Source organism: Excalfactoria chinensis, chromosome 25 (assembly GCF_039878825.1).
Source record: "Excalfactoria chinensis isolate bCotChi1 chromosome 25, bCotChi1.hap2, whole genome shotgun sequence".
In the NCBI taxonomy this organism is placed as follows: domain Eukaryota; kingdom Metazoa; phylum Chordata; class Aves; order Galliformes; family Phasianidae; genus Excalfactoria; species Excalfactoria chinensis.
This window is the reverse complement of record NC_092849.1, coordinates 3,283,952-3,356,040: the sequence shown is the minus strand read 5'-3', so window position 1 is coordinate 3,356,040 and position 72,089 is coordinate 3,283,952. Positions and strand designations below refer to the sequence as shown.

General features: G+C 44.1%; 1 long non-coding RNA gene across 2 annotated transcripts; it reads left to right on the top strand.

The window, feature by feature from the left end:
• Positions 1-36,963: 36,963 nt before the first annotated feature.
• LOC140262645 (uncharacterized) lies at positions 36,964-67,390 on the top strand. 2 transcript variants are annotated; one of them, XR_011905846.1, is made up of 8 exons: positions 36,964-37,093; positions 37,466-37,567; positions 52,112-52,202; positions 60,474-60,616; positions 62,130-65,186; positions 65,578-66,244; positions 66,903-67,034; positions 67,298-67,390. It is a non-coding gene; the product is annotated as an uncharacterized lncRNA (long non-coding RNA). The 2 variants fall into 2 exon arrangements; XR_011905845.1 differs by having other exon boundaries at positions 65,578-67,034.
• Positions 67,391-72,089: the final 4,699 nt, after the last annotated feature.

Sequence of the window (72,089 nt, the reverse complement as noted above, 5' to 3'; positions counted from 1 at the left end):
AGATATTAGCTCCAGTCCCAGAAGCAGCATCATTATGGTACTTTGCCTGGGTTAATTATCTTCTTAACATGGGTAATTAGGCCGGTTGCCACACTCTGCTGACTCAGCGATGCGGTGCCTGCCTTTGCATTGTGCTCAGCACTCACCACGCCGCACAGCTCCACTGCAGGGTGAAGCCCAATTCCTTTGGGCTTGCATCAGATTGCTGAACTAGGTCACCAGGCAGGAATTTCCATCTGGAGAACTACTGCTATGGAGGAAGCTTGAGCAAGCATGTTGTCCTGTCTGGATCGTCCCTAAGATCAGGACAGCATGGCCTGACCTCCTGTGTACTGAGTTGTTCATGTTTACAGCACTAATTGCAGGTGACTGGCTGTGTGGTTGAAGCAACAGATTCTGAACATCTGGCTCCACTTCTGGTGTCTACCACGGAATGGTAGCCTTGATAAGTATATTAACATCTCTTTATCTCATCCTCTATTTTACTTTGGAGAGAAATAGCTCTTCTCTTCCTTAGTTGTCTGCATTGTCTATATATATATATATATATATATATGTATGTATTTAATGTCATGCTGGAGACTGGGATTTCCCTGCTGTCATTTGATTTTATTTTTCTGAGAACAGTCCAAAGTTAGCAAAAGTTTTGCAGTTCGGGTTTTACTTGGCTCGGTGTCAAAAACCATACACTGATTTTACATGAGGAGATTCTAGTTAGGCGGGAGGTGATAAAGCAAATTGGAGTTTGGCAAAGATTCTGGGGCTGTTAAATGCCATCCGAGCTCTTAATGATCACAAGAGCTCAGGCGGCCAGTTCTGCGCCCCATCCAAAACGAAATGGCAGCAGGGGTTGTGTGTGCAGATTGGAGGACATCTGGTACAAACTATTGGGATGTATTTCTCTCAAGAGCCAACGCAAAGCACGTTGCTCCCAAAATGCACAAACACGTGTTTCGGTCCCGATCCTTCTGCACAAGTGGGTGTCTTCAGCTCTTCGTGAAGAGTTTCCTCCCAACTTGCAGTTGGCAGCCATTGTCCAGTTAACTTTTATAGCATGTCTGGGAGAAAGCTGTTAGCTGGGCCTTCTGATCCCTTCATCTGCTTCCTTTCTCAGCTGAAAGGCACTTTGCCTGCTACATCAGACTTGGTACAGTAAGAGATGCTTGTGTTCTACAGGCGTGACCCAATTCTACCCCTGCTTTAATAAGAGCTCAGTCTTATCAGCCTTTCGCTGCATGAGCTGGGCAATGGCAAAGTCTTAATCCCAGTCAGGGAAGGAGACATCTGGCACCATTAGCCTGTAAGGGACTGTTTTCTGAATGTTCCATTTAGGATGTAACCAGTTTGTGCCACACTCGGGCTTTTCATGGCTGGTGTGACCATTTCTCTATGGAAATGGCACCAGTATTCCAGCTAGATTCCTGTACCAGTTTCCCTCTGCCTTTTTCCCTGTCCTACAGTGGAAAGAGCTCTGTTGGACTTCACAGAGCATCACTAGAGGAAAGAAGGGTCAAAGTGAAATGACTCTGGAGTCACAGGGACTGTGCAAGTGTAGCTGAACGTACCTCACAATCTTGCATCTAAAGAAAACCGTCCTTCATATTTCAGCATCTTCCTACAAACAGCTGATCCCATGGGGGATTTTACAGCAATATCCTGTTCTAAACCTGCTGGCAGAAAATCACCTCTTTGATAGCTCAATTAGTCAATGAGTTTGTTTATGTGGAACGCTCATGAAAGTGTAAATTGAAGTCGACCTAGTTTAACTTGACCAAAGTTAAACTATATCGAACTTCTGCTTAGACCACCTAATTCAGAATTAAATAGTATTAATTGGCTTCTGTCGTTGTGCTGACTTGCAAGTATTTTGGACAAGGTTGTGGATGCAATACTGTGCGTGCTCACGTAGATGCACACACGGCTGCCCTTCAGCTGGGCTCAAAGTTGTGCTCAACCAGCGTTGCTTTTTCCCTCTTATAACATCTTTCCCATTGATGGTGGAGTAACATGAGGAACTACAGTCTGCAGGCTTGACTCTGCTGCTTTTCCAAGGCTGTTCACTCACTCTGCACAAGCACGTGCAATCTCAAACCTGAGGTGAAAAGCTGAGAAAAATCAGATGCACAACACACCGCTAAAAGCTTTGCTGTTCCCTAATCCTCTAACCTAATTTGCTGCTACTTTTAATACGACTTGTGCATTGGCAACCTTGTGAGAGACAGAATAGTAAGAGGGGGAAAAAAAATTAGTTATAAGTGTAATGCTAGATTTTCTGCTTTTGAATGCTCAATAGAAAAGCAAAGGGCTAAGAAGATTTCTTTAACGTAGCAGAGACTTTCCAACAGAGAGATAAATAGGTCTCACTTCTCCCATTCTCTGCTACAAATCAGAACTAAGTCCCCGGGAGCTAATGATGTACTAGCAATACAGCACCATGAAAGGAGGGTTTTGGCACTGGTGTTTTTGTTGTTCTTTTAATTCATGCAAATGGTTTAGATTCTGGCAAGCATTTAACCCTCTCGGTTCAGCTGCATTTGAGGCACATCGTAGCGCTTTTAAATATACAGGATAAAACCTTGAACTGGTGTTGAGCACTGTCACGCCTTTGATTTGTGGCGGTACTGATTTACAGCAGAGCTGGAGCTCTTGTTTTCCACGATACATGAATGCCATGTTGAAATAAACTCCTTTTGTCCCAGTAGCTTCCAAAAGAATATAAGGAATTTTCATCCTCTTTTCTCTAGGGTTTATTTCACCGTAATTTTCCTCTGATAGTACATATTTTCTTACACTCTAAGATAAACAGTAGCGATCTTTTCAATACCTGTAGTGTCGGTATTAGGAAAAGTCTTTAAATCATCCTATAAAACATGATAGGAAATGCTGCCTACGTTATATAATTCTTCTGGATTGCTTCTAAAACCCTATAGAAAGGTTATCATTTTCTGTAACAAAGACAAACTTCTAATGCACTTTCCACAAAATCCTCTTGGGCTTCATTCCTATTAAATTCTATAGGACTGAAGATGCCCCTAAGGATTATTCTGATAGAAGCAAGAGACCATTTTGCTGGGTAATGTATCTTTAGCTGGGATGTTTTCACCCTTGCTTTTTGCAATTATCTGCTAAAACTTTATCACCCTTCTTTAATTTCTCAGCTGTCTTTCCCATTCTGAATAATGCTGGTGAGATCTCTCTTGCTGAATTTCGGATGGTAAGGCTGTCAGAAGTGTAAATATTTTATAGGTGGTGATTTGGCTTTCCAATAAATTAATGCTTCGCGGAGTCCTCTAGAACCTTTCAGACCCGGCTGATAAAACGCTGTCATTTGTACCAGCACATTGCTTTGGCATTCCCCTCTCTGCTCCTGAGGCATGCAAGGCACCTAAGGGCGACTTGCTTTGTGTTGTGTTTGTTCCTTCTGAGCAGTGGCCTGAAGGATCCCTTTCAAGTGGTGTTTTCATTGGTAGAGAAAGAGATGGCATGCATTGACACTTCCTATTGCTCCTTGCTGTTTCTCTGCTATGGGCAGAGTGCCTTTTAATCCCTTCTCTTTTGGTAGCAAAGGGCTTCTCAAGCTTCCAGTTGCCTTGAGATGGGGGGAATGGGGACGAGATCAGTTTAGACTACCCAGCAAATGATTCAATTCCCCCTTCCCCCAGTGCTCGTCTCCTTTATCCAAATGGATCCAGCTTCCTTGCAAACCTGCCATTTTGTTCCCTCCTTCAAAACAGTTTGGGTTCTTTGTTCCCCCTTTTTTCCCCCCCAGCACTAAATCATATTGGACGTTTCACACTGAACACACTGATAGTCTCTAAAATATCAAATGCTTTATCCCTAGGAGCCCCCTAGGAGTTGCTTTTTTTAATGGATTAACTATGACAGAGACTGCACTCCCACAGTTTTTAAAATATACAATAAGTATATTACATACTTTTAAAGCTATAAATAAGATTTATACACAACCCATGGGGATTTTCCATTAAAACTTCATAAATCACATTGTACATTATCCTTTTTAATCCCCAGCCTTGCAGTGTTAGTCACCAGAAAATATATTTAACCCTGTATAAAATTCATGATAAGCATGTATAAAGAATGTTAACGAGAGCTTTTATGTGCTCTGTATTTTCTTACCCTAATGCATTTTTTTTCCAGGCAATTATTTGTAATAGTAGCAGTTATCTCCTGGCCGCACTTTATTAACTGAAAACCCAGGTGCTCTGCCTGGAATAGGATGGGCTCAGAGCAGCATCACCAGCTCTTTCTGCTTTATCCTCTCCTCAGCTGGAGGGTTCCCTGTTGTTCAATGTGAGGAGAAGGCAATGTTCAGGTTCTGCATCTCATTTGCCCTCACCGTGCTGATTAAGCCTTTCCTTTCTAGCGAATGCCATAAGAGGAGGAGCACTGATCTGCTTGCATCAAAGGGCATTGCCTTCAGCTATTTAGCCTGCCTAGAGCGTGGCAAGATTCACAATAGCTGAGGCTGCCATTGTCTCTGCCTCCACCGTGGTAGGGTTCCATCAGGGCTGTTTAACTCTCTTTTATGCCCTCTTAATATTTTGGGAACAGAATGAAAATGAGGCTTTACATGGTAGGATCTTGTCATGTGTGCCATTGAAGTGAAAAGCTCAGTCAGCTTCGTTGGTTGAGGATTCCTTGAGATGCAGCTGTTAGTGTGTTTTTTAACTCACATTTGTTGGTTTTTCTTCTGTTGACTAGAAGATGAAAAAGATTTATTCCCATCCTATATACACATAATTTTAAATTCACAGCAATTGCACTAAGATAGGACTGTGCCCTGGTGTCAGTTCCATCAGACAAACTGAAAGCAATGGATCCTAATGAGGAGCTGTAAGAGATCTGTTTTTATCTCTGTGATTATGGAGACATGAAGCAACCCCATTTTTTTGTCTTTTCAGCAGCTGAGCAAACGTGTTTTGCCACTACTGACATAAGGCAGTCAGAACAGAAGGATCGAGCTTCTGCTCTGGGCTGCAGCTGCCCTGTGCAGGGAACTACATGACCTTATTTCAAAAGGTTATCACAGCTTACAGCATCACCTCTTCTGCTGTGCCTGGTTATCAACCCGTGCCCTTCCCAATCCTTTCCAGTAGCCCTGTGTCTCAAAAAAACATCTTTCTTTCTCTCTGTAGAGACCCATCGTAGCAATGTGATAGTTCACCTTCTTCCTTCCTCTGTCAGTGCTAGTTCTGTGGCAGTGCCTGTGTTGTTGCTCTTCCATCATAGTCCCAAGGTGGTTAAAGGTGGCTTTGTTCTATCTTTGCTCTGGAAGCATAGCTGAGACCTGGGCTAGCTCTGGCCTACCTAACTGGGACAGCTGCTGCTTAGAATCAGTGTAATATTGCTATGCCTGACTGTCTCCATTGCATCCTAAGGCTTGTCCAGAGCTGTGAAACGTTTTTCTTCATACACTCTATGGTGATTTTCCCTAGTGACGAAGGCAAGAGCTCTTCTACAGCTGGAACTGTTGGCCTCAGGGCCTTTCGGGGGTTGACCTTTTCATGCATCAGCAAAAGGGATGAAGCTGTAGTGAGAATCTAAGTGCAACTGATAGCAGAGCAGCTGGCTGTGTCTGAAACACTGCAGATAACTGTGCCTTGTACTTCTCACCCTAACTATTTGTTGATTGGCTTTAGCTGTTATCTGCATTCTTGGTGTAGTTAGGCTGTGCACTCTTGAAAACCAGGACCATTGCTTCCCATATGGAAGAATGGAAGGAACCACACGTGATGTGCAATCATAGTTTTCCAGTACAACCTGATCTCCTGCAACGAGATATACGACCAAATGTGCCTTTTCAGTCTGTTTAATGGTGTTCAGGAGGACGCCATACAAAATATAACGGCAATGTTCTCGAGCACCAGGATGCTTTTAAAACACTGGAACATGCAGTGCAGCTGCCTCCCCACCAGGAGCCACTGGCAATCTGACTTAATTAACAGATCCCTTCACGTTTTACAGCGGGGATGTTGTTTTGTAGAGAAGTCATCCTAGGAAGAGCGGTGCCTCAGCACCAGAGAGAGACGGAGACAAGCAGCAATCTGGGTTTTGCTTTAGAGGCTTTTAGAAACAAGCAGCTCTGATTAGCTTATTGCTGGCCCAGCCAAAATACTAATTCATCAGGCTTGGAAAGCTCCATCAAGGAGGAAGACGAGAGGAGCTTCTCGTTTTACAGATGTGCTGGAGGACAGGCAGTTGTTTCGTAACAGGGTACAGCAGCCTAAATGCTGCAGTGATGGGTGGAGAAGGTCCTGCCCTGATTTGAATGGCAGAGTGCACTTTGATGACTGTCTTCAGCTCCTGCTCCAACAGGTTCTGCCAGGCAAGAACGCCTCTATCTCATCATGTGATGAAGCTTTTCTCAGCAAATGTGAGTGAGGCAGATTGCACTGATAAGTTCATTACGAACTAAAGAGCATAGCCATGCTAATAGGGACTGTGCCGATACCTGTCCAAGACAACTTGTGGTCTAAATAGAGATGAAAGAGGAAGCGGAGTTGTGGAGTGACAGAGAGAAACAAAGTCAACTATAACATCAACTGTAGAGCCTGGTGTGCCTGTGTCTAGGTTGGGAGCCCTATGTACAAATCTATGATGCTTGCTTAGTAAATGTGACTGTAGTGTGGATGGATACCTGAAATCACAGCTTGAGAAGTTCCTCTGGGAGCTTTATTGGTGTCCTGTTGTGCTGGAGCTCAGGGATTGGGATTCCAGTGCAGTGTGGGAGACAGCAGGGAAAATGAGGAGGTGACACTCAGGAGCTGCTGATCTAAAGCACAGTGGCTGTTAACCCAGCAGCCATCTATTTTTGTTGAAGGAAAAAATGACACATCTCCCTTAGCTATAAAGCTGTATGTCAGTTCTTGCTCAAAGGTGAGAAGGTTGCATTGAAGAACCACTGGCAGCTGGGAGCAGGCCGGGAAGGTAGCCAGTTGGTATCACACTGGGTGAGCCACTTGAGAAGTATTGGCATTTGTGCAATGGCATCTGCTTATGCAGCCCGTCAAAAGGTGCCAGATGCTGTTTGTGCAATAATAGCTTCTCTGGGTTGGCATCTGTGTCCTACAATTTGCAGCTCTTCCTCTTTAATGTTGGGAAGGGACAATCCCTTGTTTTCTGAGCAGAAACTGAACCCAGGTGGGTGATTTCTATGTGAAGGTGTCTGGGCTGATCACAGGTGCACTCTCTCTGCCTGCAAATGGAGAACGGCCTGAGATCTCCAAAGATTCTTGACATCATTTCCATGTCTTCACCATTGCTACGACCTCAGGGCATTGAACCGATCTGTTTAGCATTAAAAATCTGGGGACAACTACCTTTTTCTTTCATAGCTCTCACACAAAGGAAAGCAGAATGATTTACAGGGCAGCTGCTGTGAACTCTGCCCTTGTCATCTGCATTTGTCTCCATCATCTTAATTTTTAGTGGCATATCTGAAGAGATTGCCTGGCTCTAGTTAAAGGGGGACAAACACATTGCGAGGTTATGTAATGATACTCTTGGAGCCCTGATTGCCTTTTTGAAGGCAGATTCACTCATTTGCCTCTTTTCTCTCTTACTGTCTGGATATATATGTATATATATATATATATATATATATGCCTGGTGTATATATATATATATATATATATGGTATATATACATATATATATATGTCTGGTATATATATATATACCTGAGAAATATAAGACTACAGGGCGAGAACCTTTGGTTTTGTACACTGAAGTTCCCAAGGTCATTCAATTTAGAAGCAAGCATAATATGTAAAAGTACTGGTCAAATATTTCTGACTCACCATGCAACATTAATATTTCCCCTTTGGAATCTAATGCAGGGAGCTAATATGGCTAATGAAGGACTTAAAGGGCTAATAAGCCCTAAATCAGGCTTCCCATCCTTTTAATTACTCTGCATAATGATTGGAGATTTGCCAACGTCTTTTTAATCTGGTTGATTAATAGGTATCTTAGCCAATCCACACAGCAAACCATTCACCCTTCAGTGGTGATGGACTAGCAGCTGTAAAATGATGGAGCCATTGGCTAAACAGGAAAACAGTGAGTTTGATGCGCATTTATCACACGTCAAACCTCAGCAGATATTAAGTTTGGTTTCCCCTTTTAAGGAGGTGAGAAGGCGGTCTGTTTGTTGGCTTCTCCAACAGTGCTTTAAGGCAACAAGTCTTCCCATTGCCTTGCGGTGTTGTACCAAGGGGCAAGACATTGAAGCAAGAGGCAGTAGAGCTATGGAGCAAATGGCAGTGCTTATGTTCTTACATGAGAGCTGAAACTGCTATCAGATGCAAAGCCCATTTAAATCTGTGCCTTGCCAGCAGTAGAACTCAGGAGCTACTGCTTGTGCCTGATCCTCGGCTGATGCATGCTTTGATAATGAATTCACTTGAGTTAGGCTGCGCCATGCAGATCTGACCCATCTTTTGTAAATGGTGCAGCATGATTTCGTGTCTGTGCAGACGTGTGGAATTCTGCTTTGAAATCACACGTGTTGTGAATTATGCATGCTGTTTAGGGATTGCAAGAGATTCTCACGTCGTGATCAAAGAGATGAGCATCTCACCACCTTCTCCACCTGTATTCCTCTTTGAACTAAGCGTGCCAAGGTAATTACATCTCAGAAGATATTTATTGTGCTGAATAATTCAGTACAAATGGAATGCATCCCGCGTGCGTTACGCCGTGCTCTACGCACTGCTTGGGTCTTGATGGCACATAGGTGGGACTGAAGCAATGCTTCTGGCCTTGGTTTGGCCTTTGCTATGAACATAACCCAGCCTCGCTGCTGTTGGAAGCAGCTGTGTTTCATATGCAGATCACAGCTTTCTCCCGTGGATTGGTTGCTTCCATCTTTCTTGGTGTTTTCTAGAGCTGCAGGTCTGTGACACAAACTCTATCATTCATTCTGAGACAAGCCTGGTAAGCCACGAAGCATTATTTTTGACTGCTGATCAGGCAAGCTGTTCTGGAGCAAAACTCCAGCTCAGATATGTTTTAAAACATTGTCATTATGCATATTCACGTGTGCCATTCCAAAATTCCCCTCCCTGGGATATTTTTGGCAGTAGAGAGCCAGCCACTGAGGTGTTTGTTGGTAGGAAACATAAGATGAAGGCGCGCAGGCAGAAGCACAGCTACTTAACCACGGGAATGAGAAACAAGGAAAGTTCAGCTGCCCTTTCTCTTTAGCGTTGGCCACCTCTAGACCTCTGAACTCTTATTTCATGTTTTCACCTGTGGCCGATCCTCAGACATGCCTTCCTTTTTTTATACAATCACCCCTTACACGTTTATTGAAACAACAGCTGTTGATCTTTGCCAACAATAAGAGGGTTTCACATGGAGCAAGGTTATTTTAGCTACTCGTTAGGGATTTGTCTGTTTCATCTTCTGAGGTTTGCCAGGGCACGGAGCCTCCAGTAATTGTGTGCTTGGGTAACAAGATGTAGTTCAGCTCTCTAAGCCCTTAGTTAAGTGATGGACAGAGTGTAGAGGCAGTGTTGCCCTGATCTGCAGAGCTAACTATCAAGCAAGGCGCTTTTTTCGTTTCCAGGAGTGTTTTAGATTAATGGTTCTGGTTCCTGGATCAAGCTCTAATTTTAACAGCTCTTGGGATAACAGATGAGACTTGATACAGTCTATTCAAATGGAACCGAAATTCCAAGTAAATATAATTGGGCTCTGTAATGAAAATGCCTGTCAAGTGTCAGCCAGAAATGATCTGAGAGGTTGCAGCAGAGCTGCTGACAGGCTCTTAGCTGTAGTGGCACAAGGAAGCCGGTATAATGCAGTGTGACAGAGAAATAGATTTTTCCATGTACAAGATGTGTATGTTGGTAGAACAGGCTGGACCAAAATTACCGCACGGAATTGATTAGATCATCGTGTAATGAGAAGCATAATTTTAGTGGTGGCTTTTTGACGTGATCTTGACAACATAATTAACCTCGGAGATGTTGAGGCAATGAAAATAGAACAGAAACCTGTGTAATTATTGGCAATAAAATACGAAAAGGAAGGAGAAAAAAAAAGTGTTACAGAATAATAAAGAGCTTCATCTTTAGCCTTCCTAGCAGATTCTCCTAATCGCAACCTTTGCATTGCCCCAAATCCCTTTGCTGTCCTAGATTTGATGTAGTTAGTTAGTTATTGAAGGATCGTGTTGTGTATATTGCTTTCCACGTTCAAAAGCACAGGCAGGCCGAGCAGTGGGTTTTTACCACGCCTAGTTAAATTACACAGCTGCTTGGAGAACTAGGTAATGTATATGATTAAGGAAGAGGTGAAATTAGGTAAGTGGTGCTCAACGAAGAGGAAATTCTATTACTCACAACTGATGGCGTTAATGGAAATATGTCTGCAAAGTTGCGGTTCAACTTGAATTACCACTTTGGCAGCTGAATTATGTAGCTTTTAATTACCTTAGTTTAAGTCAGATAATGGATTCCCTTATATTTTTATTATTATTTATCTGTGCTCAATATTTTATGGAGTGTCTTCATAAACCTGCCTTCTGGCTGTATAAATACCCATTAATACTCTCTAAACATAACGTACATAGGGAATTTGTTATACAGAAAGTTGCAAGTAATTCTCCCTCACGTGCTTCCACCTCCCTTCACTCCACGTGTGCATTTTCTCTTCTCAACAGCTTTTAGATGAACTTCCAACCTTGAGATCTTCTCTATCTTGGCCGTGGATAAGTCCTGTCCTTTTGGTCTGAATTGGTGGAGGTCATGAGGAAGCCAACAAATAGAGAAGCATGGGGAAGCCCCTGGCTTTGTATCTGGCCAAAGCCAGCCTATTCCTATTCCTATTACTTCAAAAACAGCTCATCTGTCCAGCAGCCCATCCAGACATTGACTGGCCTGCCCAGTAGCCTGAATCATCTAAAGGACTTGGAGCTGAAAATTGCTAAATGGATGGGGAGATGTGAAACCAGTGCTGCCACCTGACTGAAATAGTGTGTGTATCTATTGCACGCACTTGTTAACCATCTCATCACTTCTCCAGCTCAGCTACTTGCAAAACTGGTGCTTTAGATTGAGCACTTTGGAAAAGGCAGCTGGATGGCCAGAGATTTTTAGGAGGTCTGACACAATGGAACCCAACTTCTTGCTAACATTGGGCTTATTGAATAAAAATCAGTAGGTAATGAGGCACTGAGTGATGCTGTTAACAGATGATGTGCTTTGTATGGGAAAGATAAGGAACTGTTAGCTCTCAAAGACACCGAGTTGGGAAAAGAATGTGAAGCCGTTGTAAAACTTGCTGCTCCTCCTCCTGAGAAGGATTTGCTCTTTCTCTTTTTCTTCCAGTGTTCCTTGTATGAGTCTAGAAGGAAAAGCAAGTCTTCTCCTTTCAGATTTCAGTAAGGCAGTGCTCCATGTAGTCTATAGTATTTCCATCTGGAAGGGAGAGGTAAGCATGGTGAGGGCAGAGGACAACAGCAGCACTCCCACCCCAATTACTCAGCCCACTTTTGCAACTGTGCAGCTCCAGGCTCTCATGCTGGGCTCAGCCTCTGCCTTTGATAGCAACAGCAGGAGAAAAAAAGCACCTGGGGAGCTGGAAATGGAGCTTAAAGCTGAATTTTATACGAGTTAGCAGGAACGATAAGGTGAGGGGGTGGAAGGAAGACATCACAGAGCCTCTCATTATATATTGACATGGTACCTGATCTCACCATCCGAAACACAGTTAAGAGGAGAAGGATTTAATATAAAGATGTGAGATATACACGTGTATACATTGACACGTGTGTGAATACTTTTGTATGTTTAGGGTGGTGAGCTGCATGTATTGTTATTAGGGGAGTGATCTACAAATGCATTTTGTAGTCTATCTGCATACATTTTGCAGTCCATAAATCAGATATTCAGCGGTGCGCAATACAGCTGAATATTGGAGATAAATGCAACTTGGAAGCAACGATTTCTAAATCAAAACGAAGCATTTAAAATCCACTGGCAGCTTTTATAAATCAGCAACCCAAGATGGAAAACCCCAAGTTCTTGGATGTGTATATCTTTAATTTTGCCTTGTAAATCACAACAGTAGGAAGCGCGAGAGGGGGAGAGAGATTGTTTCTTAAATGTTTACTTGTAGCTTGCAAACGCAGTTTGATAGCAGCTCAGCAAATCAGTGTTCTTGTGTTCAAAAGCAGGAAATGTTTGAGACATCAGCAAGGCTTGAAACGTGCACCCATAAGACCAATAATGATGAGAATCATAGAACTGTAGAGTTTCTCAGGTTGGAAAAGATCTTCAAGATCATCAAGTCCAACCCTCAAACTTGGATTGCGGAGTTTCTTTCCCATCCCAAAGCCAAATGATGGCATGGGTTGCTTTGTCTATAGCAAATGATCATTGGTTCCACCACCATAAGTGTCAGCTGGATTTGGTGCTTATCAAACATATCCCAGCTTCTTCAAGCAGTGTTCCATATTTACCTTCAGCACTTCGACAGATGCAGGTGACTCCGCAGTGCACAAACCAAAGGCAAAAGAGCGTCGCGGTTAATGGAGCAATTCAATGCCATGATCAGTGTTAGAAAATCTGGGCCAAAATTCTCCTTGTGTAACCAACATTTAGTCTTCGACTGCAGAAACTGAAGCTTCGGTTGAATCATAGCAAGATGCTGTTATAAAATAGTTACTCCATGTTTCTGAATTGCATTCTAAGTAGATGTATACTGAGATTGGCAGCTGTCTTCAGTGCATATGCCGGGAAAAATTCAAAAGGTTTGGTGGTTCATTTCACATATTCAAGTTTGTCCTTGGCTTCCCTGAAGTGTGATAATTTTTGAGGTGTGTAAATCTGAGGCTGTAAATTTAACAGCAGACAGATTTGGTCGGAAGATGCTGCAGTTTCCACCTCTTCCCTCATTTGCAACTAATTGGCACAGAGAAATGACCAGGAATGAGAAGAGGTTTTCTGCAAATACAGAGATGACAAAAAGAGTCCGTTTCAGTTGTGCTGTGACATCAGGGCCTTGGAATGGATTTGTTTAGCTTGACCTCAATACTGAGCAGAGCTTGTCACGGGAGGAGAGCTAATAATTCCTTTTTGTCCTAAATTCTTTTAATTTAGCATGAGCCAGAGTCCAGCTGATTTTGGACAAGGGCTTTTGTCTTGAAAGATGTTGGGCTCATTATCTCTGAATAACAGAGATGGGACATCACCAGCCTCTTACCCTGCTTTAGCCTCTCATTCTGTGTGATATCTTTATTCTGGCATGCCTTTCTCCATAGAGAAGCAGCTGGTGGGCTTCCTTGGCTCAGGTGTTCCCTCCAGGAAGTAAGCAGGTTTCCAGAACATTAGCAATGCTGTGAAAACAAATGCTTGTATGCATGGAGGGCTTTACAGGAAATCACAGAGCTGTTACCGTTGGAAAAGACCTCTAAGATCCCCAAGTTCAACCCTTATCCATCCCCATCATGCCCACATCTCCACGTCCCTTGAACGCCTCCAGGGACAGTGACTCCACCACCTCCCTGGGCAGAATTGGGGTATCTACCAAGATGTGGCAGTCCTTGAAAGCACTGAATGAGCAGGGGGAGAAGCTTTTCTCCATGGGTTTCTTGTATGGTTGTCCTGACCTACTGTGCTAAAAAGGGGCTGGATGAACCCCTTGGTCTGACCCAGCCCAGCCCCTTTAATGGCTCAATGAAATGCTAAACTTCAAGTCTCTGTGGCTGCCCTTAAGGAGAGTAGTAATATTGCCACTTCAACATTATCTATCCTCATTGTAAGCCCTGTGAAGCGGGCTATCCAGATGGTGCCTTTCACACCTCCTCTTCACCACCTTGGGTATATCTTAGCACATTCTCCCTTGCCGTCCTCTTTGGCTTTGACAAGACTCAAACCCTGTTTTCTTCGTGTTTTAGGTCTTGCCAGTGCAGATGGGTGAGATGTCTAGTGAAAGTCCAAAAGATGGTAATTAGTGCTATTTAAAATTAATGACCATGGTGATTACGCAGAGCAAAGAAGGACGCAGGAGAGGAGAAAATACCTGCTTCATAAATAATCAGGTTGACTTTGAACCATCTCTCATTAAAATATTTTGTATTAAATGTTGTCCAGAGGCATATAAAGTTCAGAATGGAAAATGAGGGGATATATTTATTGCTTGTTTCTGGAAACTGGTGCTTCCATGTGCATTAGTGGCTGTTGAAAGATACTGGAAAACTGGGATATTTCTTGCTGGATACAGACTCCGGTGTTACCATTAGCAGTGAACTTTTGATTGTGAAGTGGTAGCAGTTGTGTTTCCTGGCTTGTCCCCTGTTAGCAATGAGCTCTCACTTGCTATGCTTAGTGCTGTGACAGCACTGAGTGTTGGAGGCAAGAGTGATGATAGAAAACTCCTTGTATCTCTTGCACTACTGAGAACGTAAGGGCTGAAAATGTGCAGTTCCTTCCAAGTCATGAGAGGGTATCTGTGCAAGATGAGTAAACTGAACTAAGGTTTCTCCAGCTCTTTGTTTCACCCAGCCATCCCAAAGAGAGCCTTTCAGCCACCATTGGCTTTGGGTAAACAGAAATGAGACTCAGCTGGAGAGGGAAGAGCTTGGGGACCTCCTGTTCACCAATTCATGCTCCTGGAGAGGAATAGAAGCAACAAAGGTTGATCTCTGCCTGAGCTTACGTAAGGAGCTGAGCTACAGGCTGGCTGAGAGCAACACAAAATGGTGTGTTTTGTAATACATATGCTAGAGGAGGAGGTGTTTATAGGGGTTGTGCAGCTAGCCGCTGTTTGTGAGGCCAGAGGAATGTCCTGCAGACAGCTACAAAGCAGCAGAGATGGAACTGACAGCAGACAGAGCTGGAGGTTTTAAATTCCCCGTTCCTGTATTCACGTTGCTACCAACTGACATCGACTTGAGGAAAACAAAATGAAAGCAGCTCCAGAAGGCAGGGAACCTGTGTTTACTGGGTCCCCATGGCTCTGCAGGTGTTGCTGAGCACAGGCTCAGAGCGCTGCTGTCTGAGCTCCTGCAGCTCGAGCAGGCTGCTCCCGTGCTGCAGATGCTCAGATAAATCTGCAAGGTGCTGCCTCCCTCCGTGTAGCCTTCAGCCCTGCTGAGCTCCCGCAGGTGCAGATGTGGCCGGTTGCTATTAAAATCTAGCAGGAGCACATCAACCCCAAGAGCAACACGTTGTTGTACAGGCTGGAAAGCATCTAGCAGCATTATCAGTCCCGAATATTCAGGAATCTGAAATAAGTTGTGCCAAAAACAGAGGAGCGCTAGGAGGGTGAGTTGTTTTTGTCCTGGTTTCTGAGACTTCAAGGTGCATTAAAATCATGTTTTCAGCCTTTCCTTTGCTTGGCTTCATGGCTAACATCCCTCTGAAAAGAAGAAAGGGAGGCGAGTCCTCAGGAATGCTTTCTTAGGCACCAAAGCATGGCTGTATTGAATTGGCAAGGCAGCTACTGAGTTTGAGGAGATCTCAGAAGGCAATCAAGAGCAGCCCTTTGCCCCCAGATAGTTGAGCACATCTTCTGAGCATCTGCAAGCAGGGCCGAAATCGTGCAGCAGCTCAGAAAGTGCCTCTCAGGGGTCCTTTTCTGATCTGTTTGCTTTAAAGGCCAGCTTGTCCTTTTCTAAAACTGCAAGATTGAAGTTTTGTCTCTCCAACAAAGAAACGCTGTATTAGGAAGAAAGATTTTACAAAGGCGATTAATCAAAGTGGGGGTCACTGTGAGGGTCACACAGCTTTTCAGCTGGTGGGAGGGGGAGCCCAACTTGCATTATGGCCCAGGGCAAGGTATCAACAAGCACAGCAGTTGTGTGCCCAAAGCAGCCCAAATCTGCAGCACTGTGTGCAGAAGGGGACCAACAAGAAGATGTGCATGGTATGGAGCTGTTGTTCCTCAGCATCAGAGAGTTTGATGAGGAGGACATCAGCAAGCTGGACATCATATTAAGAGTGAACAGAAACTGTGGAGAAATGAAATGATTTTTATCAGCTTAATTTCCGTAATAGATTTTTTGGTGCTATTTTCGTGTTTGGCCAGGGGTTTGTTTGAAACAGAGGTTGACTTTGAATTGTAGGTAATGCTCGTCTTGTCTGGGTTTTGTTGTTTTTCTTATACTACAAAGAAGGAATGAAGGAAGAAATGCATCTGGGCTCGTATCCAATTGGATTACTGTCAACCTCATCCAGCTGAGAAGGGAAAAGGCAGATGTATTGATGGTCACCGAAATGAGATGGAACAAAAGACAACAACCTGAGCAGAGAAGAAAAGGTGCTCTTTAAACAGTTGTGTTTTGATGGTGTGTTATTCTGGTTCTTCAGAGCTTCCTGCATACCCCTCCTATGCCAAGTAAATCCCCTCTTATTTTTTTTCTATTCCTTTCTGCCTCAAGGACTTTTATGATTACTTTCTGTAACAAAATCCAACTGTCCTCCTTTCCTCTCAGCTGCCCTTCATCTCAAGCCACACGGCACATTTTTAGGCCTTTGTAATCTGCAAAAAAAAACCCTATTGCTCCCATGTTTTTGTGATGTGGAAGATGCAAAGCTCTGCAACCAAGGATTTTGTTGTATTGTGCTGAGGTGAAGGCTTCTCAGTTAATTCTATTTGTCTCATTTTCTGTATGCACCTCATTTTTGGATGTTTTGACTGTCGTTATACACCCTGTGGCCACATCCAAGAGTGAGAACATAATTTTCCTTCCCTGCGGTGTGTTCTGTGAGTCACCAACCACCCCAAAAGTTTGACTGTTAGCTGGCTTAGCTGCTGAGGTACGAATGGAGGTAGGTCCAGCTGATTGTGATGCCCAAGGGACTTCAGCTCCAGCCTGCCTGTGTGATGCTGGACTAAATCCTTTCAATGCAGCCTCTCGCAAGAATTTTGCTGCCTAATATCTATTGTGAAGGCAGAAGCCAGTTGGCTAGATGCCTTTCTTAGAACCTTTCAGTTATCCTTCCTCATGTTGCTATAAAGACCTTTCAAAAGGGTACGTTATGTCAGAATGAGAGGCGGTGTTGGTTAATCCATCTATATTTATTGCTCCGTTTGTTCGTGGGACTACAACATCTTCTGTCATCCCAACCATCTTCCCCATAGCACACTAACTCTGACCACATGGGTACATGCTTAATTTTAAGGATGGTTTGGCATCCGTTTGACTTGAGCACACGCCAACATACTTCAGTCAATAAGGGTCTTTGCAGAAGTGGCTGTGGCTTTAACTGTTGGCTGGTTGTTTGTTTTCGCCTTGATTTTTACCTAATTTGGTGTAATGGAGAACGTGATACCTTCCTTTCTGATTAAGGTTCAGCATTTCATTTATGGAAGCATGTCAGTTGAAAGGTGCAGAAGTGTAAAGTATTATTACTGTTTCTCTAAATCATGTTGTCCATAACTCAGAGAGCAAATATACTTTATGGAACGTTTGCTATGCAGCTTTCATTTTTCATCCTTATTTATTAATACCTTTTCAGAGCACTTTAGATAAGTATTTGGAAATCTAGTTATAGGAAAGTCATATTTTGCACATTTCACTTTAACTGGGAAGAACATTGTTTTCTGATTTTAATCATAAAAATGGAATGCTCCTAATAGAGCGGAGAAACCCAATTTCCTCAAGAAGCATTTGCAGGCTGATCTGGTTCAGATACTCCTGCGATCATAAGAGAGTAATATCTCGGGCATGAGAAAATGTTCTGCACTATACCTGAAACAAATATAGCTGTACTGGACAATTATGTGTTGAGCGTCGCTGACTTTCAGCTTGATGGCTGAGATATCTGCATTGCCCGTTGTCAAATATTAACCTTCACAGCCACAGTGCTTTCTAATTCTGAGTGTAGCATAAGGATCGGATGGAGCACGGTGAAAAAAGGCAGCAGGAAAACATCATCAAGGTTGGAAAGAGCTCTGAGATCCCCAAATCCAACCCCAGCCCATCCCACCATGCCCACTGACCATCTTAAGGTTCTACTTCTGAACCTTCCCCTGATATTCTCATACTTTGGTCATAATTTAAGATGGGAGATGGCTACTGCTTCTAATTTGTTTGTGTGCTGCCTGCCATGAGGGTTCCTTATTGATCTGCCTTGATGCATTCTTTCAACAAAATTATTTCCAATTATGATGATTAGATCTGTATGTGACGAAGTATCTTTCATGAAAAATTGGATTATTTCAATCTCCGATAAAGATCTTTGAGATTAAAATAACTCAATGATTTCTCACTGCAGGGTATTGGTATGAGTGTATTTCCATCTGTACTGGCATACATCTTTTGTAGCATTTGCAGAAATTGCATTCAATCTCTCTCCCCTGCAAGTGGAAGTGCTAATGAAGCAAGCATATGCTCAAATATGGGATAGTTGCTGAAGTACTGTACTAAGAAGGCAAAATTTGGCTAAAAGTAGCACGCAGCACAGTGATTTTGTATGTGTTTAACACAGTAAATATTTATCCTCTGCTTTTAAAGGCACAAAAGCCCAAAGAAAATCATCATCGATATGTATTGGCACATGAGATTGCTGCTTGTTTTGGTGCCGTCACATGCTGTTCTCTCTTGCCCTGAGTAGCTTCACTTTATTTGTCATGTATCAATTTTCTGTGACTTTAGTTATTGAAACCCACGCTGAACCTCCTACTTGGTGGTATTTTTCCCTCAGTCCTCTCCAACTCTTGTTCTGCAGTTTGTGTTTGCATCGCTTCTGAGTTCCACCTATGTGCCTTCCCATTGCTTCTCCTCCTTCAGCCTGTAACAACATGTAAAACAACAGTTCCTTTCTTAAATGTTTGCAGGATATTGGGTACGATTAAAGAAAAGCGCCATAGCTGCCCTGGTGTGAAGCAAGGCCTCAAATCTGCCAGTGCACTCCTTCTGTCTGGAAAACTCAAGTTGCAGTCTGAATACTTGGGGAGTAACTTCTGAACTGTAAAAGGTAGGAGGTTGGTTTACAGCAGATAATATTTCTTCACTCTGAGGACAGGGAATTCCTGGCACCAAAGCAACCGAAGCAGTGGCTTCATTTGGATGTTCTGAGCCTGGAGGGTGTTCCGTAAGCTTTTCCATCTGCAATATACCAAAGCCCTGCAAATGTGTTGGTTTCTTGTGGGTTTTATTATTTTAAATCATGTATGAATGTGTTCTGGAAAAGCTGTTGTAGAAGCAAATAATTACTTGAATTAAATGGTGTTGTTTTATTTGGGAAGGGGGCAATTTGATTGTAGGGTGAAGATAATGAGCCCGTATCTCACTTAAACAGCCACTTATGGTACGTGTTACAATACCAATTATGCTCTGTGAAGGCATTAAAAGGATGACTTTTTGGCATCCAGTGGTAAGAAGTTTCATTTCAGCATGTAGCACCAGACATTAAAGGTGATTGCAGAAGGTGGAATGTGCAGCAGGTGGGGAAAGATGGGGTCAAATGACAGGGGAGATCGGTGCGTAGTCATGGAGTTCTGTATGATCTCAAGGATAACATTTGATGCACAGGATGAGCAGGATTTTGGTTTTGTCTTTGCCAGTGTTCAATGAATAATAAAATGGGACAAGTTCTAGGTGTTGTACAGAAGGAATTATTTACTGTACCGTGGTGGCACGCATTAAATGTTAACAGACGATATCTTGCAAGATTTACTGCAGGAATCTCTCTGCTTCTCCTTTTTGAGCTGTTGAGTAAAAATGAGAGTTATTGCCAGATATGATGAACAGCAACAGTATCTCGTGATAAGTTTGGCCATAACTCAGCATTTACTGCAGGTCACCACTGCAATGATAATGCAAAGGAAATTAATCTCTGGCCCTGGCTAAATGAATGCAAGCATGAAGAGACTAGCACAAAGGTTCCCAGTGCTCGCACAAGGATTAGCCATTAATAAATGCATTAAAAAAGAGATACTGTGGTCGATAAATGCTGTGAATATCATCTTTAGCTCAGATATGAGCAAAAGTTACAGAGCTTAACTCTCAACTAAGAACCCAATAAACTAATCCTGTAGTTCCCAAGCACGATTCCCATTCTTGCAACCCAGGTTTGATGGGCTGGCTGTTAGACTTGATGATCTTAGTGGTCTTTCCCAACCTTTAGTGATTCTATGATTCTAATTCAAAGTAATTCACAAGATTATAGAAAGAATGGAGTAGATACCCATGAAGTGAGGCTCTCTAGCATAGCCCAGCGGGGTGAAGCCTCTCTCATTCCATGTTCCACCACCAGGCCTGAGTCCTTTTCTCTTTATTCAGGCTCAAGGATAGCAACCTTAATTCATGTTCCTCTCCTGTATGTGGTTTCTCTTTATTCTCCTGTTCGTAATGCTCCTGAATGAGCAGGAAAATATCAATGTCACCTTTTTCTTTCTGTCTGAAATGCTTCTCGGAAGTTTGCAGGCTTCTCACCCCTTGGAACTTGTTTTGAAAGGACCAGTTCTGGGGATCGTGTATAATAAGGTTCACAAACATGCCGGTCTTCTGCAAACCAACAAACCATGGTGCTGTGATTGGCATATAATCAGTTATCAACTATGCAGCTTTTATCAGTTAAGTGCGCGTGAGATGGTTCCTTAGGTGGAAATGTACTTGTTCAGCTGAGACAGATTTTATGGACCATGAAAAATCTGCCTAAGTTAGATTCTTCAGGCGAGAGTGAGGGAGAGAAAACAGCAAGGAACCATCAGTGATGCTTTTCGTATTCTTTGCGTGTCGCACTAAATACCGCCTGTGAAATATCAAAATGGGAACCTGACCACGTAATGAACTGTTGTTTGTGGAGAACGATCATTTTTTCTGCCCTTTCATTGGAGCTCAAAAGAAGTTTAAACACAGAATTTACTGCTGAATAAGTTTAGGACTACGAGCAAGCCTTTTTATTTCTTTTGGCCTCATTGATTCATCTATTGAACGCAAATAGTGGAGCCAGGAGTTGGACTTGATGATCCTTATGGTTCCTTCTTACTTGGGATATTCAGTGATTCTATGGTGATTCCTGGAACTATCAACTTTTCACTATTCCCAGTATCCTCTCGGAAACAGAACTTATTTAAAGTCTTTGATATATTTAGCAAGAAGCAACTATGCCCTATACGATGTTCTTTTTTCCTTTACATCAAGAAGCACAAATATAACTGTAGCTGCTTATAGGCGATCAAATATAGTAATAATTAGTGATTAAGTGCTAATTTACATTTACAGATATTCATTATGTAAGTCTGTTCCTCAGACTGGAGAAGGAAGTGTGGGAGGGAGTACAGCTGATGAAAATCCACATAGCCCGATTGATTTCATTGGAGTTAAACAAATTTACACTAACAGAGAATGTGGCCCATCAGAAGAGAGAAGGGACGTGGTCAATGGGCATGGTGGTGATGGGTTGCTGGCTGGACCTGGTGATCTTGTAGTGGTCTTTTCCATTGCTGGTCAGAATCATGGACTCATTGAGCGCCGTGTAACTGCTGCTGCAAGATGCTTACAGTATCTCCAGGCATTGAAGGCAGGTTTTTAATCATACTGGAGTCAAGAAATATTTGGAAACTGGATTGTTCTGATTGTAGCATGATGACACTGAACTCTATGATCCCAGTGGCTTTCCTGTGCTGGCCTTTGTGCACAATCCCAACTGAGATTTCTCATTGAAGTAACACACTGACAGCAGAAGCAGCCCTGAGCTTCCCCATCCTTAAAACGAAGCTACAAAAGCCCTAAGATCTCGCTGCATGTCCCATGGAAAGCAACAGCACAGTGGGTGACCGAGACCATTATTGTAATGCAGTCCCTTTGCACTCAATTGGGGCGAGAAGTGTGCTGCAGAATGAGAATGGTGACAACGTGTGTGACCAAGAGCAGGGAGCAAGTGGGGTCAGCACCAAAGCAAGTCCAGTGGGGCTGATGCTGTAGCATTACAACCCACACAGCTTTCCTTGTAAAGGGCAGGCTGAGGTCACTGTGGTTAGACTGCACTTTGAAGAAACTGCCAGCAAGTAAAAGACTCTGAGATGGAAAGCTGGATTTCAGGCATGTTAGCAAAGAAAGACACTCATGTTCTCTTTAATGGACTTCTCTAGGCTACCCATCTTGTAAAGATCACCTGTGAAACGTCTCCTTTAGCTTATTACTTTATTTTCTGCCAATGGTACTCATTTTTCCTGGCACCGAGTCTTTCCTGAGAGTTATTATCTGAATTACTGTATATTGCAGCTATAAACCAGTTGCCTGTCTGGATGCTCTCACAGTAAAAGGGACCTATCCTGTAAATGGGACCTCGGTCTTGCTGCTTCATCACGGCAGAGTTCACACAGCTGCACACTGCTGGTGCCTCCAGAGCAATTAGCTGAGAGCAGAGACGACGGAGCACAAAGAGAGGGAAAATAGGATTCAGGATGATTTGGGGGCTGCTAATGCAGGCAGCTGCCCTTGCTGAGAGATGTGTGCGAGCTCCTGGTGAAACATCAATGGAGCCCAAGCTCAGCAAAAATAGTCCAGGAGTTCCAGCAGGGCAAAATGAGTTCTTAGATATTGCATTCTAACATACCTCTGACCCCTAGTAGTAAAAACTCTTTTGTCTGTCCAGAAGAGCATCTTAAATTCCAGTTTGTTCACTGGGAGCAACCTGGGACACGTGTAGCTGATGCCACTACGTTGTAGAGATGATCCTCCCATTCTCCCCTCAGTCTGAGGGTGTATAATGAACGCTCATGAAATCGAGAGGCAGTCTTGCACCTAAAACACGAGGAACTGTTAATGCGCTGGAAACAAAATGGTTGGCCTTAAGTAACAGATTATGTGAAGGCAGCCTCAGAAATGCTTTACAGCGTGGTATGAATACTTGAAGGGCTCTTCAGAACGCAGTCGGTGTGACAGGGCTTTCTGGAGCTCTTCTCTTCAGAGATCTCTGTCGTGAACCAAGGAATAATGCATGATGCACTTGAAGAACAAAAGGGAGTTTTCCACGGCGTTTCAAAGGAGAGGTTTTTACAATTACAGGTGCTCGCAGGGTAGTCTATAGGCAGATTATAGCGTCGGGGTGAATGGCTGATTGAATTCTCTCTCACAGGTTTCTTGTTCACGAACCTGTTGAGAATAAAAAGAACGATGTATAAATCTATGCTGAGACTCCAACAAGAACTGAGCTGAGTGAGGTCTCCCCTTTCCTTTTCGTTCCAGGTTTACAAAACTGCTGCTTTTCCTGTCTCATCTCGGAATTAAAATTTCAGCAGCCCTGGGCCGGGAGGTGGAGCAGGGTATAAATATTGCAGAGGGATCCTTTGAGTTCTTGTTGTGATGCCCTGATGAAACAAGACTGGAGAATTAGTCCAAGATACTCTTAAACATGTCGATAATTTATTGTATTGTTATTATTTTTTTAATTAAGTCTTAAACTGTGGGGGTTGAAGCGTGAGTAGGTTGGCATTACAAGGCAACGTTACACCAGAAGCAGGGACATAAATAGGGACTGATAACAGGTTTGTAACGTTTTACAAGGAGATGGAAGGATGTGTGGGTAAATTTTTTAACAGCTTGTGTCTGTATCCATAGGTGGCTTCTGCCCAGCTGCAGATAGGTAGCAATAGCTCTTACCAGGCTGGGAACCCATAGACCACTGATGCCACCATCTGTAGTCATGAATAGTAAATGCTTCCCAGTTAGATACCTGGTTCATTCTGCCACTGAATCCAGTCACAGCATTCATCTTTACTGAGCTGTTCAGGCCACCACAGTTGCAGCAGGGAAAGTGAGGGTGGTGCAGAAAGCTTGCACCCCAAAACAGCTCAGGAGCCTCAGCGCTTGGCAGAGGCACCATGGACTGCAGTCATCATCCTTTGAAGCCCTGTTAACATCAACACAACTATTACCAACCAACACAAGTAAACGTTTGGCCGGCCAAAGCAAACCTGTTTGCTTTGCATGGAGCCAGCACACAGGCTGTGCCTGGAAAGCATCTGCACCATTTTCTGTAGCATTAGAAGGGAAAATGACATAAAGGCATGAAAGGGGAATCTGAGGAAAAATCAGCTGTGGGTCTTGGGGGAGGTTTACTTCAGAGACTTTTATTTTGCTAAGGGAAAATATGGAACTGCATTTTCTTGCAGGTCGTTTTTTGAATTGTGTTTGTTTTCTATGTTCAAAGATAAGCCCGACGGATGCTCTGTTTCCTTTGACTAGCAATCACCCTAGCTATTATCTCTCTAAATTTTCCCATTTGGCACCAGCACAAACCATGCAATTCTCCAAATAACCTCTCCTCTCCCTATCTGCTCTGTTTGTATCTGTATTTTGTTAAAGACTTTTCCTTCCTTGTGCTAATAGCTGTACAGAGAGTCCTCTGGTGGTCAGCTTTCCCAGTGGCTCTCCAGAAGAGCAGTAGCTCTTTTTGTTGTGCAGGAAAATGACCTCAAGGAAAAGCTGTTCATTCAGGAACGAGAAGTGGTGTGTTAGGATCGTTGATGCCTTAGAGTGTGCCCAACCTTAATCATACCATGATTCTATTCAGAGGTGTGGTCAGTGGGCACAGTGGGATGGGTTGGGGTTGGCGTTCTTAGTGGTCTTTTCCAGGTTTAATGATGCTGTGATTCTATGATCTCTTCCGTATTGCCCTCCTTAGAGCACAGTCTAACATCTTCTAACATCCCCTCCCCTGTCTACGTCAAATTAACAATGTGAAGCAAAGCAAACCAAGGCCCTTGGTAGCCCCAGGATGGCTGTTTATCAGCATCGTACTGCGTGTGCAATCCGTGCATCGCATACACACTGTACATAATTAAAAGTCTTAGAGCGGTGGCATTCCATGATTAATGCCTTAGGTAGGCACTTCGGGTCCTAATACTAATAGGAAGTGACTTGCTCTAAAGCGTGAGCGGTGCTCGGGCACCTCAGGAGTAATAAAGGTTGCTCTAGGCATATTGCATGATTCCTTGACTCATTAATTATAGCTGCCCAAAGTGGAAAGTTTATAATTAAACATATAGTTTACTCTTCTACTTTTGAGATGAAGTAGATTAAGGTAATTAGATTTCTTTTCGATTAAGCATATGGAGCCATTTACAAAGCACATGTGTGTGTGGAACAAGGCGGTTGTTGTGCAAGGAATTTTGTCTTGGGCTCATCTGAGATCTTGGTGTGCAATGATATCATGTTTATAATCACACTCGTTCAGTTGAATTGTTCCTATAGGCAGTTACCTTCTTGTGCCCTCCCCATACCTGCAAGTGTTTCTCATATATTGAGTTACACCCCTTAACAAGGGGTTATTTCAAGCCTGGTTATTTCCCTGGAAATATTCAGAAAGAGATGCTCAAAGAGCTGGTTCAAGAACTACCGAATCTGCAAAGGGAGCTGTTTCAATTCTGGAAGGTTTTGCGTTATAAGCTGCTTCTCCAAGAGTTTCTGTTTTAGTTCACGATGTGAATCAAGACACCACCTTCAACCCATGATGTCCCGTGCCCTACATTAACACAGCAGTGATAAACACCTTATGAACTCATTCCCTGTTTAAACGTATCACACCTCAAAGGGAGCAGCAGAGCCATTCCAGACCTGTGCCTCTGGGAAGGAACCAATTGGTTTTCAGCTCACGTGCTGGAAGAGAGAGGAGAAATCCCCTGGAAGTGCCCAGTGCTCCGAGCAGCGACGTGCAGCCCTTTGCTGCCTGCAGTCAGAGGTCCCAGATTGCCCTGCAACCTGCAGCAAGCCTTTCAGCACTCCAAGGCTGTCAGATGGACTCTGTGATCGCACTTCATCCTGTTGAGGCAGAGATTATTAAATGTGTGGGCTTTTTTCTTTCAGCCTGGCTTTTAAGAAGCGTTGCACAGCTATCTGCCGTGTCAAGCTGTCACACAGACCGTGGCTTTTGAAGGTGGCTGCACAAGAGCTGCTATCCACCCTGCTAAAATGAAGGGGTATGGGGCTTTCATGGCCATGTCCTTTCTGGGAAGCGATGGTCAGTGGGCAGTTGTTGCATGGAGCTTCCACTATTCCCATTCTTCTCTTCCCTTTTTTTCTCTTACATGAGGAAGTTGTGTTGACAAGGAAGCACTCAACTCGAGGCTGCCTATAAGATGGTCTGTAGTTGGCTATTTGTGTTGGTAGAACCACAGAGTCATCAAGGTCCAAAAGATCTCTAAGATAATCGAGTCCAACTGTCTGCCTACCACCAACATTGTCCATTAAGCCATGTCCCTGAGTACAGCATCTACCCTCAGGCACCTCCAGGGACAAAGATACTCCACCACCACCCTGCACAGCTTGTTCCATCACCTCCCCACTCCTTCTGAATAGAAATTCTCCCTGATATCCAACCTGAGCTTTCTGTCAGGCCGTGTGCTGCACCAAGCAGCAGCTTTTAAAGGATGTCTGAAAGTGAAACTGGAGGAGAACAGGATGAAGGATCTCCCAGCGATGAAGGGAAGGTCACCGCATGAACAGCTAAATGTCACATTTGTTGCTCAACTTAGTACCATTACATCTGGAAAAATGTAGCTCTTCAGCCCTGCCACTGAAATAAGCTGAAGTCAAACAGAAGTCCTTGAGTGCAAATACACAGATCAGAATTAAATTTCCTTCTAACTCCTGGGTAATAGAGTTCTGTCGGAGCCAGGAGTCAATTAAGTGGATAAATACGCACGTAGTTCACTAACACTTAGCATTTCAGTGGTATTTTGCTGAAGTAAGCACTTAATGTGATTATTGTGTTTCAGCCTGATTTAAGATGACAAGTTTTGCATTTCCTAAATATTAATTAGCCCTGAATTTCTATTTATTTAAACTCCGAGGCAGCGAGTGGGTAGTTGTGTGATTTACCTCTACCTCCTGGCACTTATCTCAACTGGGACATTTGAAATGCAATTCTAAACAATTAGCCTTCATGCCTGTCAGCATAAAGAATGAAGAATGGAGCTTGTTTTGTTTATTTGCAGGAATGATCCTCATACCAGCTACATCTACAACAAATGCAAGGATCTGCTTGTTTGCAACTGACTGCAAGATTAGGTTTATTTGATACCCACTAATGGAAGAACAGTAGATTATAGATAGGGATTTTGTTAGTTATTTTTTCAGGGCTGGGCTATTCCCCCCTAGGGCTGGCTTTTAGGGACACGGTGTTGAATTGCTTGTTCTGCGCTGCTGGGGTAAAGCACTCAGGTGCCTGCCCAGCAGGAAATGCTTTAGCTGGTTGAATAACGCCCTTGGAATGGGAATGAGAGAGATGGATCTGCAGTAGTGCGCTGCTGTGCTGGGGCTGCTGCCATGCATGTGAAGAAATCCATTTCCACAACAGGAAAGCCCTCGCCGCAAAGAGGACATTTTCCAAATCAGACCCCTTTGTAGCACCTTGGGGCGGTCTGAATTACTCCGACAGCTCTGAAACCCTCACCCCATGGCATCCAAGAACTCACAAGCCAGCTGTGAAAACGTCATTCAGCTCACCGGCAGCACAGGGGGAAGGTGGTATTTAAATCTTCGAATGGGCAGAGATTAAAGGACTCTGGATACCCAGAGCTCCTTTGGAATTCAATGGGAGTTTGTGTACTCAGTAATGAAAATAGTGATATTTTTATAGAGCAACGCCGACTGGAGCATTGCAAATCTATCCCCAGGACTCCTGCTCCATTTCTCCAATCCAATTATGGCCCTTGTTGCGCGCGCTTTGCTATTACTCTATATGTAATGAGGTGATGGTTGAAGTATTTCAGCTGTAATGGACGAGTGGCGACCAATTTGCCTTGACACACGCCTTTCCCTTTTAAATACTTCCTTTTAAACACCGAGAAGCTGAAATATTTGTCTGTCTGGGGAAGAAATTGGTTGCAATCACAGCAAAAGTATGTCACCAAGTGGTCATCTGTCCTGCCGACGCATATGAAACGCTTCGGATCATCTTCTCTTTTGGAGACTTATTTTTAGGTCTGTACTTTTTGAATGTGTTGTTGGCCACCAGTCAGAGAACAGCAGGGTTAATGTAGCGCTTGGTGGAGTTTGCCCATCTGCTCCGGTTTCCATCCAACCATGGAGTTTTACGAGGGTTCTCTAGGAGGGTTTTGAGTTATCCAATTTGTAGTATTCTCTAATATAATCAGCTTGGTAGCACTTGAAAAGCTCTGAGTGCCAAACAGGAGGCTATAAAATTTGTGAAGAGACAAAGGAGCCTGGAAATCCGAGATGTTTTTACATTTTCAGGAATTACGTTTATTTCGATTCATAGCGAAATTAGAGGCTGGAACAGATGGAGTGATTGTACAGTGAGATGAGATTAGCTGAGGCTTTGACATTCTATCTGAAGAGGAATTAGAAGGCAGACAGTACTGATTGGGTTTTAATTTGGGGTCTGGTTATGTTTTATTTTCCTTGTTATTTATGTCACATCCATAAACACTCTTACCCAGTCCTATTGACAAGACGGAACATCCAGACTTGTTCGATTCCATACATGCCATCTTGTGAAATCCATAGACTAAATATTGCCTGTTTTATGGAGTGGTGTGTGTTGGCAGAACATGTGTGAAGGTGCCTTATTCCCATCTGTGGATCTCTACAGAAATTACCATCAAACCCTGAGCAAATACCTGTCAACTTAACTGAAGGTGTTTTAAATACAGGATTCATCCCGAGGCTTCTATTGTCTGGTCTTCATTTGGGAAGATGCTTTTTAATCACTGGAATAGATGGGAGTTGTAGCATGCAGAAGCTCAGTAACTCACCCAGGTTGCACAAAATGGGTTTCTGTGTTGGATCTTGCTCATGCACTGGTGTCTCCCTGACTTCCTCTTAAGCCTCTCAGCCAGGTCCAGTCCTACGTCTGGAGTGCGTATTTCAAAGTCCTCTCTCAGAGCTGAATGTTTCACCTTTGTAATATGGAAAACACTAAAACAGCTTTATAGGAGGAATGAGATGCATCCAGAAACACATTGAGGCACCAGAGCAGGTAGGGCTCCTATGGTAGCTAGGCAAGTGGGCTTTTGTGCCCCCTAAAATCAGTGTTTGGTTTGGTTTATATACCTGTGGTGTATCATTTTCATTGTTTGTTTGTTTTTAAAACCTCTGTGATGTGCTTTTCTCCTCTGCAGGGTTTGCTAGGAACTATCAGCTCCTGACAGCTGTCCCCTAGGAGCAGCAGGCGCCGAGCAGAGCTGGGTTGCACTCTGCTCCTCGCCTTCCTTTCTCTGTACCACTTGTGTTTGCAGCTGGACGCCTAACATGATCAGACATCCCATAATAGATTGTCTCTGCATCCTGCCAAGCGCTGCTGAAGCGCTAACACGGCCAGTTTTGCCTCTGTCTCTCTTCACCCCCATTCTTTCCTGAGCAGTTTTCTACCTGGCAATTAGCAGAGACTGATGGGAAAGGTTCTCAAAAGAGGGAGGAACCATTGTGACACAGTAGAAGAAAATGGAAAAGGATTATTTAATGTTTCTTTTCTTTCTAGTTTACTGGCGACTGTGGCAGCTGGGGCTGGTAATTGAATCACCTTTCTGAGACTCCACGATTAAATGATATTTTTATTATTCTCCATGGATGCTGACCAGGATACGGGGAGAAAACAGTTAAGAGCTGAACAAATGGAGTAAGATGCCCATGAGCCCCTGATCTTCCATGGGAAATGAGGATTTAAGTGATCCTTTGTGCCTTGGAAACCATTCTCTGTAGAGTTAGCTTCTTGGTGGAAGAAGCCATAGTGTGGTTGAGTCCCTGCCACTTATATTTGTAGAGGAAAACCCTTCTAAAGGTAACCTGACCACAGTTTATCACCCTCCATGTGGGGAGGCTGTTTCTGATCAGAGCGGACTGTTTAATCTATCTGACAAAAGCATAACAAGACCCAAGAGTAACAACCTGAAAGCAGCCAAGTTCAGGCTAGACATTAAATTTATATTTTTAACAGTCTGAGTGGTTAACCCTGGAAATAACTTGACAGATTCTCTATCTGTAAGCTATATTGATGCTGTCTGATGCAGGCTGTACAGGGATACCAGATCTGGCCTCCCTGCTGCGAACAGCATTGCACTAATTATTCCAAACTGATGCTGCAGTGCTGTGGCTGCTGGGCTTCTGGGACAGAAGCTGGATCTTCCACATGGGTATGTGCTGTTCTTTTGGACATATCAGCTTTTTCAGAGCTAATTAGGCTTTGTCTGAGACAGCACTTCATTGCTCAGTACAACCAGTTACAACTGAGGTCAAGAGCTGTAGATTAAAGAAATCGTAGCATGACTTGAAAATTTCTTGCTGAAGTTCTGTTCTGGTTGTTGTAAAAGGCAGGGGAGAAAAAAAGGGTTATCATGACGAGCGTTTATTATTATTATTATTATTATTATTATTTTGTGTTTTAATGTCTTTCTTGAAAACTCATGTTCTTTTTCAACGCCCTACAAGCAGACGTCAGTAGTACTGCGCTATTTCAAAGACAAGGAGAGTTGATGCCACCTCTTGGCTTAAGACTCATTGCTAGAATTTCAATGACGTTATTCCTCTTCAGTAGGAAATTTGGACTGTGCAACTCAAAAGTTTGATTGTATTCATGTCAAAGCAGCACTAGTTTCTGGCTCAGCCTGTCTTGCTATTGCCACCCCAGCTTTATTTGCATTTATACATATATATTTAATATAGATGTATTTTTAGACTACCAAAGCATTACATACTGCTTATCTGATGTTATTTCAATAGGGAAAATGACAGGATCTTTACAAAGAGAAACCAAAGTCAAGTTCCTGCAAGGAAAAAACTCTCTACAGTCACCTACTGATTGCCAGTCTCAACAGAAAGCTTGAGAACTTGGTCAGCAGAGATGTTCAGATAACAGCAAAAACTATTCTCTCCTTGCTTCTAGCAACAAATTGGAGTATTCTTCCACATGGACTTCACTCAGCCGGAGCAAGCTGCCACTGAAGTTAATGACACTAAGCCAGAATGGGCCATTGGAGTCCAGATGGAGGCCTTTCTACAGTGCTGCTCCATCACCAGGAGTTTCCCACTCCCTTTCAGTGTCACCTCCATACAGAGGCTACAAAAGGAGCAGGAGTGGGAGTAGAGTGGAAGGGAGTGGAATAGAAGGAGAGAGAGGAATGTTATCATTCTAAAAACGAGCTCCTAAACTGCTTGTGAAGAGAGCCAAGTAGCCATATCAAAACAGGATCCAGCTGCTCTCTCCCACACAGTGCCTCCATTTATCACCATGACTTTGGCAGGAGTTGGCAGACAGGTTCTGAGCTCTAAGATCACAGTTCATGCCAGCAGGTTGGCTCCTGCCCACTGCCTTCTGTAAGGCCATTATCATTGTCCTTGAGGCCATGAATGAGGAAGTGGAGGATGCATTTTGTTGGAACCACGAGAGCACTCCTGTTGAGATGACTGAGGACAACTACGTGCTTCGAGCTGGGGACAGTAAGTCATTGCTAATATAGATTTTTCAGATCTTTTTTTTTTTCCCACTCTATTTCTTATCTTCCCTTGAATATTCAGGAAATTGAACAAATTCTGTTTCTTGAAATTCAATACGATGGCAACACCTCTGAAAAGAAATAACATCTCACCCTTTTTTCTCATCAAGTGTTTTATTCGCTTGGATGTTTTCATCACTCTGGGTTGTTGTTGGTTTTTTGTGTTGGTTGGTTGTCTTTTTTTTTATGTATTCATATAAAATTGTCCATTTCTATTAATACATTTTGCATGGCTGGCCTGAGGCCAGCTAACATTCAGGAGCAAGGTTTCGGTCCCTCCCTGCTTTACATCTTTAAATTTGCAAGGAGGAACAAATCCTCCAAGGAATGGTGCAGAATCAACATGAGGTCCTTGGGTGCAACAGATTGCCCGGGGCTGTTTACTGTAGCGAGTGTATTTGTACAAGCACATTCTGGCAGTTTGCTCTCCATGGGCGCCGCAGCAGCAAAAGAGGACGAAACTGCTTAAGAGCCCTCAAATACACCATGCAAAGGCACATTATAAAGACAGATACACGATGGGTCATGTTGCCTCTGCGATGAACTGGAAGGTATTTTTTCAGTTGATTAAAACTGTGCTTCTGATCTCCATCATCCAGATTGCTCGTGGGCACTGACCAGACAGGTCAGGCTGGTTAGAAGCTGGATGCTGGTAGCGCTAATGGAGGTCTGCAAGACCAGAGCCACCATTGTGCTGCCTTCTGGGGAGGTTCTGTGCCGTGCTAAAAGGGATTCAGAATGAATTTCCTACAGCGTGAGAAGCCCTGAGGTCCTGATTGAAAAAAAAATGTTCAGCTTATGTTCTGCTTATCTTTGAGTGCTTTGGTTCAACAATGTCACCTTCAAGATGAAGGCTGTGTAAGGGGAAAGAAAGCAGAAATGTCAAGGAAGGGACAGTTCTGCTGTCACACTCAGTGCTTGGTGTCACAACGTGACATGTTTGCGGTGATAGAGGTGCAGCCTCTCTCCTCTGTTCATGACTTTATCTCCCAGTCTGATCATCCAAACTCTGCCAAACTTTCTCGATCGAGCAAGAAACTGGTATTTCATGAAACTCCTGTGCAACTTGGTGGGGTGCCAAGACAGAAAGCAAGGCACATCATTAGTGCTGTTTGCCTGACAGAAGATTCTCTGTGGGCTCTTATTAATAATAATACTTTGTACTACTGATATCTTTCATCCAAGGATATGCAAATATTAATTGGCTGAGCAATTCCCTGCATTCAACTCGATGGCATTTCTCTGTTTATTTTTGTATAGCGCAATAACTTCTGAATGTCACATCTCATCAGCGCAAAACTTGGGGGGGGGATGTTCTGCCTCTCAGTAAGCAGAGGCTCTCTGGTTTGGAGAGAAAAGGCTGGAAATGCTAAAAAAGAGAGGAAGGGAACAGAACACCAAGACTAAAAGGTTCAGGAATAGGTAGAGAGTGTCTGGGGGAAGCTGTTGTGGGGAGAAAGATGAAGGAATATAAGTATTATATACCCCCATGCTTTCAGCACAAAGCCAACCTTTTAGGGCCAGTTTCACAGCCGGTATGAGCTGGTACTGTAGATGAAGCAATGTCAGTTTAGGCTAGTTGCAGATCTAGCCTTGGGTATCTTGATTGGAATCTATGGTGGCAATTATTCACGCTCACCATTTGTATTTGGGGACTAATTAACTATTCTAGGTTTCTATAAAGAATATTGTCAACCATTTAATGGCTCATTGGGTTTAGCAGGATTTCTAGCTTCTCTTTTATAATTTCAACAGAATAGCTATTGTGATTTGTGGCTTCAAGTAACAGCTAGCGAGCTGTGAGCAGACCATGCGTATTATGATGTTAGTTCTACCCTTTGACAAATAAGTTTTAATTGGCTTTACATGGATTCCACTTGGTGATACAAGACGTCCAAAGATAGATCTGATAGAGTTTTTCTCTAAAGCAGTGCCTTTGTGCTAATGCGTGCTCAGCAGTTCCTTTTCACCAACTTTAGGCAATGAGGAACAACACTTAACATTAATTCCTGTACTTGTGAGTCTTGCAGCTTCCTTCACAGAGACATTCAAGTCAAGGTCTCCAGCCTGATTTTGCACTAACAGAAAAACATAATATTTCTGACCAGCTTAGCGCGTGCTGAATACTTGTGAAAACTGTCTCTTTGCCCAATGGAGAGAGTACAGTGTTCTGAATATGCAGTCCTGGTTTTGGTTGCACGGCCTTTGAAAGCTTCACAACTCACTTCTTCAGAGCTGTGTAACAAAACGTGTCTCATGCCTTAAGGTAATGGGTTCCCATGCTCCAGCATCCTATCTGAAATTCCTCTGTGCGAGGATCTGAACCTGCACATCAAAGAGATGCTTCCCAAGTCCTTAATTGCCCCTCTGCTGTAGTAGATGGAGGAGGCAGCTTGATCACAGACCGGCTGGGGTTTTTTAGATTGAACTCATGCCCTGCATTTCTTCAGAAGGAAAATGGGAGGCCAGAGAAGCTGAGAGAGCAGACAAGTGCAGCATTTTGATCTGATCGTGCCCTTATCTTTCCTTGTGCCTCCGTGTAGTTTTGGATCACAAGATACTCAGAACTGCAGCAAGGCCAGGGCACTGGTGACTCCTTTGAGCTGTTTTGATTCTTTCTAGAGAAGGGTTCAGTGTTTTTGCAGCTCATACATAGGTAAGAGGGCAAATTTTGGAAGAAATTTGAATGAGAATGGGTGTGTAAGAGGTGGAGAAGTATTGCCAGAATGAATTTATACTCATTTCCGATCAGATGGTTCCCATAATAGTTTCTAGTGCCTGTCTCATCGCCCTGGAGCGTGTCTGTAGGAACTCCATCCAACTGAAGTAAACATTTTCTTTTGATCTGCGAGGTTTCATCTGAGATAGGTGTGTAGCATTAAATAATTCAGTGTCGTCAGCGTCTGTGATGTGTGTTAACAGCATTCAGATGAGGCTTTATGGAAGGCAGACTTGATCAAAAAAACAAATACCCAACAATCTCCCAAAGTAGCTCTTTGGCAATAGGTCTGCTCAGTCTTTGATAACCTCTGCTATTAAACAGCATAAATACGTGTTTCCCATGTCTACTAAAAAACCCAAACCCTCCAACAGGAATCTTTCTTCTGTGGTCTGTACTGCAGATCTCCTATCCAGGCTGTGGCTGGTGAAGGCTTGTGCATAAACGGGGCTTAACCATTGTTCCTCATTCTGCACTTCCCAGTGCCTTAAAAGTCCTCCTAAATATTAACGCCCTTTATTAGATAACCACTGCTGTTGGACATTGAGACTGTGTTCCTTTCCTCTCCCTCACCCCAGGTGTGCAGTTTGACTCTAATAATGTAGGAATCATGCGTTTTTAAAGCACAATAATTTTCTTCTGGTTGAATTCGGTGGACATTGCAGAGCTGAGAGAAGAAAATGCAATCCATCTTCTGTGAAATGAACTCAGTCATCCTTCAGCTTATTGAGTGAGAGGGAATACAAAACAAATCCGCAAACGTCAGAAGCAGTCTACAAGGGATCATTCCATTTCTTTCTTCCATTTGTTTCCTTGATTAAAATGATTTTTTAACTGATTCCTCTCTTAATTTAATATGACAAAATGTAAGTCACTTGAATATCCTCCCGAACCCCATTGCCAAAGTGTGTACATGGCCAAAGAGGGTGGCGTGGGGGGGGGACTGGGGGATTTGCTGAATCATGCTTGTGCTCTTTAATAATCTCTTTACTGTAACAGTGGAAATACAATGAGAAAAGTTCTAGCCCCATTAAATTCATTTGCAGATTCCCACTGATTGAAACGTGTCGGGAGAGAACCCCAGTGTTGATCAACAGATTTCTTCTGATATGAAAAGAATGGGTCTTTCAAGCCATGTGTTTCTCCCTGTGAATTTGTTCTTGAGGCTACAGATGGGAGCAGTAATTTCTCCAGCAGCATTTAAGCCCATAGATTGCTCAGCACAGACCCCACTGTGCTGTTCTGATTCCCACCCAAGAGGTCCCCGCCATCCCTGGGCTCCTCGTGGTGCTGACTATGGGAAGAAGGCTGGTGGAACTGAAATGTGTGATTAATTCTGGCATAGGAACACAGCAGAAGACCGGCACCCCCTCCAGCTCATCGCTCGTTGTGAGAGTGGGGGACGTGTGCCCAGTTCCTTCCCTGGTCGCAAACCTTCCCAGTTAGATCATGCAGCGTCTTTTCTGTTTCCTGGCTTGAATAAATGCTTCTGTGTAGGAGGCAGAAGTATTTCCAGCATTCCACGAAGATTATGAACGTATCCTCTTAGCAACCGTTTGGGGCTAGAAAACGTTATTCCCATCTCAGAAGGAATCTGTGAAATGGTTCAACCAACGTCATCCAGGGAGACTGGGGCAGGAAGAGGTTTACAGTCTGGATTACCCAACCCCATTTGGTGCCACATCCGCAGCAAGGTCCTGACTCCCTAAAAGCTTCTCAATGGGAGGATATCTGAAGTTTTTCTGTATTCTGAGAGCTGTGCCTATTCTTTGAACTCCAGCACATAAAAGAAATGGGTAATGGAATCGAAGCATACCATGAAAATGAAGATCATAAAGAGCTATCTTTCCAAAGCCATACAAGATTATTTAGGAAAAAGTTGGGTTTTTCTTTTTTCCATCTACTAAGGCCATTGTTATTATATCAAATCTAATATCCTGAAATGAAAAAAAGTCTTAAAGAAATTGAAATGAAGGAGTAATGAAATAAGAGCCACCAGACACTGTTAGTTTAATATTACGCTTTAAAGAGTTGAATTTAACTGAGGGATAATTTAACTAAGACGCCATTAGTAATTTTTCTGCATTAACTTTAGAGCCAGATAGGAAACGGGAGTAAACTTCTGCATCTGCAGGGATTGACACTAACAGAGGAGCTGAGCATTTGCATTCAGAAACGGAGCCCAAGTGGCAGCCCTAGAGACTGTCATCCTCCTCCTGCCCAACAACGAGCCCCGGTGATGGAAGTGCCCATCTCCCATTGCTCTCTTGCTCAGCCCAGCCACCACCTCAGCTCCGTGCTGGCAACACCTGGTAGGATGCCATAGACCCCATGGCAATTCCATGCAAAACCCAAAGCCAACAAAGTAGGGTAAATTAATGCTTAATTAAAAGCTGACGTAGGAAGAGAAATTAAATTAATGCCCTAATTAATGCGTCGGGTTTAGTCCAAATAGGAAACTTAACGATTCTCCTTTCCCTTTTTCAGTACTACGCTTACCTTGGAGCAGTGATGAATTTCAGTTCATTTGGCCCCAGTCCTGGAAAACATCCTCATTAAAAAATGTATTGAAGCCCACGCTTAATTCTCTTCCTGCCATGTTTAATTGCTGGCCTGGATAGGCATGGAGTTAAGTATTTGATTAAATAAGGCGGAGCTATTGGGAAAATTGTGCATAATTGCCCCCACTTTGCTAAGCTGATTTGACTCTTAAAAGCTCACTTAAAATCCTCTGTTGGAATAAGTAGCGTTAATCAGCATTACGGCATTTCTTTTATTCCAGTAGTTGTAGTGGGGCTGGTATTCATAAAGAATCACTCCTTTATGATGGAGAAGAATCCAAAATCTACCCGAGCAGCAAGTATTCTGTGAAGGAAACAGAGGCAGCCCCTTCAAACCCAAGCCGTTCTATGATTCTACAAGGAGAGGATGACAGGTGAGTACCAAAAAAAAAAGGCATTATGGCCCTTTTGTAGTTTGTTTTCTGGGTTTTGAGTTCTGAGTGATGTTATTCAGAGCCCTGTGGGATTTTCCTCTGCAACCACATGGCCCGAAGACAGGCATGTATAAAAAGCCAAGATGCTCGCTCGGTCTCCTGGTTCTTAAGGAATGGCATTGAAAAATGAAAGATGTTTTAATACTTATTAAGAAAAAACACCACAAGTCTAAGAAAAAATCACAATAGGTGTCTCTGAGTCTCTTTGGATAAGATTCCTATTAAAATCAATGTGAGTTTTGCAAGTGGTGGTGCTCAGGCGTTATTGATTGGTGACTGATAGATGATTTGTGTGTTTTTCTCCCATTGCAGTTTTCTCTCCCCAGCCAGTTTCTCATCCTTTCAGCTTTAAAAAGAAACCAGTTCTGGGAATTTAAGAGTGGACCGATTCTGTAAGATTCAGCTCAGTGTGAGGTCAGTGCATTCCTTCCGTCGTGTTTCAGATCCCAAATTGAAGGCCCAGAGAGAATGAAAATGCTCCGATCGTGTCCTTTTGAGGGCAGGGGTGAAGCTCCTTCTCTAGAAACCCACTCCACCCTCTCCAATGTGTGCACACAAACAGAAAGTTCCTATAGACCGTTTGAGGTCATGCATTGCATCAAATGACCGTGTTAATCCAGAGCTCTGCACACCCAGGGCAGATCCAACTCCATAGGAAATGAGCACATTCGTGTTTTCAGCATCAGGGAAAGGGGGGAAAAAAAGCCATCAGATTCTGAATCCAGCTCACGAAGCCTGGATGTCTGCAGTGTACGAGCATTTCTCATCCAGATACTCTGGCTCTAAATGTTAAATGTTTTTTTTATTAGCAGCCCTTCTATTGTGTGCACTGAAAGATGAGTCACTGCCCTTCAAGAGCGAAGCTGGGAATCAATAGACCTCTGTGAATTAGATAATGTGCTAAAATATGGATATCTAGAAAGGCATGAGAATTGTGACTAATGTGCAAGTAGGAACATACAGTGAAAATGGCCCAGCAGAGGGGTTAATCTTTCTGGAATCTTCTTTGGGACCCACCCCACTGGTGATGGTTAAGCATCCTGTTCGCCGTGGCCACGTGGTAGATAGATAGGAGGATGTGAAATTGAGCTCCCAGGCCCTGATGCACAGAAATTGAGTCTGCTGCTCTTGATGAGAGAAACCGCCTCAGGACTGCTTGCTAGGGAAACCAGCTGCACTCATTGCACCCTGAAGCCTGATTAGAAAGGCATAGGTGGGTGATAGATGATTATTCCCCTTTCCCCAGCGCTGCTGAGACCCATCTGGACCCATCTGTGCTCCCAGTTACAAGAGATACATGAAAATAGTGGAGCAAATGCAGCGTAAGGGAACGAAGGTGTTCAAAGGGTTGACCCTGCTTTGAGTTGGAAGATTCCCTTCCAACATCAGCCGTCATGTGAGATCCCTTGAAAACCCAGTCCCATGCCCTCAGGCAGCTCTCTCAATGCAATCTGGAAGCATATTAAGTCGGAATAAATCCAAGTTTTGCACTAGTTATCCAGAAATAGTCTTGTGGTTACCTAAGATGTGCTCTCCCCTTTCTAAATGTTGCATAAGCAGCTTCCAAAACTTTAGTAGAGTTGTCGTTTTATCTAATGAACCTTGCTAGCTTGCTGGAAAATAATTAGCCATTGAGCCCCCTAAAACAGCGTTAGCTGCAAGTAATGTGAGCTCCCACAACATGCTCATACATAGCAGTTCGGTTTGTATTGGGGGTTTTATTGTTGTTTCTCTAAACAGAGAGGATAGCCTCAGGCAGTTCTGAAAATTGCATCTCCAGCCAGTTGGGAAAAGTGAAAGTCAGAAACAATCGTCAACAAAATAAATTCTTCCTCCTGGCACATGATGTGCTGGACTTGGCAACACCAGGTGCTAACTCCCCTTCCCCAACCCAGACTCCCACTCCCGACTGGGAAGGGAAACAAGAGCCATAAAATACAGCTATGCACACGTAGAGATAAAAGGCCAAACCGAATCCCTTGTGTACCTCTGCAGCAGACAGAAGCAAAGCTAGACCACAAAGATTCATGGCTGTTAGTTGTGTGCTAGTCTAATCCAGTGGATCGTGTTCAAATCACTGAGCAGAAGTAAAAAAAAAAAGCCTGACATGGATATTTATGTGGCCATTATCTTTTGCCAGTCCTTTGCAGAGCACATTGCTTCGGTGTGAATTTTCCTCCTAAGAACCATCTGACGTAGGCACTTGTTATTATCCCCATGCTGGAGAGGAGAGGGGCTCTGCTGAAGGCAAATGACAACTGCATATTTATGTACCACTGGAAGACTTTCCCAGAATGGCAGAGGAAGTTCTTGGCGTGACAGCAACCAAACCTCAACTTACTCATGTTCTGGGCCGAGATATTAATCCTCAGAGCATAGTTCTGAGATATTTATTGAATAACAGTGATTTAAGCCTGTAAAAATACCAGATCTAGTCCTATAGAAGGATGCTGAGCTTAACTGTGTTGTTGTGAGGGCTGCAGCCACGTAGCAGCATCTGGATATCATGGAATCACAGAATGATTAAGGCTGGAAAAGTGCTTTAAGATCCCCAAGTCCATCCCCAGCCCATCCCCACCATTTCCCCTGACCACAAGGGGAACAACTTACTGTCTCTTGTCACCAACAAGGAAAATACGTTGGGTGTGGGAGTGGGAGCAGCCAAGAGGCGGCTTGGATCAGGAGGAAGGATGTTTTACAGCTGGTTGTCTTTCACAGTTGATTGCATTCAGTGGAACCATTTCTGACATGTCCCTTTCTGGCCAAATTATCTCAACCAGGCAGAGAAAAAAAAGGGGGAAAAGGAATTTTGCTTTTTTAATCAAGTGGTTATGATAAGGCAGAGCAAAAATACACTTGACTTGATTACCTTTATTATCAAAGGCCAGAATGATACAATAATTAGTTATATTTAACTTATCCACCGGTTGCCTTGGGGGATTAAGAGGTGATTTTCATGCAGACTGTGATATATGTCGGTTTATATCTAGCTGACAGGTATTCTTAGTGCTTGAGGCCCCAGTTCTTTGACCTAAAGCCAGCTGATATTGATTTAGATTTTCCGTAGATCAGATCCTCTTCCTGGAAAAAAGAAACAACCTACAGATTAAGACTTAAAGAAATTACTCAGGGTTTATACAAGTGCAAATGTGAGAGAAGAATTCACCTCCAAAAGACCCGCCTGTAATAGAGAGAAGAAAGTCTCTGATTTCTCCCATCGACATCCAACCAAATTTAGGCCTGTAAACTTCCTTCACTTCTGTGAAAATCCCAATCTATGATTCAAAGAGAGAAAAAAATAAAGTGCTGGCAGTTCCCTTAACTTAGTGAAAAAAATTTTTAGAGAGTGTTTTATATGATTGAGTGTTGAAGAGCTGTCATAAACCTTTTCATTTAGCAGCATCCCCAGATAGATAGCAAGAGGAGATTGCAATAACAGAGGAGAATGAGAAGGAGAGGATTTGCTGCGCTACCTCCAAACATTTCTCCCCAGGTCCCAGGCCCTACTCTCAGAAATTGAAAGTGTCTTAATTATTCAGGGGAAGGAAGATGCCCTGCTGTAACTTGTTGGATAATTATTCTGTGCTGACAGTGCCCCGAAGTACTTCACTGGTTTCTTTGCCTTGGAGCTAGCTGAAACATTGAAGTGTTTTGAGATCCGAGGGCCATTTACAGGAAGGGCATGGAGACCTGCTGTGAGCAGGAGGGATATCAGGACACACGAAGCAAAATGTCTCTTTAGAATCATAGAATAAAATCACAGAATCATTAAGGCTGGTTGGAAAAGACCTCTATGATCCCCAAGTCCCCAATTAGAGGTAGATGCATTGGCATGGGCTGTCTAGGGAGGTGGTGGGATCACCATCCATGGAAGTGTTGAAGAACTATGGAGATGTGGCACTTAGGGACATGGTCAGTGGTCATGGTAGGGGTAGGCTGGGGTTGGACTTGGTGATCCTAGAGGTTTTTCCAGCCTTAATGATACTATGATTCTATTTAGGGACATGGCTAGTGGGCAATATGGGATGGGTTGGGGTTGGACTTGGCAATCTTAGTGATCTTTTCCAACCTTAATGATTCTATGATCCACTTTTGGGGAAGTTTGGACTTCCAATGAGCACATCATTGTCTAGCAAATCCCAAGCCATCCTGGGAGCCTGCCACTTGAATGTGCCACCCTGAGTAGCGTACGTGGCATTGGAGCTCACACAGGCTGGCAAAGCTCCTCACATTCTGATGTGTTAGAAACATCCAAGCAAATGAGATGCAGTACTTGGGTATGAGTGTGTGGCTGTGAGGACTCAATCCTGCCAAGTATCAAACGCTGCTGTGGTCCATCTCCCGGTCAATGGGAGCTGCTGGCCCAGCACCAGGCAGGATGGAGCTGCCAAGGCTCCAGGCAGCAAGTAGCAGCGTGTGAGAAGTCACACCGCGAGCGTGCTGAGATGTTCACAACAGATCTTTCCAACAGTGAAAACTGCCTTTTCTCCTGCTCCCGCATTTAGCTAGCACCTGTCAAAGAGCATTAGAAGGGGGAAGATGACATGGAATTAAGAGAAAGATTTCTCATGGCTGGAGAATGGTGGTGAAGCCCCACTGTGCTGCCAGGCTGCTTTCTGCATCGGAGAGCTGCTTTGTTAGTAAGGAAGAAAACCACCAACAATCCCAACACTGCACGATTTTCTGCTGCTGGGTGCTGCAGGTATTTTAATCCACAAAGAAAATGAATATATTTCATGTAAATGTATATCAAAGTGACACGCCATCCTTCAGCTTGCTAATTTAAGGGGCTGGTATGGAGATGCTTGCTAGATGGAGAATGCTTGCTGCTTCCTCATAGTCAAACCCCTCTACAGCATCTCGCATTCAGCATCTAGGGTGACACGTGCTTCTGGAAGCACTTTGGATTGTTATTTCCTTTTGTCCGGGAATCTCTTCCTTTGGAAACAGTAAAGCCAACTCTCTTTTTCTTTGGACTCAAAGATAATTTTCCACGATCCATTTTTTCCTTCTCTTTTCCTCTTTGTTCCTTAAGGTTTCATCGTCTTTATGCCAGTGAAACTATGCACTTCAAATTCTCATCCCAAGGTTTTGAGTTGATTTTCATGGCAGATACAAGCAGCGATGCCTGCACTGATCTCAGTCGCGGTTTATTTTTATTCTTATATATCAGCAGCTATTTGTCATGCTACCTTGCAGTGTGGGACTCACATTTATATGGTTTGGGGAGATGTAACTCATTTTCTGTTTAATCCACTGTCTGTCAAAGGGAGAGATTTAAGATAGAATACCGTGGGCTTTCTGACGTGGCTCACGATTTTTTTATATGTGTATTTATTTATGTTTCGTGCAGGCTGTGTCATTTGTTAGGTTGAGTGCAAGAGAAAGTTGGTCTTCCAGTAAAATGTGATTTGAGACAATTTTTCGGTGTGCAATGGACTTCTGACATGATTTGGCAAGGTTCTGGAGTATTAACAGCGTCCTCGTGAACCAGCCACATTGTCGCTACAGTTCTGCTGCTAGGAAGGTCTTGGCAAGTTCTCTGTATGTTCATAGGTTTAAAAAGGAAAAAGCTGATGATTAAAAGAAGACGGTGCTCTAAGCAACCTGATTGAGCTGTAGATGTCCTCGTTCGTGGGAGGGGAGTTGGGCTGGGTGAACTTTAAGGGGTCCCTTCCAACTCGGTTCTGTGATTCTATGAGCCTGTGAGAATGAATGCTGTTCTTGGCAAAGCACTTTGAGATTCATGGACCAACACTTTGGTTCTCATGGAGAACTGTGAGCAGGGAGGTCAGCAGGGAGCTCGGAGGGAAGGTGAGCACAGGGATGGAAGCTGGTGGCGTTCAGAACAGTGACAGCGGAGGATGTTGGCTGAAATACAGGATCCCAATGTTGTGTGTATTCCTCATGAGAAGCAGATGCTGCTACCAGACTGCAAAGTGGGGGGCTGCAGCTTGCTCACAGTTGGCAGCGAGGAGGAGCTGGGAGCCTCTGGGTTCACTCTTCCACCCAAGCTGTCAGCACCCCCCATGTCAGACACGCGGAGGTGACTCGCATCCATCTGATGTGACAGGAGCCAGGAACGGCTCCCTGCCACCCCAACGTGATGCAGAAAATCACTCCCAGTCCTTCTTAAAAAGAACAATGATGGAGGTGTGATTCTTTCATCCAAAGAGACATCCACGGGGTGTCAGCTAGAGAAAGACCGATCCCTGCAGCCCATACTATAGGGAGCCTTGCTATGGCTGAGCACGGCCTGCGTCAGTGAGCTGGTGGTTATTTTGGACGGTCGCCGTATGTCTGGTGTGTCTCTGACTCTAAATGGGACTTCTGTGTTTTTTTAAGTCTTAAAGGAATACTCACTCGGTGTGACGACAGATTTGCAGTTTACTGGAAGAGATTTTGGCTTGGGAAATCATCCTCGGGATGGGAAGGAATGAAAATGACAAGAGTTGTTGGAAGGGACCCCTGGTGATCATCTGGTCCAGCCTCCCCCTAGGGTCAGTCCCCCACGATAGGCATAGGGCAATCAGCAGGCTGGGCAAATGAGCATAGGTCTCAGAGGCTTGACAGCACAGTGCAGCAGGCTTTGTGCATGGTGAGACTGAAGGAGGGAACTGTCTTGGTCCCAGAATGGTACCAGGAGATACTGAAATTCAGATGCAAAACTTCCAGCATCGCTTGGATCAGAAGGCAACACTCGGGTCTCACACATTCTTCTGGTCACCTGGGCTCGCTGGTGATGCTGAGCTGTGATAAATTAATCTGAACCTGAGCCCTCCAGGAGCTGATGGATATTCTGTTAGCCTGGTGCAGGAAAATAAATAACCAAGAATGAACGTGAGGTTGCTGCTTTTCCTTGAGGTTCTGGTTCCACAGCCTATAAATTAGAAGGCTCCAAACGCCACGAGATGCAACTTTCAGGAGAGAGAATGTACAGAGCACTGACGAGATGGCAGTAAACAAAAGAATTAGGCTGTATTAGCAGGAAGCTCTCAAAGAAGCGAGTTCTGAAACAGCTTCCCATGAGATTTGCGCCAGACGGTGATATAAAGCGCGCTCTTGAGAGCATTCCTTCATTGTCAGAAGGACAGGCTGTAGAAAGCCAGCTCTGAGAGATCTTCTCCATCATTTCTATGAGCCAGTATGCTTAGGTGCTGTCAGAAACACGTCAGAAAAGCATTTCTTCTGGATTAGACACTTGTTATCAGTCTGGAGTACCGGGCAATTGATGGTGAGGATTCATTGATGCACTGGACAAGGTAGACGAAGGCTGGGAACATTTGTCAGCCTTGGCTGAGCCTCCTTCCAGACAAACTCCAGTACCTTTGTCACTTTAAGGGAGTTTATTACTTCTTAGTGAAAAGCAAGGGAGGAAATATAACAGATGAAAGGAGGCTTGTGAGGCATTTCAAACCTGGTAAGAGAAAAGGAGCAGATGAATCTCAAAACAGCGCTTTGGAATCATTTGTGCTGTGGATGCATGGAAAGCTTGTGGGTTTCTTAAGCTGCTTCATGGCCTTACCCCACTCTCCTGAACCTCCAGCATGGCTGACCCAAAACTCTATAAATCATTTGATGCTATTTATCTGCCTTTCAGCACTATGGAGTGAACTGGTCACACATCAGCCACTGGCAAAAAGCAGCATGGAGGGCAGGTGGGCAGCAGAGCTGCCTTTACAGCCCCATTTGCCTGTGGTGGTGTGAAGCAAAGCCAAGCTCAGGTCTGCCTTCTGATCTCAGCAGCCTAATTGGGTCATGGAAAATTTGGGTTTCGACTCGGGAAAAAGCTGTGTCATTTGAATTAATTAGATGTGGCTATTCCCTCTCTGTAAGCATCTGCAGACGAGAGAGCAGGAATACACTGATGACTTGCAGGAGCCTTTTACTGTTGGACTGAAAAATTCTTGTGACAGTGCACACAACCCTTTGGCTTATGTGCCCATTAGTCCTCTGAATTCATTACCTGAGAGCAGCTGGTTCTGAGAGTCAGGCTGTGCCCACAGGTGTCAATAGATGGGCCAGAATAAAGTTACTCATTCAGGCTGTGGGAAACCCTGCGAGGTAGAGCAGCCTTCCAGCCACAACCCAAGGGGAGCTCAGGTGCATGTAATGTGACTGGAAGGGATGGAGCCAGGATCTGCCCCTCCCCAGACCTCATTTAGGGGTTGGCAGTGGAGGTTATGGTGTCTTGCTGGAGATCTGTGTATACCTGAGACCTTCTGAAGTTAAGTAGCTTCTTTTCTTTGTTTCTGTGCTCGTGGCTGTTGCATTTGTGCAAATCCTTGCTTGCTGCAGTTTGGGACCTTGCTGCTCTGTTGTCATTGCTGTGCTTTCCATTGTGTTTCAGTAGGCGTTGAGTTAGTGCTTGGCAGATAGGCCCCCCAGTGGGTTGCCCCTGTTTTTTACAGAGGTCAGAAGTCTTTAGGTCAGCTTCAAATACTAAATGCCATTCGATTGAAAGTTGGCTGTTGTTTGGGACAGCGGTTTCTGTAGAGTCTCTCCATTCTGGTTCACAGAACAGAAGCCTTGATTCTGGAGATAAAAATTAATGTGCTACATCATCTGCTGAAGTGGGAGAAGCATTTTGATATGCAGGGATATCAGGCTCGTTATGAGCGCTGTTAGTTAACCATAAAAACCTGAAACTGTGGAACCCAAAAGACATCTGCCTTGTGTCCGGTTCTCTCTTTTTATATCCTGTAGACAATAAGCCTGTGTTGTAGACCTCCAGTTTGTCTTTGGTGCGCGCTGTTACCCTCATATAAATGTATGACACAACGTGTATCTTCAGGGTGAGCTTTGACGAGACAAGATTGCAGTAATGGTCAAAGGCAAAAACATTAATACAGTAAATAACATTTCATGTTTCAGTGCAGCAACTCAGAGCTTTTCATTCCCACTGCATCCTTGTGGAAGAGCGTACAATAGGGGGTGAATGAGGCATTCAAAGGGAAACCAATGGCCCAAAATCTTTAGCGTAGTCAGTAACGCAGTCTTGAACTCGTGCTTTGCTCTTAATTGTGAACAGACATTTTCATTCTGTGTGGATAGAATAGCCTGGATAAAATATTAACAATCTCTTTCTCCTTTGAATGTTTCTGGTATTCTCCAGGCAAGGACTTCCTGTGTTTTTAAGTCGAGCAGAAGAAAATGGTGCGTTTGAAAGGATGACATAATAAATGTTTGTGACATTCTCAGACACTTCAGTAATACGAATTCTCTAGTTGGAGAAATTTGTACGTTTTAATGCAAGTACAAATTGACTTCAGATGTTTCCGTGCTTCTCTCAGTAGATTCAGGCACCCTTCCAGGCTGGGTGAAGCTCAGGGTAATTCACTGAATGCAGTGCACTGAGGTTAGGCTTAAAAGCATCTCTTCTCTTACAGATATGGCACAATGTGATTCTGAATCTGAGAACCCTCCACTGAGGGAGGTGGTCATTGGGTGCAGTGGGAATAGGTTGGAATCGGGCTTGGGGATCATAGAGGACTTTTCCAACCTTCAGTGATTCTATGAAGGTGGCTCAGGGCGAGAGCTCATCTCTGCTTCTGCCCCTAATGTGTGTTCAGTGGGAACGTGGCTCTGTGTCTCTGCCTCAGTTTCCCCAGTTAAACTGTACATCCTAAAGCTGTGCACAGAAGTGCAGGGTTTTGATTGTGAAACCCAGAGTCAAGGACAAATTTGGGCTTATTAAGTAGATGTGCCCCAGTGATCGCTTCAGGATCTGTGCCTTCCCCTGCACAGCTCTTTGCAGATCATGAGTGACTCAACCGATATCAGGATATCTCTGCATGAGTGTTCGGTTTTCAGTCCTTGCTCTGGAGAGCTCTCATCCAAATCACCCTCTGCCTTGTATGGTGAGGCACGGTGTAATTAAGATATTTGCCAGATGTTCTCCAGAGTGGGAGTGACAGAGCTGCAAACTGACCCCGAATCCCTTCTGCCCTTGTTTTTTTTCCCTGTGCTTCAGCCCACAAGGCGATTCTTCCTCTCATTTGTCTGTAAAGTCATTTATATAACATGAGTACTGAAGTGTGTCCTTTACGCAGCCTCCTCTTTCATCCGCAGCAACTGCATTCAGATCCGTCTTAAATCAAGCCCAAAAGCCTTGAGAATTTTTGCTAGCGCATCATCTGTCAGAGGTCTTTCTACCCGAATAAATTTGTGTACACCCAGAGCACGCCAAGGGAAGGATCAAATTAATTGACTTCTCCTTCTAACAAAACATTTTTGGGAGCGGGGACATCAAAATGATCATCTGACACAAATCATCTGTTTCTTTTTTTCTCTCTTTCCTCATCCTTCTTTTTTTCTCCTTTATGGAAGGAAAAACAAAGGCATCCTTTAGGATGATATTTGCAGTGTCGTTGTCTCCAGTGCAATCATGACATTTCATCACGGAGCAACACCTCCTGCCTTTCCAATTGCATTAAATTTTCAAGATGTCTCGGAGTCAGCCCAGAGCAAACTAGATCAGATGGATGCCTGGCTGCGAATATTTCCAGGCCCCCTTAAAGAACTGTGAAAGATTTAGGTTTCTTTAGTGCAAACTGTGGTAGACAATACATTTATTCTCTTCTCTCGGTGCCAGCAAAGTCCCAGGGACCAGACTGGAACGGAGGAGAGGCAGATGGGAGTAAAGTGGTGATGACATGCAGCCATTCGGAGGTCAGTTATGGATGGGAGCACTAAGCATTTAATTATATGATTAAAAACTGCCCCATCTTCCCCAGAAAATACTTCATGTTTTGTAAAGTCGGTGTCAAGGATATCCATCTCCCTTTTCTTTTCCTCCCCATGTTTCACTTGGACTCTGGAATTTTGCACAAATGGACACGGAAAACCATTTTCTTTCCTGTCCTTTGGAAGGGGCGGCTCAGTACTGTGGCTGCCCAGGGAGGTGATGGAGCTGCCATCCCTGGCAGCATTCAAGGGACGTCTGGATGAGGAGCTACAAGATGTGGTTTAGTGGCTGTGGTAGCAATGCTAATGGGAGGAAGGTTGGACTGGATGATCTTGTAGGTCCTTTGCAAGCTTGTGATTCCGATTCCATGATGGGATCTGCCCCCCTGCAGCTCACAATGCTTCAGAGCCGATTTTCTTCCTTTCTACCTTTGAACTTCAAACCCAAGCTTAAACCTGCATCCAGGCTTCTTCCCTTGGTTGTGTTGCATTTAATGGCTTTTAGTAGCAATATAAGGCTGGAAATGAGATTATGAAAACAGTTTATGGGCCAAATTCATTTATGAAGATAAACCTGCATGAGGACTCAGAGCTCTCCCAGGGAAGGCTCTCCTAGCTGTAATTATTATTACATAAACAGCAAGTGAGTTTGGATGCATTTCATTCTAACATTAAGCAGTTAGCTTTTCTTTTAATCTCTTAATGTTATTTTCCCCAGGCATTTTGGAGGTGGTGGGGAAGATCCTGAGTAGTAAAGCATGAACCAAATGTGCTAGCAAGAGTGGGAAGTCTCTGTGTGATGTCAGCAGTGGTTTGTCTCAGATGTTTAGCAATAATGAAACATACAAAAGCTTTCCTTTGACTAATAGCGCTGCTGCTCATTGAGATGAGAGAAGAACTGATCTGCTCAGCATCCTGTGCTGTGCGTGCTTCCCCTGTACACGCACCCCCAAGACAACCATCCCCACAGGGAATGGGATCTTTTTTCTTTCCTAGTGGAAAACTTGGCAGCTTTGAATGCAGAGTTCATTTCTGCATTGGCCTTTGGGAAGGGGCAGCGTTTTTGAGTGCTGTTTCAGAGCCTTGCCAATTATTATTAATTAAAACAGGCTTGGTATTGCCTGTGTCAGCCTGCTTCACATCCAGAATTCACAGCTGCAGCTCAGGGCTGCCCAGCACCCGGCTCCTGCAGCTCAGCTGCTCTCCCTGCATGCGCTGTCACCACCAATTGCTTCCTGGCCATAATTTGAGGCAGAACAGCCACAAAGCGCTGTCAAAAGCCTGTGTTTACACAGCCAAGTCATGCCCTTAATATTTAGCATAAACATATTTGGGCCGATGGATTGCAAACACCTCAAAATGCCTGAAAAACCAGAGTTTGGCAGCAGCACACGGTGGAGCTGCGGTGATTACAAAGCTGGGTGTGAATCAGGCTCTCAGGTCCTAATGTTTGGGCTCAGGCTCCTGCCTGGGAAATGATGGACTTGCAGGAATCTGGAGCAGCAGGGAATTGAATCATTCTTGATCCAGATAAGTTCACTGTTGGAAACAGGAGTCTATGGTTTTTGCTGCACAGGGATTTGGAAATGTCTTTTTAATCTAAGTTAATCGTTCTTAATGTCCAACTTGACACATGCCTGCTTCCATGGGCAAAGACCTGTGCAAGCAGGTACCTGTGGCAGGCAGGGTGTTTGGAGACAGGATCTCCTTGACTTGCTCAGGGTTATGTCATGACAGCAGAGGCTGCTGTCAGCTTGCCAGAGCTATTTGTAGAGCTCCTTCTCTGGATGGCTGGGGTGCTGTGAACTGTGGCCATCGGTGATTCAGAGCAACGTGGGGAAAGGACATGCTGGGAATCAGATCCGCCTGACAGGTGAATAGATTTGTATTTGCAGAGGCCAGCTTGGAGCAAAGCAAATGAGCAACTGTCCTTCCAGCTGCTCAGCCATGGCCAAGGGTAAAGCAGACACAGAGCAAGGCAAGCAATACGCAATGTGCATCCTGCATGTGCAGGGCTCACCATACTGGTGCTTGGAGTAAGGGCTTGTAAAAGTGGTAGTGGTGGCTGAGGGATGCCCTGAGGCTGGGCGGTGGCACTTGTTTAATCATGAAATCCTTGGATTTGGAAGAGATGTTTTTAAGGGAATCTGGGGTTAGGAGCAACGTGTTTGGGGTGGAATGTGGGATGTTGGCTTGAAAAGCATGAGCACAGCTGTGTGTTGGCAGAGCAGGAAGACACAGGGGCAGCAGCGTCACCTGGGTCGCATTTGATGTGGCAGTGACTTGAGTGGTGTGCACAGGGGGCCGCCAGCAGCAAGCAGAAGCAAACATCAGCCTACATCCATGAAACACCACGGCACAGCAAAGGGATCCCCAGGGAACATCGGGGCTGTGCCGTGGGCCAGCTCTGCTGTCCCTGAGGGTGTGCTCTGGATTGATCAAATAGGGTTAACCTGTCCTTTTGGGGAAAACTATATAGAGTTTTCTTTGGAGTCTTCTGAAATAAAAAGACGGAGGGAGCAGAGGAAAATGATTGTGCAGAGGGTGGTTGAAAATCTCTGCTTTCTGGGACTTGGCAAGGGGTTATGCTGCTTCAGACCCAAGGGAAATGTATTTTATCAGTGTGTGATGCTTTGCTCAAGAGGAATGTTTGTCTGCCTGTTTTGTCCTTGTTTTCCTCCTCGGGTAGGTAGAAATAACAAAAACATTTCAAGCAGAAGCTGTTTTTTCCCCAAGAAGGGCAGATCTTTGGGACGTTCTCAGGTATCCTCTGAGGACTCAGCTGTTGTGGTTGATTTTGTGCAGAAAACATTAAAAAAACTACAGCAACGAGGCAATGTAAAGTCCCAAGATAGATATTAATTGTTCCTGTGCAGGACTGTAATAGCAAATAGGTTTGGAGTTATTGAGCCTCATGGAGTTTGACACAGTCAGCAGCCACATTGGGTGGGAATTCAGGAAATGAATTAAATGTAGCTTTTTCTTTTTCTTTTTTAATAGGAATTTATAGGTCATTTAAGGTTTAATGATCTCGATCCAGAGCTGTTGGCTTGGAAACTCTTGGGAGGAAAACACAGAGAAACAGCCCAGCCTTCTGGCTGGGGAGAAGGGCTAAATGCCCTGAGGATGTTTGCTTGGAGTCACTTTGGAAAAGCACAGGATATATTAATGCTGGAGGAAGGTGATGCAATTGGAATTCAGCTCTTGTAGGTCCCAATGGACAGAAGGGAGTAAAGGTGAAGCAGTGATTCAGGAGCAAAGGACTTGTGTTCGTGTTGCCCAGAGAGGCTGTGGATGCTCCATCCCTGGGGGTGTTCAAGACCAGGTTGGATGGGGCCCTGGGCAGCCTGATGTGGTGCCACATCTGGAGGTTGGTGGCCCTGCTTGTGGCAGGGGGGTTGGAACTTTGTGATCCTTGGGGTCCCTTCCAACCCAAGCCATTCTATGATTCTGTGCTGGAATACATACCTAAAAAATATGGGGAGATGGAGTGTGCGTAGTGTCTGTCTGCGCACAGTAGCACTGTCAAGTAGTGGCGAGGCAGGAATACCAAGTGTAGGCATGCCAAAGATTTCAGCTCCCAAGAAATGACTTTTTACACTTCCATCCTCTGGGGAGAAGGAAAGAGAAATGAGAAAGGAGGGAGGTGAATGCGGCAGCGACAGATTGATTTCAGCTGCTCTCTTTCAAAGAAAATGGAGGTGGAACGATTCCAAAGGCAAAGCTCAGATTGGGGGGGGGGGGGTGGCACTGCTGGGAAAGACCCAAAGCATCCAAAGTGTGTAGGTGGGATGTTGTGTCGCCTTCGGTTTTCTTCAAAGGCAAAGTGAGAGCAATTCATGTATTTTTCATGAGGAGGACCTGGATATTGCAATGGTTCAGTTGCGGTGGGATAAATGTGAACGTGAGCTTTTGAAGACGTGATTCTCTCCAAACACAGTGTCAGGAATGGGAAGAGAATGGAAAGTCTTCAGCTCTTTGTCAGTAGTTGAAGAGAGAAATTAGAATCAGTGCCACCAGTGCTTCGTCAAGTTATTTTATTGGGTTTGCTGCTTTGCTTGGAGTCTGCAGAACGAGATATTCTTAATGAAAATAGCCATGACTTAAGGGTCAGAAACACAAAGCTAAAATCAATGCTTTGTTTTCCGTTGCCTGGGTATAGCACGGTAGAGTTGACCTTTCTATTGCTATTATTACTGCAGTTTGATGCGTGAATTATGTTTTTAATATTTTTATTTTATTTTACTTTTCTATGCTCTGGAACATAAAAAGAAGCAAAACTATCAGAAAGCAACAACTTCTAAACAGAGCTTCCCATCGCGGCGCTGCTGGCTTTGACCACTGTTGTCCCCTTCCTAAACAGGTACGCAAAGCATAAGATGCCTCGCTCCCAACTTCTTGCCTAGCACACAACTTAATTAAAAGAGATTATGGTATATTTCAGCTTTTCCCCGAGATGGAATTAGAATCAAAGTTTGTAACTCCAGTTTTCGTATGCAGCTGTTAAAACTCTTAATTGGGAGTCTTTTAATAATAGTCTGGGGTTATGCAGAAAGATACCTTGAGAGATATAATATCCTGCCTGGTGTTTCTGGCACGGTAGCCTTGTGCATATTGGTATGGGAAGGCTGTAAAATGATTTTCTTTGAGGGGAAAAAAAAAAAAGGTTCAATATTGTATTATTCTCATTATTTTTTGCTGCAGGCAGCGCATCTCCCACAATGCAACGTGGATCACAAAAAGTCACCCCTTTTTATTCCCTTTAGATTCATAATTTTTCAGCAGCCTGATCTTAACAATGAATTACCATTCCTGGAGCTCTGCATCTATCAGGAATGGCAGAGGAGTTAATTGCATAGCCAGGGAGCTGCGCGTTAAATGACGCCCAGCCATTTGTTTGAGGGCTGTTTATTGGCGCCGCTTTGCTCAAACACTGCCGTGTTTCCTCTCGTGCTGTTTCAGCTTCTCCTCTTGCTCAGTAGAAATAGTGGGTTACAGACCAACGAGCAGCACCTGGGGATTCTTCTGCTTTCTTCTTTTTTTTAATCCCCGAGAGCTGGTTTCTCTAAAGAAATATTGTTTCCTAATTAATCATTTATCCACTTCATTAGGTATTGTCAGCGACGGAATAAGAAATGGGGCTGTGAAGTTGCTGCGTGTTTGTGTTTATTTTGTTTCTCATCAAGTCGGAGGTTGGTTAAATAAGCAAATGTGTGATAGATGCTAACAGTGGAGTTTCCCAGGGGGCAGAAGAAGAGCCAGCAGAGGGGGTGGGTTGATTGCTGGGTTGGTGGGCGCCATCAGGTCACATCTCTGGAGCGTCTCCACCTGGCACCATGCTCCTCTATGGGAGGAGGTTGGATATTAGGAAGATCTTCTTTTCAGAAGGAGTGGTGATGCATTGGAACAGGCTGCCCATTGAGTCACTGTCCCTGAGGTGTCCAAGAAACATGGAGATGTGGTCCTTAGGGACATGGTTTAGTGGGTAATATTGGTGGTAGTTGAACTAGATGATCTTTGAGGTCTTTTCCAACCTTTGTGATTCTCTTCAAGGGCTTCTCCTCCTCCCACCTCTTTGGGCATATCCTGCTGCATAGCAAAATGTGGCTTCATTCTTCATATGAGGGCCTGTGGGTGTTACTGTGGAGCAAATAGTAGCAATGGAATCATTAAGGTTATAGAAGGCCTCCAAGGTAACCAAGTCCAATCATCAAACCCAGTGCAGTGACCTCTAATTTAACTATGAACTGCTTGGCTGTTGCCTGCCTAGGCCATGCTCTATGTTCAGGAGTTCAGCTTAGAACTATATAATCTTTGAGTTCCCTTCCAACCAAAGCCATTCTATGATTCTCTGAAAAGGTTGGTGGCAGGCATGTGTTAAAATAAAGCTTTCTTTTCATTAGCAAGTACTTAACACATGATTAAGAAGTGTTAGGAGCACACTGCAGGCATGAATAATCTGTAAAGACAGCTGTAAGTAGCTCTTGAGTTACTGGAATGACAGAAAGATGGACTTGCCCCTTATTAACTCTTTGTAATCTGTGCATTGTAGGTAATGTATCTTACATTACCCCTGCACTGACTTCCATTGACAGTAGCTCATATCTACACATTCCCCTCTCAACTCATCTCTTCTACATTAATGAATACTTCTTCTGTTATTAATTAGTACTTCTTGATTTTTTCCACTGTCGATCTGTTCCGGGGCAGACAAAGAAATGAAATCGGCTTGTTTAAATCCAGGCATAAAGAGAAGGTGGTCCAAAGTACAAGCAAAACAAAAGACAATGATCCTCTAATGCAGAATCCATTCGGTGGTTTTTATATTTCTTTAATGATTGTCTGCTTTCCTAATATTCCATGCGGATAAAAAAAGGATATGTTACATTTGTACCACGGGCTGCTTCTTGCTGCATTCATCATCAGCAATTACTCTTTGCTCCATATATTCCAGACTCATATCTGACGACGATAGTCGAACACACCAAATTGATTATCGTCAATTAGGGACCCCATTTCACCTAAGCAGAGAATTCTCATTCACAATGGCTTTTTAGTCTCAAAAGTCCCTATTTAAAATTCAAAGACGAGAAACTTTGACCTAGAGGTATGAGGATATATTCAAGGAAATCAAAGCTAGGAACCCAGAAAGCAAACCAAGTGACTGGCCAGTTAAAACAGGCGTGATTTAGACTTGCAGTTGCATTTGAGTCAACCTTTAAATGAGTGGCACAGATGTTGGTGATGTTTAATAGCCTGGATCTTCCCTGTCTCTGTCCCCCATACCCTGCAGCACAGAAGAAGCAGTAGCAGTGAAAAGAAACTCTTTCAGAGACTCACTTTGAAACAGACACCCAAAGGATTTAATTATTTCCCTGGGTCTGGTGCTTGACAATTTCCAGTGCAGCTCTGGCTGCTCACGTATGAGTTTCAGTCGAGCTTTCTGGCTTGCAGCCAGAGTGAGGAAGCATTTGGATTAATTATAGGCCCAGCCGCTTGCTTCACCTAGCGCAGGCTCTCTGGATTTGCAGGTAATTTCACATTGGCAGGCCCTATCTTTGTGACTGTGGGAATGGAAGGAGGCTTGTACAGTGCTGCTTGTACCCGTGTAATGAATTCTGATTGCTCTGCTCGGTATTCTGCAAAATGGATTGGAAAGTCAGAAGTAGGCTTTGCTCATTAAATCCATGAACGTATTTGGATTGGCACAGGGGAGAAATGGGCAGGACCCACTCGGATGCTCCCAGCTCCCTTCCCTTGGGCTGCCATGACTTAAGGAGGGTGAGCAGGATGATAGAATCAACTGAATCATAGTTTGAGTTAGAAGGGACCCTTGAAGGTCGTCTAGTCCAACATCCCTGCAATGAATGGGGACATCAGGGTGCTTAAAGTCCAGTCCAGCCTGACTTCGAGCATCCCTAAGGACGAGGTTTCCATCACTTCTCTGTCCAACCTGTGGTCAGTGGGGGTGGGCTGGGGTGGGCCTTGGTGATCTTTTCCAATCTTAATGACTCTGATTCTTGAAGTTTTGTCATAAGGGGGCGCTGAGTTTCTCTGCTTTCGTTTCTCCTACCGAGGAGAAATGAATGTAATGTTCTTACTCCTGCTTTCTGTATAACCGAAGTTGTAAGCTCCTTGGGGTAATGAAGGCTCTCGCCATGCCAGCACTGAGTGCTTACAGATGTACTGTAATCTCATTCTGAGAGATTCCCCACTCCAGAGGAAGTTATATAGGGAGGAAAAGGCAGAAAAAGCACTTGGGATATGATGCTGACCTCTGTGAGACACGATCTGTATATCATATCACAGGGAACAAATCAAACAAAGAACAAGCAGTATGGAAATAAGGATACCCAACTCCTCTTACCACTGAGGAAATAAAAACAGCAGAAGAGAGAATCCTCGTTCCCTTCTGAAAACAGGATAAGATCACTGTTTTTCAAGGCAAATTGATTAAGGGCTCATTCTTGCTGCGCTTGTTTCCCTCCCTGTGCTCACTGTTGTAATGCCACTCTCCGGGTCCTCCTTCCCATGCAAATGAACCAGAAGGTTTCTATCCTATCTTAAAGAATATAGAGAAGGAAAGTGCTGGACTCCGATGCCTGAAATGGAATTTAATTAAGCTTTCTGCTTTTTTTTATGGCAGCCTGGAGTTTGTTTAGCCTGTCCTAGTATCTGAAAAGTCATTATTAGACCAATAATTTCCGATGAACATGTTCTAGGAAATAGCGTCAATTATAACTGTGTAGGACTTTGTTATTTCAGTCTATTACCTGCAAATGAGTTATTCAGGAACAAGAAGTTCAATTGATAAAAAGGCAAAAAATCAATGGGTAAGATTGTTGAGATTAATTCCAAGTTTGTAATGGATTTTTCCTTGTCGATGTTTCCAAAAGCTTTCATAGCCTATCTGTCATAGATCTGAATTTCATTTTCCTGGAGCCAAATGTGTGACTAAACTCGAACGAAAACTTTTGTAAATCTTTATTTGTGCATTAAGTTTGTTAATAATTTCCAAATTGCAGCCATTGGGGATAAATGATGAGAGGTATAAAAACGCTCTGGGCCTTCTTTAGCAGAAATTGCACTGAGTTTTTCTGGCTGCGGTACATTAATGAATGAAGGGATCATTGAGTTTCATGTTTATGCTTCAGTGTGTGTCAAGGATCACAAGCTATTGTGCAAGATGCTCAAGGAGAATCATTTAGAGTCTCCTCTAAGTAGGGAAGAAAAAGGGAACATTAACCCCAATTTCTAAGTGGGCAAGAGGAGCCCTTTGCCAAAGGGATGTTGTGGCAGACAGAAGTTAGGATTTCCATACCCAATAGCTGGGTGGTTTTCTCAGCAGGATTATCACTGTGTACCACAGTCGGATGTTGATTCTGACTTTGTGGGCTCCAGTGCATTCAAAGAGCAGAAGGAGCTCCATTGCAATGAGTCATTTTGTTCTGGCATGGAGTGGACTGGGGAAAAAAGATGTTCCGTGTGCTAACTTTGTGTAAGTGTTGTATGAAATGGTGTAGGATGATGCCGAGGCTCGAGATCCTGTCTCGTGAAATCATTAGAGCTATTAATTACTTGGCTGCATGTAAATGTGCAGAATTTCTTTTGAAGTCCATTTTCTCCCAACGTGTGTGCAGTAAGATGGGCAGAGATGCCTTCTGAGGCTCAGCCTTGGCTGTAAGCTTGTCCCCCTGCTCCACACTCTTGCACTCTAAACCCAGCACACCTTCCGCCAGCCTTCCTCCCTTCGCCCTCTTCTCACTGTTGTCTTTGCTGAGCAGTCCGTAAATCTGATCCCTTGCAGTCTGGAAGAGTGGCAAGCATCCTTGAAGAGTCCTTGCTTGCTCTTTTCATGTGACCAGAACCGGTCCCCCAGGAAAAAGCATTGCTGACTCTGTTCTTCTCCTGCTGGTGTTTGACATTGGTGACACCCAAGTTACTCATTTCTTTTTATGCTGAAGCAGCAGTTCCTGCCTCTCCATCCAGCCACCTCTCGCTGCTGCTGGACGGAAGCTTCAAGCCATCATCTGCATCTCCGAGCCCATCAATTAGTTTCTGTTTTAATCAAGGGATCCCAGCTTTCTCTTTGGACCCATCAATCATCTCTGGCTCTTTGTGATGCCGCAGCCATCCATCCTTCTCCTGCCTCATCACTCAGAGCTGGTTGTGCTGAGATGGTGGGATGGGAGGTGGCTGTGCCAGCACTGCATGTGGTGCAGTGAGGTTTTAGCCCACAAGCATTACTCCCCAGCAGGCAAGACCCTGAATTTTCTTCTTTTTCCCTTGTTTCTGTGGTCTCAGAGTGCTTGAGGTGAGCTTCTTGCTTGTGCTGCTGATGCTCATCCTTGCTTGAGTGTCATTTTGGCAGCAGCTTTGCATCTGATAGAACCGCAACAGATAGAACCGCGGAACAGGCAGTGTCATCAGTCAGATCTCAAATGGAGTGGCTCTAATTAATTAAGCATGTAGTAGCCTTAATGGAATGCAAAACAATGCCCAAAGTTAATGTCACTTGTTACTGTCCTGCTGCTGGTGGGGGATGATGAAGTATCAGCGCAGAGTTCTGTCCCGGTGATGTGTGTGTATAAGTCCCTCTCTAGGAGCAAGGACAGTATGACCAGAGGTGCTCCAGCCCTCAGAGCAACTTTGTGGCCTCCTCTGAACCCAATCCAAGAGCTCTGCATCCCTTTTGTACTGGAGTCCTGTGGAGTGAAAGAGGCTGGGAAAGCAGAGCTGTATTTCTCCCTGCGCCTCTTTTTCATCTTCTTAGCGAGGCTGGATTACAAAGACAGAACAGATCTTCGTGCCTCAACTGCAGCCCACTCAGAAGTGGAAAATTGTGGATGATGATGATAAATCTTATGAAGAAAAACATCAAACACTCGTGAGCTTTCTAGTTAAAAACGTTTCTACTCGTAAGTTTCATACAGAAGGGAATCTCTCTTTGCATGTGATATAAAAACTCATAGAAAGCTACACCAACCAGGGAGGAAAACCTGTTTCTTGTATTTGGTGTGCTTAAGCACGAGTCAATTCTGCTGATACCTGCCCAGGGGAGTTAAACCAGCCAGGTGTAATAGCTGGGGGAGTTGAATTTGGAAATGCTGGACCATCGTGTGTGAGCAATGGGTGGACTCAGCAGCTGAGTTTCTATTAAGCCATGGTTTATACTGCAGGGACACAGCGTGTCTGATAGGAAAAGAGATATCACGGTGCAACAGATAACACGATAATTATCTGTATTATTGTTTATCATCACAGGAGGATATAGCGGACTGGGTACAGCAGAAGTCGTATTTCTGATGTTAATGGCTTATATTTTCTCACTAAGCTGAGGTCAAAGGTGGCTGCTCATCTTCATAAACAGTTTTGGTGTATAAACTGGTTTAGCCTTCCTTGCTGTGAGGAAATGTGTATTCTAGATTAGGTATAAAAATAAACAGCTTTTTTGCTCTATGCTCTCATGTCTCTGCAGCTAATGCCGAAGTTATTGGTAGCGGTTACAAAAGGCTGGATTTCTTCCTTGACTGGCTCAGACGATATTCAGTGTTGAGACTTGAACAGCGCTTATGTAATTTTGGAAATACGATGTGAATGAAATGCCAAAGTGGCTTTCTCTCTGAGCCCTCAGTTTGTTGGCTTCCGTTGGAGAGCAAGTGAATGATTTTTTGCAGATTATGAGCCTTCGTACCGTAACAAAAGATGTAGGATAGCGTCTGAAGGAGAGATTTTTGTCATCTTTTTCTTTCCTTGAAGGGTTTGTTGAATCCAAAGGGGATAAAGGATGAGTGTTAGAGGCGAGGGGCGGTCTGGATTTACAGAAGGTCTGCTGCTATCAAAGCCCCTTATCGTCCACCTAGCTTGAGAGGTGTGGCGTTTTGTTGATGGTGGGTTTTTTCCTTACTTTGTGCCGTTGTGCACAGCCAAAATCATTTTCAGCCCTTCTGGTCCAGCAGCTGGCCATACAAAAAAGACCCTTTTGCTTTTCTTTCTTGCCTAAAAGCTGCCTTCTCTGCCTTGAATGGATGCAGAAAGCTCAGAGATGCTCATTGTTCCAGGAATGGCCTTTCAAATCGCATCTAAGCGTATTACCAAAGGCAAATTGTGTACTCATGTTTAAATAAACGCAGGCAGGAAAAGCATATTTTCCCCTTGAGGAAACAGTGAAAACACATGATGCTTCCCCTCATCTTTATTCTAATACTCCTCCACTCTGTGATAGATATGTTGTCTTTGCCCTGCTGTGGTTGCTTTGCTCAGCTCTGCCAAATCTGACCCGGCATCATGGCCTCATCCGAGTGCTGTTTCTGTGGCTTCTTCCCTATAACTTCTTCCCTATAACTAGATGGTCTTAGAGGTCTTTCCCAACCTTTGTGATTCTTTGATTCAAGTGTTTAATGGGCAAGCACACAATCTCAGCAAGCCACGAACCTCTCCAGACATGGCAGTACACCAATGGACGGCCAACACCACCCTTGTTCCAGCTAACTCACGTATCCTCTGTGGTGCCCGCTGGGATTTCCAGCACCTTCCTGCACACAAAGAGGAATATGTTGTCAGTGAGTTCTCTCTTAATTTGCATTCTTCCAATCTAATCAAACTTTTGTAAACACCAGCTCTCTGAAAATAATAATCAACAGCAAGAGACGCATTGGCAGGCTGAGGGAAGGTGAATTAAGATGCTTTTCTTTCTCCTATGCTAATCTTCTTCTAATTACATTTTATTAATATTATGATGCAGACGCTCTCATTCTTGTTTTCACTCATCTCGTCCGCAGTGAAACTGCAAATGAATGAGCTGTATATTCAACCTAGTCACCTAAGCCCCTGACTTTCATTGTTTTCGTAAGCGACCCCTACAGTCATCCCAGAATTGGGTGCATTTCATGTTTTTGAAGTATTCGTACATGATTATTCTATGGGTGACATTGACGTTTTGTTATGATAAATTGGCTGAGTCATTATCATCAGGAGGCTGTTGGGTTTTCTTATAATAAGGTGCGTTTCATTCCAGAACAGGGGGGAGAAAAAAAAAGACAACCCTTTTTTGTTTTAAACAGCCTAATATTGTAGCTTTCATGTCAGAATTGCCATAGAATAATGTTATATTCTTCCCTTTTGATTTTTGAAGGATGCTTTGAAAGGCCTAATCAAAAAGAAATTGGAGCCTTGAACTTGGTTGTTCTCTGTGGATGAGCAAGTCTTTGAAGCTGAACTATTGGCAATCCGGGCTGTTCCAGGCATACAGACTGTACAAAACCTCATGTGGACCGGGTAAGTGTGGCAGAACCCAGCTTTCTCAAGTTCCATTACTTCAGCGAGGAGAAGAGGAATTACTCTGGTAAATGAATAGTGGCAAAATGATGACACGAGTGTATAAGTTGTTTGGATACAATACATAGGCTTCCAGGGTAAAATACAGACCCTGCAAACCTTGAACTTTTCCCAGTCTAGAAGGCAAATGCAATTTGATGCTGTATTATTTAATGTGGAAGCTGTTGACTTTTTTGGGGTGGACTTGGGTAACGAGTGTGGCCATTGCCATACGTTTTGCTCTGCATTGTTTACATGCAATTGTTCAGGTGCAGCAGCAGAGTGAGAAAATCCATAAGAGAAATGTAAATGCGTGTCACGCCGAATTTAGATGCTTGTGCTCAAGATGTGTTTTGATAGAAGTGCCAAATTCCATCAGCTTAGTTTATTTCAGGTGGCTCCCACGAATCCTCCCGCTGCCTTGTCCATCTGTTGGTGGGGATGGGTTTTATTTTCCATCCTGTTGTGGGGAAATGAGGATACCCTTCACCACCACCACGGACAGCCTTGAAAATGTTGTAGATGCTCCGTAGCTCATCAAAGAAATGTCAGCCCAGGAGCTGGTTGCTTTCCCAGAAGAAAGAAAATAATGCCTTGAGAAGGGAAAATATTTCTCAGTTGACAGAAACTATTTAAATACATAATTATCACTGGGAGGGAGTCATTAAGATGATACTTTTTCTTTTTGCTCTGAATTATTGCATCAGGACCATTTATAGATCTAGCTTAGAGACAGATATGTAAATAAGACGTGGCGGCACGCACTCCAGCTAAAGCACTCTTGTTGCAGCAGATGACGGCTAAAGGGCTCGGTTCTGAGCCTGCAGGTCCTGAAAACTGGGGTGAAATTGTTATTGTCAAGAGGGTTAGCCTGGATTTTCCCTGCTACAAGCCTGCAGACCTCTGTTTATCGAGTGCTGAAATTCAGTTTCACGTGGATCAGTTCAAGTCGCGTACATGCCTAAAGCACTCAGCCTTTGAGAAGCAACGCGGGGGCCCTTTGGGAAGCACAGTTCCAAGGGTTTAAGTGGAACTCGAGTGGCACAGAGGCCTCCTGCAAAGGGCTGTTTCCACCCTAGAGACAAGGAGGAGAGTGTCTGTATTGCAAAGCTCTCCTCAGCCCTCCTGCTTGCTCTCTTGCACATCTGGCATTTGCTGAAAAGTCAAGGGGACGGCGCGCCGTGAGGATGGAGTAACTCTTCAAGGGGTGTTTATTGGTGGTGAGGAGCAGGCATCCATGTATACGTAGGAAAAGACCCACGTGAAGAAAATGCTGCAGCTGTAGAGGTCATGTTAAACTCGGGCGTGTGGAACCTGTGCCTCATCCAGCACTAATCAACGTAGTCATTGTGTTACACCAGTTGATGCTGGAGTATTTCTGTGCAAACAAATTGCTTTATTGATCCTTTCTTGCTGTGCATTTTTATCTGTTCCTTCTTTTTTTCCCCCCCCCCCCCCTTTTATCTAATGGCAGATCTCTCTGCTTTCTCTCTACGCTGAGCTGTGGCCACAAAAAAAAGAGAGAGAGAACAGTAACAAAGTTAGAGAAGCAGAGACTCAAAGAGAAATTTAATGGAATTATACTCCAGAAAGTGCTCCAAGAAGGCGTACGTTGCAATAAATGGCCCACATTCTCGATTGAATTGCATCCATTGATGGAATGAAGTGTGCCTGTCTTGCCAGAAAACTTCATTTTTCTCCTGCTAGGCGCGATATATCTGCTTTCAAAGATGCAAATATTTGCAAGAGGAGCAATTGAATATGCAGCACGTTGTAGCAGTGGAAGGACTGAACACGGTGATCTATAGCACAACACGTTGGAACTGGGAGCCCGTTCCTGTTGCTCATTAATCTTGAGGTGCTGAGGAGTGATGTCCTGTGTAGTGTGACAGAGTGCATCAGATGCATGGAGTTAAAGAGCAGAAATCAGAGCAGCTCCTGGCTTTCCTGTTTCTCCTTCCTGCCCGCACCAGCTTTCCATGAATGTTTTCCCAATGATCCCATAACTGACAGGCCAAAGGACACGGTCATTTGGACATGACACATCTCAGATAGAGGCTGTAGCTCCAATTGGTTTCAATAAAGCTTCAGGTTTTATTTTTAAAGGACAGAGGAGCTTGGCATGGGTATTTTTTAACTGGACTTGAAGTGGGCAGAGTTCAGTATTGTGGTCACCCATCTGAATTGCAATTAATCTTAATTGTAGAATTCTACTTGGGTTTATAGATAGCAAGAGTGAGTCACACCGCGGCAAGAAATGATGGCTGGCTGTAAAAAGTTGATGGATGTTCGGGGCCTGCATAAGAGGATTTGGTCTCAGTCCAGTTCCCAGTAGACATGTATCCGCATTACAAAAGTAGGGCATTATTAAATGGCCATTGAATTGATGGAGTCAGAGCAAAGACTCAGCAAGCTGTTAATGCTGAGCTGGGATATGGGAGGCACGGAGACTTGAGCACACCTTCATCGCCCTTGGCACCCCTTTATGGCATGGACTGGATCACTGTCTGGTCTCCCCATTTGCAAACTGCAGATGGCTGCCCTTTCAAGGGGGCTAACCTGGAGGCTGTAGTGCATGCTGATCACAATGAAATCAAGAGCTTCCTTATCAAATACAGACGAGCACTAAAAAGTGAGGCAGCTGCAGCGCTAGGGAAGGAACTCTACTGGGACCCTTCCATTGAAGCCTTAATTGCGCATCGCTCGACATTGTCATCGTGGCACGCCAACGTTCAGAAGCATCGAGCACCTCTTTTTACAGTGCCATGACAATCAGTTCCACTCATAGTAGTCGTCTTCCACTATTGTGGCATGAACATCTGCTCTGTGAATGAAAGAAGAAACTCTGTTACCGAGCAGCCAAGGAGGGCTCACGTTTCCTTCTGAAGACACGTGTTCTTCTCTAAGAGCGCGTTGCAGGAACATGGGGGCACCTGCCTTGTTTCTGTCCATTCTGTTTCTGATATCACTGCTCAGTTCAGGGGTTGAAAGCCCGGCTGCTCACTATTATGGAGGAACAAGTTCTCCTTCATCTTTAGCACAGCCTCAGAGGGAGAGCAGAGATAAAAATAAAACCCTGGTGAGAATAAAGGTCACGGTGAGAGACGGAGATTCGGGATGAAAAGCCTCAGGAGAAAACAATTGGTAACAGCTCTGCAGGTGTCGGAGAGGAGGGGAAGGAGGTTTGTGCCCACAGCCTCTGCTAATAAGCTGCCAAAAGAGGAAAAGCAGCGTTGTTGGTTCGGAGTGCTTGCTTCTTTTTCTGCTTTCAGATCAAAAGAGCAGCAGCAGCAGCAAGGTGGGCTGCAGCTTTACCCAGCAGTGCAGGATACACGACGGAAACATCTGCTTCTACTGGAACAGTAATGAGATTCAGGATCAGGGCAGAGAAGTGTGAATGTTATGGATTTAATGTGATTACAACCTGATTGATTTTTCATTGTACTTGGAAGTGCCAGATGGTTTTGCTTTCCGTTTCCTTTCTGCCTGATCTAGATAACAAAGGCTTTGAAGGATGGGAGAAGAAAGAATGAGCGTAGATGATAGCATGGGTCTTGTCTGTTGGCTTTAGCCACTGGGAGGCTACTGGGAAGCTCAGCCAGTCTGGTTTGTAGTTGTGATAGCCCAGGCCACGCTTATCTTCTCCTCACATACCCAAGAATCACAAACATCTTTGATTTTGGGGACGTTAAGATGGACTTCAGTAGAAACCACAGGATCCTTGCTTTTGGCAGAGGTCTAATGTACCAAATAGCAAACTTGAAATGTGAATGCATTCATCCTGAGTGGGAAACATGAACATAAAGCCTCCCTTCTGCAGTGCTACATCACAGCAGCACCCAGCTGTCCCCATGTCCCAGGGCAAGACCTGCCATCCTCAGCTTTGTTGTCTGTTTACTCTTTTCTCCTCTCTTAAATTCATGTATATTTATGTGAAGCTCCAAAATAGCCAAGAGCACTTTAATCAGAGGACTATCTGCAGGCTAATCAGGGATAACACTAATCAGGAAGCTCTGAGCATGCTTTAACGCTTCCCACAGGAGGGGAAATTTGCCCCCAGCTCCAGGAAGGTGGTTGGTGGCGCATCTATTCCATTTGCCCCAGTTACCAGAAAGGAAACCAAATGTTTGCAGTTGTCATCTGGTGTTTTAAAGCTTCATGGCAGGAGCAACGAATGCTGGATATGCCACGGGAGCTGATGTTGTGATGAGGACTTTATGCAAACAGCGCGATGCTATTTTAGATCCAACGTCTCTTGTATTTCCAACCATAAGGAACTCACTTTCCAGCCAGTCTCTTTGAATCCCATCTTTTCCTTTTCTGTCACGTGGCTGGGTTTGAATACATATTTTTGCTTGCAGGAGGATGATCTGAATGCAAGGAAAGCTGCCGTGTTCCTTCTCTGCAAGTGTTTTTAAATCATTGACTTTGCAATCGCCATAACCAGGATTTTCCAACAGGGATTGTATTCAAAAAGGAAAGAAAGAAAAAAAAAAAGAAGAAAACCCTGAACACTTGGATACAAACACAGGTAAAACTTTGTAAGGTTTAGCAAACTTAAAATTAGAGCTCATGAGGCTTTTAGACCTACCAGGCAATATTGTAACATCTGTTTAGCGTGATGCCCTTTCTTGAGTTGAGAGATCTTTTTATTCTCGCTCAGTTACAGAGCATTGCAGCAAATCCTTTTACATGATTCACATGAAAGTCTTCGCTTCCTGAAGTCTTCTCAGATATAAATGACAAAAGCTCACATTATCTGCCCCATTTTTTCAATCGCAACTTGATGGGATAAGGAACCACGTTGCTTCTGGATTATATCTTTAGTGCAGATTTCCCACTTGGGTTTTATTATTTTTTGAAGCATTCAGCGGTTTGAAGTAGATGGGTTTAAGAATAAATAACTCACCTCTTGCTTTTAGGTCACCATCCTGCTTCAGCTGAAGTCAAAGGAACAGCGTCAGGCAGTGAGTTCTGCCTCGTTAGAACATGCTGGGTGAATGCCTTCCATTTCCCTTGGATAACAAGAGACTTGAGGCCCGATTCACATCCGTGTCACCCAACACAACCACAAATTTGACACCCACATAGGAGGGATGCTCCTGAGAATGACCTTTCTGCTGCTGGCAGCGAAATTGATCCTTGCTTTAAAGATGCCAGCGCGTGGACTTGGTGCCAAATGGCGAAGCTGGCTCATGCCCAGTGCTTAACTCCAGTTTGGTGTTGGCATAAATGCAGTGCTGTTTGCCGTGGCCAAGTTGCTTTGCCAAGTTGAGATAAGCTCTGAAAGATGGATTTTTATAGACTCACAGAGCGGCTTGGGTTGGAAGGTCCATTCCAATGACAATGAACCCTTCTATGATTCTATGATTCAAAAGTATTTTTCCCTTATTTTGCTGCACTCAAGACCAAAGGTTTCTTGGACTCCAAACCACGGCCACATCGCCAACATACAAAGCTTCCTTTGCAGCTTCAGCTTGTGACAAACATCCCCTCTGGCAAAACAGCTCTTGCAGTGGAGCTGTCTCCACATTTGTGTCTGCCTACCATTGCCTACGGGACATTGACCCCCATTGATCCCCAGCCCTGGTAAGCCCCACAACGAGAGGTTTGTTGGGTTCATATTTGCAAGGAGCAGTTGGGGCAGAGTGAAGGCAAAGCCCACATGTTGGCCAAGCTCATCTTCACTCGTGGTTTAACTCAGTCACAGACACATGAACAAATTCAAAGGGGCGGCCCGTAGTATAGTTAGGGCCATTGCAGCATTGATGAGATGATGGTTTACATTCCTGCCACAAAAGGTTGTTTTTATTGTTGTTTTTAATCACTGGCACAAAATAATCCCAGTCATTTTCTTTTTTTTTTCCTCCCGTGAAGCAACAAAGTGACAAAGCAGCAAAATAAATAATTGTATCATCGTCTACACAGAGCAAGCAAAATTGGGTTTGCAAAGTGAAATAAAGGAATCAATCACTTGCCATACACAAAGACTATTTCTAAGTAATTCTTGAAGCAGGTGAAGTTTTAGGATCAGAGAAGTGGCTGTAATCAAAATGCTGGAGGAAGATGGGATTCGTTCAGAAAACTAAGTGCCTCATTAAAAATCAATCTCCTTTCTGCGCATTCAAATAGCATATTGATTATCACACTGTACCAGATCTCTTTATAGTCATATTTGCTTGAGAGAGGTAAAAAAAAAAACCTAACGTGTTGTGTTGTATTTACTACAGTATTTACCCACTTATAGCTGCAGGATAGCACCAAGAAGGTCAACAGAAGGAAGCTGGATATCCTCCAGGACAGCTGCATGGGTTGGACCAGTCATGCAAGGAGTTTATCTGCGTTGCTCCGTTCCTAATTGCCATCCCAACCCTTTGGGGTGAGTTCACACCCACCCCACACTGCTGAGATTGCTCTGCTTCAGCATCAGCGCTGCTCTCCCAGCGAAGTCAGAGCTCCCTGTCCCTGCAGAGCTCAGTGCTGAGGATTTGCAAGTGAAAACAGCAAAACGAGAGGTTGAAGGGGAAAAAATGGTTATTATTCAAACTCCATTTCCTGATTACCAGCATGCTATCTCCTAATTTAGAAGCAGGCAGTCCCTCGAGTCTCCCTGCTCATCAATTAGTTTTTTCTCCTACCCAGTAGGTACAAGAGAGGCATCTTGTTGTGGTCCTTTTGGTTACTGAAAAAGACTCTGTGTGTGCCCACAGCGTGACTCTGGATTACGGTATGCATCTTCAATTGCACTTCATTTATAGGAGTAAAGCTAAATGTGAATTTGGTGCATCGTGAGTGGGCATCACTGCTCTGCTCTTCACCATAGCAGACATTTCATTGGTCATTACAGCTAAAGGCACCTCCCAGTGACACTTAGCTCCCTCAAAAACTCTCTTTTCATTCCCCAATCCACAGTCTACAGCTAAAGACTGGAAAGCCCAGCATGGCTAAGAGCACTAGAGGCAGGCAGGGGGAAGGCAGAGTTTGCCTTAAGGACAGTCCTGATGTTTTGAAAGGAAACTGTGGGACTGAACTGAACCTTTGCTGAAATACAACATATTTTGCCACTGATCTGCATCCTTAGGTCTGATCTGGAATAATCTCAAGCTTCCTTTGCGTGCCAGCAATTGGATTATTCTGCTTTCTGCTCACAGAGCCCTGCATGGGGCTGAGCCCCGGGGCGCTGCCACCAGCCCTCCCAGAGCTGACTGCAAAGTCTGCATTTGTGATAGAAAGAAATGCAAATGTGGCAGAGCTTCCCACTGCCCTGCTCAGAAGCCAAGGCAGACTGATTTCTGTAAGACACAGGTGCTAATTACTGGAAAGGCTTCCCTGAGAAGTACCAGTCCCCTAAGGGGAAGTGTTGGGGGAGGCATTATTTTCCATCTAATCTATTAAATTTAGAAGCTAGGATGGCTGCCACCTGGGAGACCCCTGTGATTATTGACTTATGCAAGCACACTAATTTCCAGCGCTACCTTGTCTTCACTCTCCTCCCCCTGCATTATCTCCATTTATGCCAGCTGCATATTACCAAAATTGTAGAGTTTTTAGGTACTGTACAAACACCCAGGAGACCTGGCAGGTTTTTGCAGTGACAAACTGCACTGAGAGGGACAAAGCCAAGATGTACAAACAGGCAGCCAGGTAGGAAAGAATAGGACCCAATGTGAGAATGATGACAAGCCTGACGCCTTGGTCTCACATCTCCAGGCTTCAATAAAACCTGGGTGTAAAAAAATCAAGTCAAAAATATTTGGGACTTTCTAGTTCTTCCCAAACTTTTAGTCCCCCAGCCACCACGATGCTGGTAACCTGCTTTCTATATGGGCTCTGCCGTCTTCTCTGTATGCTCTCCCATCTTCTCTATGGGCTCTGCCACTTTCTATGTGTACTTTGCCATCTTCCATATGCACACCGTTGCATACACCTACTCATATGCCTACAGGGAGATGTTTCTACCCAAGGTGGCCTTGTTCTGTAGCAATAAGTTCACATGCTCCATGGCTCCATGTAACCCAAATAGTCCTCTAATGGCTGAGTAATACGCTTCCACTCTGTATATCACCGTGCCATTGATTTCAATGGGCTTTGGATTGGACAGCAAGTCTTTACGATGTGTTTTACTTCTCACTTCCCAGCTCCTTGCTTCTTTTTTTCCTTTCCCTTGCTTTAATGGGGGCCTTTCCACGTTACTTTAACAAAGTTTTATGTGTTTTAATTTTCTTTTATTACTTTGTAGCCGATTTCCAACTGCTTCACGAGACAAGTCAATGAGACAGAGCTCCTAATAAACCTGCATTCATCAATGCCTCGTTTTACTCTCTTTCATCTCTAACTACCATCCAATCACTTGGACAACTGGTGCTTCTAAGCTCGCAATTAGACCTATGCTTTCTACTGCTGATGAAGGGAGATTAATTAAATCAGCGCTTTTCGAGGCTAGAACGAATGTGGGAACAATTTTTGGCATTTTTCTCCTTGCTTTAAACCTGCAGCCTATTAATTTAAGACACCTGGCACAGGACTAACATTTTGCCCTGATAGAAAACAATAAACTGAGATTTATACACCGGAGTCTTACGGAAAGGTTTCTTTTTTTCCTTCCCAAAATGCAAATTATGGAATAAAACGACACGAGATCAGAGAAAAAGTTTACAACCTTCCTTCCAAAGAATAAGGACTTCTACAGCGAACCCTTCATCCTTTAACAACACCTGAGAGAGCCAGGGGCTGGCAGTGATGGACTGATAGCAGGAAGTGGTGGAACAGTTTGCTCAGAGAGGTGGGGGATGCTCCATCCTTGGAGACATTCAAGGTCAGGGCTCTGAGCACCTGATGGAGCTGTAGGTATCCCTGTTCATTGCAGGGAGTTGGACCAGATGGCCATTAAGGATCCCTTCCAACTCAAGCAATTCGATGAGTGCAGATAGCTTTCATTAGCTTAAGTATCTTATAAACCACACAAGAAACCACATATACTGCAGAACACTTGCAAGATATTCACTCTTTATTCCTCAAAAGCATCCATTTATGTTTTTTCAGCACCGTCCAGCTCTTTTTTATCCATCTTTCAGGTAGCATGGGTCAGTCTGCACAGTTCTATGTGCTTCTATCTGTTCCCTCACTGGTTTGCCATTGTTGGTACCAGCCAGGATAGACCAGAAGTCTTTGCTGATTGATACCAGCCCATTGGACTCAGACGTTGCCCCTTGAGGACAGCCTGATTCACCTGATTTTGGGCACGCTGAGCTTTAAAACAATTCCTTGTCCCCCAGGATGACTTTGTCCTCCGATCCTTTATCCCATCTATATGACTTACAATCTCCTATAGTGTTAAATATCTTCTCTGGTTTCCTGGCTCATGTTTCATGCAGTAGGCACATAGAAGACACAGGCTGACTCCCAGCACAGTCTATGATTTACAGGGCAGCGCCATTCTGCTCAGGGTTTTCTTTTGAATGTTTTCTGCAGCCTTGCACTGCTGGTGTGAAACACTGCATTGTCTGCTAACCCTACACCAGTGTTGGATCTGGGATGAAGAGCACGCTAATCAGTGACAAGTACCCATTTACATCGGTGGTTCTCAAGAGCTTTCAGAAAGAACTTTGCACATGGGGTGCCTGAGGCATGAATGGGCAAAATGATTTGCTTATAAACGCCACGAACAGCGTGTGTAACTAAATAATTCTGTTTTCCATTCTTGTGACTGTGAGCCTTGACTCCACTGATTGCTTCCTTTGAGCCTTCTCTTGTGATTTCCTCCTGCAGGAGCCTTGTGTGATCCCAAGCCCTTGGGTCATTGCACCCAACTGGATGGAGCCACCCCGTTTCAAGTGGGCCTTTTGTGGCTGCTTCTGCTCGCTGGGATGAAAGCAGATCCAAGAGATTTGCCCCGAAATCAGTAGATTTGGAACATGACAAATGAAGTGAGACATGCGTGGACATTGCAGCGTTGGTGAACAGGGTTCCACACTGATCTGCTTACCTCAGGTTGGCCCAGCACATGCTGGGAGCTCTTCCAGCAGTCCATCAAAGCACTGATGTGGTGCAGGATTTAACTCAGCTGCCCTCATTCCGACTCCTCTGTGGCCCATGGGGAAATCGAGGCTCCAGAACTACCAGTCCAGCATGAAATCCCCATTAAAATACACACACACTTCACAGATCCCAGAGCCATGGGGTGTTAGCCCTGTAATTGGGCAGGTTAGGCTCACCTTAGGGTTTAATGGCAATTTAAATCTCTCTCTTGCTCTGATGCAAAAATATCAAGGCTTTGATCAAGGCCTTTCAGTCTTTCAGCTGTAGAGACAGTTCTCTCATAATGAACCAGGGGACCCGAATGTTTAAGACATCAAAACTAGGCAAAATTTCTATTTTCCAAGCTGCCCTTTTCCTGTCTCTTCCCACTTCTCGTTATGAGTTAGGGATGCTTTATTTGTCAGGCTAACCATAATGAATGCATTGATTAAACGTAAGAAATCATACACCTAGAGCAAAGAAGAAACCCAAACCCGCTACTGGAGGAGCCTGTTTCCTAGGAGGTTTCCCTCTGTTACAGATGTATTTATTTGCAATCAGAAGAACGTTTCTTTCTAGCAAAAGAACAAACAAGCATTTTCTCTGCAGCCTAATGGGCAGAGACATATGTTTTTTAATAAACATAAGGGAGAATGGCTTTTTCTGCGCTCAGGAATTAGCATTCAGGAGTCCCACAACGTTTACAAATCTCTGTGCTTTTTTTTTCCCCTTTCTTTTTATTTAATTAAGGCAGTTTGCAGTCTGTGTCCTCCGAAGTCCTGGTGGTTTCACTGAGTGTCTCTGTTATCATTTAGGCTGTGCTCGAATGTTTCAGTATCTAAGTTTTAATGAGGATGGGGTTTCCCTAGTATCCAACCTGACCCTCCCCTGGCACAACTTAAAGCCATCACCTCCCATCCCAACGCTGTCACCTGGGAGACCCCCATCTGGCCACAGCCTCCTTTCAGGGAGCTGTAGGGAGCTCAGTGGTTCTGTAAAGCGCTCTATATTACTTTGAAAAGCCGGATCAGCATCGTAAGGTACATAAGGATAATACCTGCTTTGCAAATGCAAACTAAAAGGCTGGCTGTTGCCATAAAGCCTGAAGCCCACCTCCTAGCAGACCCCTTCTTGTGCATCTTGTGCCCTCTAATGAACCGAGGTCCTGTAAGACCACCAGCTTGAGGAAACACTGGGATCCATGGATACCTGCAGTGCCTTTCCATCCCCGTTCCTTTTTATTCTGAGCACAGCATCGTTATTAGCAATGAAGTTTTTATATGTTACAGTCAGCCCAGCCGGGTCATGATGTGCCATAAATCTTTGACAAGTCAAGCGCTGCCTCTTTCTGGGTACAGTATATGCTTGGCCCCATTAAGATAATAGCATGAATAACCATAAGCCATTAATTTTGACG